Source organism: Coptis chinensis, chromosome 5, assembly GCF_015680905.1.
Source record: "Coptis chinensis isolate HL-2020 chromosome 5, ASM1568090v1, whole genome shotgun sequence".
Taxonomy (NCBI): Eukaryota; Viridiplantae; Streptophyta; class Magnoliopsida; order Ranunculales; family Ranunculaceae; genus Coptis; species Coptis chinensis.
In genome coordinates this window covers 4947433-5019521 of record NC_141460.1, presented here as the reverse complement: position 1 = coordinate 5019521, position 72089 = coordinate 4947433, and the positions used below count along the sequence as shown (strand labels likewise).

At 38.3% G+C, this 72089-nt stretch overlaps 2 protein-coding genes across 8 annotated transcripts; both read left to right on the top strand.

The window, feature by feature from the left end:
- The first annotated feature begins 27216 nt into the window (after positions 1-27216).
- LOC147496356 (uncharacterized) lies at positions 27217-30293 on the top strand. The gene is made up of 5 exons (XM_086562558.1): positions 27217-27801; positions 28063-28121; positions 28175-28652; positions 29703-29804; positions 29892-30293. Exons 1-5 carry the CDS (start codon positions 27217-27219, stop codon positions 30291-30293), a joined length of 1626 nt encoding a protein of 541 aa, XP_086418684.1.
- Positions 30294-53606: 23313 nt separating this feature from the next.
- On the top strand, positions 53607-68577 carry LOC147496355 (WAT1-related protein At5g47470-like). 7 transcript variants are annotated; one of them, XM_086559353.1, is made up of 7 exons: positions 53607-53743; positions 55059-55124; positions 55207-55323; positions 66828-67053; positions 67192-67353; positions 67647-67798; positions 68167-68577. In XM_086559353.1, the coding sequence occupies exons 1-7, from the start codon at positions 53712-53714 to the stop codon at positions 68294-68296; spliced, it is 885 nt and encodes a 294-aa protein (XP_086415479.1). In that variant the 5' UTR covers positions 53607-53711; the 3' UTR covers positions 68297-68577. The 7 variants fall into 7 exon arrangements, with proteins under 7 accessions (XP_086415479.1, XP_086415481.1, XP_086415476.1 ...); XM_086559355.1 differs by lacking the exon at positions 53607-53743 and adding an exon at positions 54206-54346; XM_086559350.1 differs by lacking the exon at positions 53607-53743 and adding an exon at positions 54389-54979 and having other exon boundaries at positions 66861-67053.
- Positions 68578-72089: the final 3512 nt, after the last annotated feature.

Sequence of the window (72089 nt, the reverse complement as noted above, 5' to 3'; positions counted from 1 at the left end):
CGTAGATGATTGATTATTATACATATATTAGCTTAGGTTTTGACTTGATTATTCTGTATTCATTGCTAGTGAGATGTATAGATAATTGAGACATAGATAAGAAAACAATAGTTTTATTTCTGAGTCGTTGTAGTATAGATGAAGTTTGTGAGTACCTTTACTAGAAAACTCTCACGAGACTATAACTCGTCCACTAGGGAATTCCTAGTGGTTTAAGGCCTTGTTGCATATGGTCAATGCAATCGCACTCGGCGAAACGAGGTTAGTTAGAACTCCATTTTTGGTCACTTATGCTAATTTCTCATATTTGCTTGAGGACAAGCAAAATGCTGTTTGGGGGTGGTTTGATAAGAGCCAAAAACTGTAGTTTTAACCCCTTAACAATAATACTTTTAGACCAATTATGCGAGTAATAAATAAGGGTTAATGCTAATTATGTGTTTTTATGTATTTCAGGCATTGAAGTCAATTATGTGCAGAAATATGCCACTTTGGCGATATAAAGGAGCAAGGGTTGGTTGCTAAGAAGTTATGGGATTAAAGGCCAAGACGGGCAGAAACAACACACAAAAGTCAGCAGAACTTCCGAAGACCGCATCTTTGGACGTAAGCCTTGGAATTGGGCGTACCTTATGTCAAAACGACCAGCTCGAAAAGAGCTGTCCAATGGTCAAAACCTTGACCCAATCAGAGGAGCAAAAGTGGACCAAAAGCCTATTAAAGTCAAAACCAGCTGAAAAGGGCACTGTGGACTGAAGAAATTAGGCTTTGGGCTCGATTTTCCGGGCCAAAACATGGACCTTATGCCCATGCACCAAAATGTGGATCTGGTCTCCTCCATTTCCACACACAAGACTTAGCTTTTAAGTATCAATTAGGTTAGGATAGAAGGTAGTCATTAAAGCTTAGTTCTATATCTAGTTTTTCAATTAATTAATTAGTTATTATTCTTGTTTTAATTTTAGTATTGAATGATTGTTATTTAGTTGTTAAATCAAATAAATATTTAGTTCTTGATAATCTAATTTCGTTTTCCATTAATTATTAGTTTCAATTATTAGATTTACTTATTTGTCATTATTAGTTTAAATCAATTATTGCATGAGTAGTTTCCATTGAGTTTAAATAAGCAAAGTTCCAATCTTTTTATGATGTCTAGTTTTAATTCATATGGAAATGATAGTTTGATGAATCAAGGCTAAACATCCATTAGAGGGGTTTGATGAAACCTTGATTGTGTAGTGTAGAATCGTTGTAAGAGTCTATTCCACTCTAGAAGGTCGTTGATTCGCCATGAGAATGGGTGGACTTCCTCACATGCTAGTTATGAATTGGTAGAGATGCCATGTATAATTAGGGATTAGAACGACCAATTTTTACCGTAAGAACGTAAGAATTGGATTACAACAATCTATGCTAGTTCTTAAGTTGGATTCAAGGTGGATTCAATTCCCCCCTAATTCTTATTCTAGATTCAAACCTTAGTATACCGTAGCATTTCGTAGTTGAATCATTATAATTCCATTATCTTTTTAGTATAAATTGCATCGTAGTATAATTCGTAAAACTCTCATTGACTTTGGTAGGATTGATAGTCGTAGAAAACTTGAATGCTAAAGAACTAGGAGTGGAACGAATCTTCTATTCCAACCCTACTTCAATAGTATAGAGAGTAGAAATCTTTGATAAGAACTGTTATGATAAAGTTTTAGTTTTACTTCCGTTTATTCTTCATCGTTTATTCGGAGTAGAATTATATTCAACTTTTCTCGGGTTATCATAGTCACATGCCCCATTCTTCCCATCCATACTACATCCACTTTTGCGCCATGTTTCAGAAGACACACGTGGTCTAACTACTCTGTGACACCTCAATTCGTATTTTCTGCATCTTCGGATTGGTGCATATTTATAGCAAGGATAGACACCTCTAAAAATTCAACTTCCCTTTTCCACTAAATTTTCTTCACCACTCCATCTTTAATGGCCCTCACTCGAATTTTCGTTCCCGAGAAAAATTTTATGGAAAATTTCCAAAACGGTCATTTTCATCCATTTTTTGACACATAAATTTTACGTTATGGATGGTACCCTCTTTTACATCATAAGCAAGCATTTTATTCCAGAGAATTGGTCCTGTTGTTCTATAAACACGGTTATTTCCAAAATGGGCAATTCTTTGTCTGTGCAAACGGATGCGAGCGTGAATTGACTATGGAAATTATCTCTGAGGTGCTTCAAATTCCCATTACAAACCAAGGGGTACACCTTCAGGATTCACCATTCGACAATATCAGGCATCTGATGTTTGCAACTATCCTTCACGGCGAATACAACCGGAAAAACCGTATTATTTATCAGCGATCCTTGCAAAGAAACCAATTATCTGTGATCCAATGGCTAGCTCATAATGTGCTTGGCACATCTAAGACTTCCGAAATAACAAAACCCCTCCTCCATCTACTCTGGGTCTTATAGACTAACTGTAATGATTTTTACATTATTAAATTTATCTGGAACGCTATTGTACGTGCCAGGAAAAAGGTAGCTCCGTTGCCAACCATTGTGACACTTATCATGATGTGTTGGGGTTTTTCTATTTCTGCTCCTAATACACCTTTCAAAACAGCTAACATTCTCACCATTCACTCAGTTTGTAGGAACGGTTTCTGGAATCCCGACATTGCAAAGAACCATGTCAGTGCAGAAACCGATGAAGCTTGTTCCGCTGACAACATCTTCACTAAAAATGCATTATGCAACGTATTTAATCCTATGGAAGGCCTTCGTTTAATTCAACAAGGACTGATGACATTATACAAACGTTAGAACATTATCATCACCAGTCTCCTTGAATTTCACGACCTGCAGACAATACAAGAAGAGGAACAACCACAATTCTTGCACATCCACAACCAGTTCTCGGCAAATCACACTCTCATAATGGAGAACCACGCCGAGATTTACCAGACACAGAGCGAAGTGTTGCAATGGGTTGTTGCAAGGATTGACGGCATCGAGAATCTTATAAATTGATTTCTCTTACAAAAGGACCCTCGTCGTTACTTCGGCCCATGGCACAATTTAAATTTTGCAATTTTATATTCTTTGTCATTTTCTTTTTAGTTTTTTAAATATAGTGCAATTTTCCTAAGATAAATAAATGTAATTTGTTATTTCCATCGTATTCTCATTTTTGTTTATCTTTGTTTACAGGTAGTATCTTTCTTCACACGTCTTCTACGATGGCATCTCCAAAGATGATTCCAGAACAATCTTTCCATTTGCTGCTGAATTCTCCTGCATATGGACATCTTTTTAGAGACTTCATCACTCGAGTTGGTTGGAACTCCTTGATACTACACCCTGAGCAGACATACTTTCCAGGTTTGGCAACTTACTTTTACAATCATATGGAGGATCTACCTGCTGTTGGTTTCGTGCCGAACGGATTTGCAATCCGTATTGGTAACACCCGCTACCCTTTTTACGAGCCAGCAGTTGCTATGGCTTTGGACCTTCCTCCTTTTCAGCCAGATATCCCCATTCAATACATGATAGAAAACAGCTTTAACGACTATTCTTGGGAAATTTTTGCCGCCCATTAAGGTGATGGCCTTGCCCAGGTCATTGAACATGCAGAAGCTAGCCGATGGCCAGACATCACTATTCCACTAGCGAGTATGACCATGAATGTTGGAACTACCATGTTATTTATTCTTCTGAACATCATGGGGGATTGGCATTTTTCCACTGCCTCAAAATAAGCTTGTAAGACGTTCCATGCACTGGCCCAGCAACATACCGCCTTCGATATCACAGACCTAGTAATTGAGAACCTTAAGAGGGCTCGGTCCTTTCGACAGCACTATATGACTCTGCCAGTCACAACATGCAGGATAATGAGGACGTACTTCCCACAGTTTGCGGCAACGTTTCATGACTGGGTAAAGGTAGACTCTATGTGTCCAACAAACAAGATAATTCGTTCTTTGCAATTTCGGACATGGCGGCGCCCATCAAGGTATCTAAAGAAAGTTCGTTGCTTCCCTGATGACGATAAAATGATAGCTCATCTGGACACTTCAAGGAAGAGGAAGTGGAGCAAAGTCTGGAAGGCTATGATAGATTGGCGTGACACAAAGGAATGACATTTCTACAAAGACGAAGCAGGGATGGACCATCCCCCAGTTCATAACTGGGGCAATGTGAGTTGATGTACATATTTGTTTTACGTTTTGATATGAAAAATAAATAACCTAACAATGTGCTTTCACTTTTATGATGTATAATATATAGAGTGTGTTACAATAAATTTCTGTGGAAGATGTCAGCTATATTTTTGCTCAAAGCCTCTTAGGTATATTCTTTCTTCCTCTTAACACTTTGAGGACACATCGTTCGACTATTTGGGGGTGGCGAGAACCTTTCGCAAAAATTAAGCATTCATAGTTGTATATAGTTTTATTTTATGTCCAAATAAACGTATTTAATGCAATTTCTCTTTTCCTTTTCTGTGATGAAAAATATTTAGAAATCTCACCCTAGCATTTGAATTAGGACTTGTTATTAGAAACTTGAGTTAATACGTATGCAGTAGTTTTTACATCTTTTCATGAGCATTCATGCACTGACTATCATTAAATGTACACAACAGTAAGTTTCTGGGACCCATGGTTAGACAATTTAGTTTTCATATCCTATAAGAATCTAACCAAAAAGCCTCAAAATGTGTGATATGTGAGTAATGACACAGAGGAGTAGTTTTTCCGAATAGAGAAGTTCACACGTCTACTTACTTGATCACTACCCAAATCCTAGGCGAGAATTTAGGCCTTCTTTGGATCGATATAACCAAAAATTCACACCTGTAAAAAAAAAATTATCGCTAGTCACCCCATTGAACCTTTCATTAATCCTTTCTATTTCACCAAAAAAATCATTACCCATCTATTAACCATAAATAAATAAGCCTACCTAAATGATGAATATGAGAAATAGGATGAAGTGCAGAAAAATGAAGAGAAAAACCTTGTCACAAATCAAAATCAGTTACCTGCTTTAGAAAAAAAGAGTAGTAAGGAACAGGAGCAAGTGCCTCTAATCACTGAAACAAACACTGATGCAGTGAATGGTTCTACTGGGGAGCAACAGCAAGCAGAAACTGATCACGGGGATGGGAATAAAAGTAATAAGGAGACCGAGAGCTTACGGGAAGATGATGATTCCGAGGCAGAAAATGATATGGAGGAGGTACCGAAGTGGTGGTATAGATTGACTCACAAGGTCAAGTTCATGATATGAGGCAACAAGAGGGAGAGAAAGGGGGTGAAGACCGGTGCACATATAGAAAGCCAATCAGCCAGTTATTACTTGTGTACTGCCTATACTTGCCATAACGCCTTCACACTCGAGACCTACTGAGATGGTTGTGGTGTTGAACAAGGGTTGAGAGAGAGCGCGGGACTCAACTCTTGGAGCAGGATCAAGTTGTTACTAGGGTTACCCAAGATAGCCCAATCAGAGGACCAGCTACTCCAATCATGACTAGTAATAACTTTACTTTACTAGGGGCAGATGAACAGGAACCTGTGTCAATTGTAGTACAAGGGAATGCAATGACGAAGGCAAATGGGCAAATTGGAAAGAAGAAGGCTGAAAAGAGGAATACCAAGGATCACTTGGAAGCTTCTACAACCCATGGGCATGGGACTAGATTTCAAGCAAAGGTGCAGGGCAAATCTCTCCCTATTTCAAAATGAGGGCCTTTTTTTGGAATATTAGGGGAGTGGTTAAAAATAAAGCTAGTGATAGACTGCGAGAACTCATGAAGTCTCATAATCCAGATATTGTTTGTTTGGCTGAACCTTTTTTTTTTTTTTTTTTGAAATAACTAGGGGGTCAGTCCCCAAACTTTATTAACTTCACTTTCTCAAGTACATTGTGCCATCCTTATCCCTCGTGATCAGTACATGCATTTTTTGATCCATCGGGGGAATAAAGAGCACCAAACCATTACACTCGTCTCTATTTAATTTTGATAAGTAGTCAGCTACTTGGTTACCTTCCCTGAAGACATGGACAAAGGATACTATATCAAACTTTGAGCACACTGTTTGAATCTGTGCTACCAGGTTCCTACAGTACCACGGTGGCTTACCTTGCTTTGTTAAGATGTGTACCCCCTGCATAGAGTCTGATTGCACAATGATTCGTGTTATCCTCAGCTGCTCTGCACATTCCAGCCCCTTTAGAACAGCTAGCAATTCCTGATATATCACCGATTTCTTCTTTGAACAGCCCATGCGCTACAAGCTTTGCCCCATCTCTATCCCTCAATACACCTCCATAACCCGCCATCCCCTCTTGTACCGATCCATCGTGTTTAGCGCCACCGCCCCACTCCCCCTCTCGGTTTCTCCCATTTGACCCATCTTTCCTCCTTTTGCATTACTTGGACCCCGATACCCAATCTCTCCAACATCACTTTAGATCCCACGCCCTCCTCAGATAGCTTCTAGCGTCTTCCCCCATGTATATCTTCATCTGCTGTTTATGACCTTATGGCTTACCTCATCACCTGCCTTGGATCGATTCCTCTTTAGCCTCCAATTTCATCCCATATAGCTTGCACCTGCTGCGACAAGTAAAGGCTCGAATCACTTCCGACACCATGTTATTCTTCCCGCTTAGTCTCATTAGGTAGTACCATTCTTCATGCGATGCTCTTACTGCACTTGGTAAGCCCATCGCCTTCTTGAACTCTTCCCAGACTATCTTCGAATACGAGCAATCAAAAAAAAGATGAGTGAGCTCTCCCCGGGTTACCACACAAACAACATTTTGTATTTCTTATTACCTTCTTCGCCACCGATTACGTATTTGGGGGGAGAGTTCCGAGAATAGTTGCCAAACGGTGAAGGAATGCTTTGCACCGAAAGTACTTCCCCGCACTATCTTAAACCATTTAACTTTACTCCTCACATTCTTTAGTACTGCGTACGCTGATGCTGTTGAAAATATTCCTGAGCTGTTAGGCGTCCAAATGACCTGGTCCTCCATGATGTAGGAGTTAATCTCAGATCCATGATCCATTTCTTTATTTCACACTCCCCGTAGATCGGTGATTACTCTCGACCAACCACCATCGCCTATCACTTCGACACCATTGCTTCTTCCGGGATTACATTTGCTAGCAATGCTTTGGCCCCACCATTTAGTAACAGTGGGCTGAACACCATGGGTCATGCGGTTTCGGTATTCTTACCATTCGCAACATCAGATCGATGTACTTCCATGAGATCTCTATGTTTCAAGATGCCCTCCACACCCATGAACAGTCCTCGGTGCTTTCATGGTCCAGAAATGTCTCTGCTTGATGTGGTATTGCCACGACCATTTAACCCATAGACTCTCCGATTTCTGTGCCAGTTTAAAAACCAAACCACAGTATGCAGCTTTATTCCATACTCTAGGATCAACCAGGCCTATCCCTCCTTGTTCTTTATCTAGTCTGAGTGTCGCACTACTCGCGTGGTGCATCTTCTTTTCCATGCTTGGCCCAGCCCATATAAACCTGTTACAAATCTTTGCCACCTTTTCTGTCACCGTCTTCGGAAGCACAAAAATTTGAGCCCAGTAAGTTTGAAAGGAGGCTAGCACTGATTTCACCAATTGCACTCGTCCATTTCGGTTGAGAGATCCTTATTCTTCCGGTTTGATATTCTAGCCGTTATCTTTCTATTAGCGGCAAGCATTCTCTTACACCAAGTCTAGTAGCGTTGAGGGGGGGAGGCCTAGGTAGGTAACGGTGTGGTGCAACCACTGCGATGTGCGTAACTGCCGCCCAACTCATGCCCTTCGCTTCATTCATGCTACCTGGGAGAAGTGTAGTCTTATCTTTGCTGAAATGGAGCCCCTTGCATCGAGAGAAGATCTTTGAGTATCCCTTATTGCCTTCGTGAGAATCAATGTTACCTTTGCAAAATATTAGAACGTCATCCGCAAAACAGAGATGTGATATTTTTAGCTTCCTACACTTCGAATGAGCACTGAGTCTGTTCATCTGCAGGTCTTGTTGAAGGAGGGTACTCAGAATTTCCATCACCAATACAAACAAATACGGCGAGACTGGGTCACCCTGCCGCAAACCTCTTCTTCCTTCAAAGTAACCTTCCGGCACCCCATTCACCATAACTGAAAATGTAGGGGTGGTATAGCACATTTTAGCCCATTCTATGAACAACCCAGGAAACTTGAATCGTACCAGAATGGCTTCAAGGGCCTGCCATGAGACAGAGTCATACGCCTTTTTGATATCTAGTTTGATTGCACACCTTTTCTGCCCCTGTTTTCTCGAATATCCCCTTAGTAACTCATGAGCAAGTAGAAGATTGTCTTGTATAGATCTCCCCGGTATGAAGGCTGATTGGGAATTTGAGATAATCCCCGATATACACTTCTTCATCCTATTTGTGATGACTTTCGACACACATTTATACAGTGTGTTGCAGCAAGCTATTGGACGAAACGAGCCAACAGAGTCTGCACCTTTCATCTTCGGAATGAGACAGAGAAAGGTGGCATTAATGCCTCCAGGAATTTTCCTGTGTTTAAATATATATTGGATAGATCTGATGAACTCTGCTCCAATCACATCCCAGCTATTTTTGAAGAAACAGGCGTTAAATCCGTCCGGGCCTGGGGATTTATTGTCCTCCATCTCGAACAAAGCTTCCTTTATCTCGTCTGCCGAAATAGGGCCAATAAGAAACTCACTTGTGGTCTGATCGATCTCTTTTACTGTGAGGGTATTAAGAAACCCAGGGTCACAGTGAGCTTCCGAGGGCACTCCCAAAGAACTCACGAATAGTAATCAGAGAAACGCCTTTGCTACATTGTTCCTCCCTTCTCTTTTTATACCTTGTGCATCAATAATTACCCCCACTGAATTTCGGGTTTTTTTTTCCTTTATCGCATTGAAGAAGTAAGCACTGCACCTGTCCCCGAAGCACAACCAGTCAATATCAGTTTTGTGAAAGATATCCGCTTCCTCCATTTTTATCAAGCTACATAGCTTATCTCTTAGCTCGCACTCATGAGCACTCAGGGCACAGTCCACCGGATTCTTATGTAGCAACTCTTGCACTTCCCTTAGTTGCATTCTTGCTTCTTCGACCCTCCTTTGAATATCGCTGCTTAAGGATCGTGCCCACCCTTTCAAACAAGCCTTTAAACATTTCAATTTACTAGTCAGCATGAAAGGTGGGCTACCATGATCTGGTATTTCCCAACACTCCTTTAGCGACACCTGGAAATCCTTGTGTAGCAGCCAAACATTGCAAAACCTGAATGGGGGATGGGTTCTTTCTGGGCTGTAGATCGTCATTACCAAAGGGCAGTGATCTGATAACCCCTGTGTTAAAACTTCCACTCTTGTGTCTACGGTCTGAGCTGCCCAGGCAGCATTGACTACACATCTATCCAGTTTCGACCATTTTCTCCTGCTCGCACCTCCACTATTCCAAGTGTAAAAACACCCTGACACATTATGCTCAAAAAGCCCTGCAACATTCAAACATCTTGCGAACGGCTGAGTCTCCCTCGGATGTACAGCTCTATCCCCGATTCTTTCTTGGGAGAATAACACATTATTGAAGTCTCCCATGACGCACCAAGGCCCATGAATACCTACACTTAAGGCCTTTATCTCCTCCCACAAAATCAGCCTATCTTTCTGCTTATTACTCGCATACACGAAAGTAACCAAAAAGCTGAAGCCTTGCTGCAAAATCTTAACCTTACAATGCACAAATTGATCCCCTTCCACCTCCTTTTGAACAGCCAAAATACTTGGGTCCCAACAGATCCAAAGACGCCCATATACGTCACTTGTATAGTTATGTTCCAACTGCCATTGCGGACACACTACACTTTTAATTCTCTCCAATTTCTCCATTCGAACCTTGGTTTCCAACACTCCCATGCAACTTATTTTATTCTCTTTTATAAACTTCCCTAACTGCTTTGCTTTCATGCAGTCGTTTATTCCCCTAACATTCCAGCTACAAAGTCTAATCATTTTCGGCCTTTTTTGTTACCACTCCCTTTGTTCTTCCCCCTTCCTCTCTTCCCTGACTCAGGCTGCTTATTCGGCTCTTGTCTTTGCTTCTGAGCTCTTGTTTGCACTGCATTCCTCTCGACTTCTTCTATTTCTGGTCTAGTCGGTGCTACCTTATCCCCAAACAACTCTAGCTCTGCATCAGATATATCATCATCTTCCAGGTCTGCCAGTTCCTCGAAAATATTTCTCTCTGCACAGAATACGTTAACTTCCGGGTGTATGCCTCTCATCTGCTGTATGGGCATGCATATAGCTCCGCGACCCAGATCCTCTGAAGTTTGTTCTCCAAAACAGCTCTCGACGCATCCTGGAGACACTACATTTATGGTGCTGAGTGATACAATCTGATTCTGGGCCTGTTGCCCAGTGTCCTCCATGCTAGTCAGTGTTATCTCCCCACTGTCAACAATCCCATTCATAATCCCTTGTTCTGTTTCTATACTCACAACTGCTCGCTCCTCTGTGCCTACACTTTCATTACCTTGTACATTCTCAGAGTCATTCCCCGTTTGGCTCACATTTCCTCCCCCTATGTTATCTGTTGCTAACGTTTCAGCCCCATTTCGTTGCATTGCCTTTTTACGCCATACCCTAGTCGTTCTTACATTACACTGCTCTGCCTCATGTCCAAACTTATTACAGTTTGTGCACGACTTCGGCTTCCATGGGTATTCCAATGGTATCTCTACCTCCCGGTTCCCAGCCTTAACAGTTAATACTTCTTTGTAGTCATAGTTCACTGGGAATTCGATCTGTAATCAGCAAAAGGATAGTCTTTTCCTTTTCATTTGTTCAAGGTCATCCATAAACATTGGCGTGCCTCCCACTAGGCTCGCTAGGTATGATAGTCCATCCAATGTCCACATTTCTTTTGGGACATCCATCAGCTTAACCCACAGCGGAATGGACGCTACCTTGTTTTTGTAGTTGTCAACCTCAACTGTCCACGGCTTAACTACAAACACTCTACCCGCAATAAAAATCGGTCCTTCATCCAGCACCATTTGTCGATCTTCCGAGCTCGTAAAACTCATATAAAAGAGTTCCTTGTCTGTGGTAACCTCAAAGGACCCTTTCAATTTCCATTTTTTCTCCAGTATTTCCTTCACAGTCAAAAAGGACATTCTCTTATCCAGAAAATACCCCACTAGATAGTCGTCCCATTCCTTAATGCCTTGTTCCAATAAATCTGTTGGGAACTGAGCAACTCCATCAACATAAATGGGAGAAAACGACTTTAAGGCCACATTAGACTCTGCAGCTCCAGCTCGACCAAACAACGAGCTCCAAGAGGTATTAAAGGGATTCGCATCCCTGTTTGGGTTACTAGAAGAAGCCATACTCTAGATCCAAACCAGTGAAAAATCCCACATAAACCCAACAAGCCCCAACTACTCCTTTGAACCTCTGCGAACTCAATCTATACTTAGATGAGGATTTTACCAGCAGATAGGAGGTAGAAGAGAGACGTTACTATATCCAACCACTTTGAGCCACTCTCTGTCGACAGAGGGGGTTTTTACTATAAGTGGGAAAGAACTATATCCTTTAGTTAGGCCACAAGTACATCTGCTTAATTCTTTTGGTTTGAATTGTTTTGAGAGTACCTTGATTCATAACGATTCCTCGAATAGGATTGGTAACCTTTGGGTTTTTTGGAAGAGAGGCATCTCTGTATCAGTGGTTATGGCATCTAACCAACATATTACTATTTTGGTGGATGGGTGTTTTATATCTTTTGTGCATGCAAACTATTGGTTGGGCAATAGAAGAGAGTTGTGGGGTGATTTAAGCAGTTTTAACCCCACGATGCCGTGGTTGGTGATTGGTGACTTCAATAGTGTCCTAAGAACTAATGAGAAAAAAGGAGGTAGACAACCCAATAGAGTGGCTATGCAGGAGTTTAATGCCTTTGTGAACACCGCAGAGCTGTTGGAGAGTAATTGGGAGGGCACTAAATATACTTGGTATAACAATCAAAGAGGTGTTAAAAGGGTTCTTTGCAAATTGGAGAAAGCCTTTTATAATGAAGCTTGGAACTTTAGATTTGGTGGATGGAAATGTACAGCAGGAGCTCGACAGGCATCTTATCACACTCCTTAGCTGGGCATGCACCCTAATATTCTAAAACCTAAGAATACTCCTTTCAGATTCAATAAAATGTGGCTCTCTCACCCCACCTTTTTTGAGTTAGTAAAGACCAGCTGGACACAAACTTTTGAGGGAAGACCACTGATAAGAGCCCAAAACTGTAGTTTTAACCCTATAACAGTCATACTTTTAGACCAATTATGTGAGTAATAATTAAGAGTTAACACTGATTACGTGTTTTTATGCATTTCAGGTTTCAAAGTTCATTATGTGCAGAAATGTGCCACTTTAGCAAGATAAAGGAGCTAAGGTCGGTTACTAAGGAGTTACGTGATTAAAGGCCAAGATTCAAGAAGACAAAGCCTTTCTAAAGCCCGGTCAAAAGCTGAAAAGTCGACGCGGGCTGAAACAGCGCACAAGTCAGCAGAACTTCCGAAAGCCGTATCTTTGGACTCAGACCTCGGAATTGGGCCTACCTTATGTCAAAACGACCGGCTCGAAAAGAGCTTTCCAATGGTCTAAGCTTTGACCCAATCAGAGGAGCAGAAGTGGACGAAAAGTCTGTTGAAGCCAACTGCAGCTGAATAGGCCTTTTTGGACTGAAAGAATTGGGTTTTGGGCCTGATTCTATAGCCCAAAAGATGGCTCCAAGCCCATGCACGATTTTTGGATCTGGAGATATAAAAACAAAAGCTTAGCTCTTTGTTAATGGTAGCTAGTTAGACCTAAAACAATATAGATAATTCTAGATCTAGTTTAATTAATAAAATTAAGTTTAGCTCCATTTTCAATTCTTGTTTTAGATTAAGTCTTTGAATCATTGTTCTTGATTGATTAGATAAATAAAATAGTTATTTTATCAATTTTGAATTGTGTTATTTCAATCTATTAGATCTAGTTTTAATTATTGTTGGTTACCATTTCTTAGTTGTTAATTAGAATTTAATCATTGTTTAATTAGATTAGTAAATTTCGAATCTTGATAATATGTTTAGTTTAGATTCATATGGGAATGATTATGGAATGATTCAAGGCTAAAACCTCCATTAGGGGTTGATGAAGCCTTGAGGAAAACTTAGTGGTATAGTGTAGAAGCATTGTAGAGTCTATTCCAATCTAGAAGGTCGCGTGATTCGCCATGAGAATGGGTGGACGACCTCACATGCTAGTTAGTATTCGGTAGAAATGACATGAACACTAGGGATTAGAACTCGAAGTTCTTGCCGTAAGAACGTAAGAATCGATATACAAGAATCTATGCTAGGCTATTAAGTTGGATTCGAGGTGGATTCAATTCCCCTCTAATCCTTTATCTAGATTCAAAACAATCATATTTCCATAGCATTCGTAGTTAGATTCAACATAATCAATACCATATAGGTATCGTAGTATACACACCTTCGTAAAGCTCTCATTAGACTTAAGACTGACTAATTAGATTAGAAAACAATTCCATGCTAGAGCACTAGGATTGGAACGAATTTGTTACTCCTCTCTATTACGATAGAATTGAGAGTAGGAAACTTTGATAAGCATAAAGCATCATAAGCTAGTTTTAGTTTACTTACGTTTTGAGTTTCATCATTCATTTCGTAGGTAGACTATCAAATTTATCTTATATCAAATGGTGCCGCTGCCATCTTAGTTGCACTTTAGCATTGTTTTCATAGTAGAATTAGTCATTTTTAAGTCCCATTAAACCCACCCACCCTTGTTTGATTCATACTGTGGTTATCCGTTTCAGCGTTGAAAAATACCACGACAAATTTACACTCGAGCGACGGCGGCGCTGTAAAGGAGCGCACCTGCGCCCTATAGTCTGGAACATGAGCGACCGCCCACACGAAGCGACCAGCGCTAAGTCATCGAACAAGGAGGAGCGATGCGCCTATTCGAAAGCACTGAGCCCTCATCAAAATTTTCGGATTTCTACAGTTTGTTTCAACTTCGATTTTTTAAGTTTTTCAGGTGTTCTAACTTGTTTATTTAATCAACACGCGTAAACAAGACGCTTATTCATAAGCGAAGCAAGGATTTATCAGGTATTCCTTTCTTCCATACCTCGCGATCTCCGTTAGAGGTTCATACTAATATATCAAGATTGTTTGGATTGTTTTCGTGTTTAGACTTAGACTTGCATGAGATTAAGGTCCGGTCGGAGAGAAACACCGAACGTAATTAACCGTCAACAAACAAACATATCGAAAGTATACCAATCACTACACCTCTAACTACTATCCCACCAACCATACCCGACATAATGGGTGAAGAAAAGAGACTCCTCTCTCCGACTTCTACAAAGCTTTGGCGATAGCCCTAAATCTTGCATCGCTCTAACGGTAATCTGGGGGATTTTGAATCCCCAAACATATTTAATTTGTTACCCGTTTTCCATGGTTTAGGCCATGAAAAACCTTACCAACACATGCGTAGGATTGAACAAGTTCTTACAACATTCCATCATCCTACGGTTGGTGCGGAACAAATTAAACCGAGGGTATTTCCCTTTACCTTAGCCGATAAAGGCAAATAGCTTGGTTAATCGCCAAGCGCCTAACTCAGGGACTCGTGGGCTAAACTTGTTCAGCCTATTTATGGAACATTTTACCCACCCCTAAAGACAGATGAGATGCTTTCCAAGATTCATTTTTTCCGACAAAATCCTCATGAATCGTTTTCTGAGGCTTGGAATCGTTTCACCAATTTGCTTATAGAGTGTCCACACCATAATCTAGCAAAAGACACATTAGTTCGTGCCTTTTTCAAAGGACTTCAACATCACCATAAAGAAGTCCTTGACATAATGAATGGGGGTAGTTTCCTAAGTAAAGGAGCCTCGGAGGCTTACAAATTTTTAGAAGAACAAACTAAACGCTAATAACAATTGGGGAGTGATGATATCCCCCGCCTCGCTAGTTAGTTCTTCAAAGCTTAAGGCGCCGGTATGTTTGAGATGAAACCCGATCCGTAACTTAAAAATTTAATCGAATCTCTAACTAAAAAGGTAGAGGCTATTTCTATTCAACACAAGCCTATTCCCCGTCATGAATGTCAACTCCAACCCATGTAATTTCTGTTTGAGTCCCGAAAGCACCCCGACTCTATTGTCCTTTTCGCCTATGAACAACAACAATTAGAGCAAGATAATGTTTGCTCCATTAATAACTATCCTATTCCTAATGCCCCATGGAGACAACATCCCAACTTTAGTTGGCTTAAACAATCAACAAGTTACACCTCCGTGGTTTAATAACCAAAATGTTAGGCAAGCAAACAACTATAATCAAGCTCCACCTAGGCAAGGACAGGGACAAGGTCAAGGAAATTATAATAATTATAACAACCAAACGCAACCACGCATACAAGGTGTAGCACAAGGTCGAGTAATTATAATAGTTATAATACCAATAGAGGTATCGTTAGGTTAACAATAGTAACTATCAAAACCCACCCATAAATAATCAACGTGAGATAGTTCGGTCGCACCACCTCGTGACTACTACACCTACACAACCGGACCCGTGATCGAATTTTTTATACAAGTTACCCAACAACTTTTCCAATCAATGACTCAATCAAACCAACAGATCTTACAATCCATAAATCGGGGCATACAACAATTAGCCCAAGAGAAAGCCCAACCAAAAGCGTGTTTCCGTGACAAGTTTATACCAAACCTTAAAACAACCAACACGCCTTTGAGGTAAACGGTAATACTAGTACGAAACGACAATAGTAGGCGACCTAAATGCCATCACCACTCTCCGCTCTAGAAGAGTGATTGATAACAAAGTAACTATGCCTATAGTTACCCCATCAAGATTCTACTACACCGGATATCGAACTAGATACCCAAAAATAGAAATCAAGAGCCTACCACGGTAGAGGTACCGGTTAAACCACAACCTAAGAAACGTAAAGCCAAGGTAACACATCAAGTCGAGCCATACGCTAAATATAGAGCAAAACCACCATTCCCAGAAGTTAGCCATGCTAAACGGGGATACAAACTTTGAGGAGATTAGGAACGTTTTCAAGAATCTAACAATAAACCTTCCTTTTCTCGAAAGCTATTAAAAAGCCCCTAACCACGCTTAAGTTTCTTAAAGAGTTGTGCACTACTAGGCGTAAGACCAACATACCTAAAGACGCTTTTCTAACTGAACAATTCCCAACTTTATCCGAAAATAATGGAATTGTTAAGTACAAGGACCCTGGTCCTCCTACTGTAAAATGCACCTTAGGAGATTCCCACACGACGACCGCGTTATTAGACCTGGGGGCGAGTGTTAATTTACTCCCATATTATTTGTATAAACAAATAGGTCTACAGGAAATACAACCTACAAAAATAACGTTGCAATTAGCGGACAGGTCAATTAAGTATCCTAAGGGTGTAGTGGAAAACGTGCTTGTTAAGGTTCAGGATTTTTACTATCCTGCTGATTTTGTTATCCTCGATACGAAAAGTCGCCAACCACTGCACCCGATCATCTTAGGGTTTCTTCTTAGCAACCGCCAACGCCTTATAAATTGCCGCGATGGTAAGATGTCCTTATCTTTTGGCCATCTTACGGTTGAGGTAAATGTTTTAAAATGATGAAACAATTCCCGTGATCCATCTATAGATGGGGAGGTTAGCATGATCGGAGAGCTTAGCTCAAGATTATTTTAACAACACGTTTCCCGAAAACAATATGTACAAATTCCTTTTTTTGGAACTTCAGATTTTGTAAATGACTCCTACTTAGAGGAAGTCAACACCATCCTTGAGTCCACACCAATTATAGACACTTCGGTTGCTCCACATATTGAGTATGAAGACTTGCTACCTAAGCAAGTATTCATTATGCAAAATGAGGACCCCGATTTAAACATCTATTGATTTTCCTTCCACCCCTGCTTAAACCCTTCCCCGTGAGTTAAAATATATTCAACTCGATCCCGATGGTAGTCATCCGTAATTATATCTTCTCGTTATCTAAGAATGAAGAGACAAGTTTAATCCGGGTGATTAAAGAACATCGGTCCGCGATTGGTTGATCCCTAGCCGACATTAAGGGAATTGACCCTAATATTTGCACTCATCGTGATCCATTTGGAGGATAACGCCAAGACTTCTCACGAACCTCGGCCACGCTTTGAACCCAGCCATGAAAGAGGTGGTTAGGGAAGAAGTCTTTACGACTCGACGCGGGTATCATATACCCCATCTCTCGATAGCGAATGGGTAAGCCCCATTTATGTAGTTCCTAAGAAATCGGAGTTACTATGGTAATTAAATGGGAAGGGTGACTATGTTGTCACACAAGGCCCTATGAAATGGAGGATCAGTATTGATTCTGACGTTTAAATGCTGCTATGACACGAAAGGATAACTTTCCCCTTACCTTTTATAGATCAAATGCTCGAACGCCTAGCTGGTCATGCTTTTTATTGTTTTCGGATGGCTACTCGGGCTATTTTCAGATTATTATTGATATTGATGACCAAGAAAAGACTACCTTCACATGTCCCTTTGGAACGATGCCTATAAACGAATGCCTTTTGGCCTTTGTAATGCTCCCCGAACCTTCCAAATGTGTATGCTTCATATATTTAGTGACATGGTGGTAGAGCTTTATGGAAGTTTTCATGGATGATTTTTCTATCTATGGAGACTCCTTCATAGATCGTTTGTCTAACCTCGTCTAAGGTTTTGACACGGTGTGAAGAAAAGAGCCTCGCTTTTAAACTAGAAAAGTGTCATTTCATGGTGAAAAGGGCATAGTACTAGGTCACATTGTATCTAGTGATGGCATCAAGTAGATAAGGCCAAACTAGATAAGATAGCTTACTTTACCTAAACCACGGACTGTCCATGATATTAGAGCCTTTCTAGGCCATGCAGGTTTTATAGGCGATTTATTAAAGACTTCTCAAAAATAGCTAGGCCTTTAACTAATCTGCTTTTCAAAGATGCAATCTTTGATTTTAATTTTAACCGTAGCGTGCTTTTGAAACTTTAAAAGCCGCCCTAACCTCTCGCACCAATTATACAGCCTCCCGATTGGTCTAAACCTTTCGAACTCATGTGTGATGCTAGTGACAATGCAGCTTGGTGCGATCTTTGGGACAAAAACTAGATAATAAGTCCATCGTTATTTATTATGCTAGTAAAACATTAAACGATGCTCAACGGAATTATTCAACTACGAAAAAGAATTCTTAGCCGCCATTTATGCTTTAGATAAGTTTCGGTCCTTATCCGGTTGGTTCTAAAACCTTAGTTTACACGCACCATGCAAAATTTCTTTAAGTACCTTCTTTGCGAAGAAGGATGCTAAGCAGAGATTAATCCGATGGATCCTTCTCCTGCAAGAGTTCACATTAGAAATAAAAGACAAAAGAGGGGTCGAAAACGTAGTTGCCGACCACCTATCTAGACTCACAAACGATGATCAGACTGATTCTGAGTCCATACCGGACTCTTTTCCTGATGAGCATCTGTATGCCATTTTTTCAGCACCATGGTATGCTGACATTGTAAATTATTTAGCGGTTAATGTTATGCCTTATAATTGGTCAAGAAATGAACGTAAGAAGTTCTTGGCCAGAGTTAAGTTATACCTCTTGGGATGAGCCCTATCTTTTAAGTATTGTGCGGATCGATTATTCGTCGTTGTATTCCCCGGTGGGAATACAATGAAGTTCTATCGCTCGCCATGACAAAGAGTGTGGTGGCCATTTTAGTGGGATGAAAACAGCCGCTAAAGTTCTTCAATGTAGATTTTATTGGCCTACCCTTTTAAGGATGCCCAAGTGCATTGCAAGACGGTATTAGTTTTGCCAACAACTTGGGCTTAATCATGAAGCGTAATATGATGCCATTAAATCCAATCTTGATAGTAGAAATTTTTGACGTTTGGGGCATTGATTTCATGGGTCCTTTCCCGGTTTCCCACGGTTTCATTTATATTCTAGTTGCCGTGGACTACGTGTTTAAATGGATAGAGGCCCTAGCTTGCCGTAGCAATGACCATAAGACCGTAGTATTTTTTATCAAAGAATATATTTTCTGTCGGTTTGGCATTCCTAAAGCCATTATTAGTGATGGTGGAACACATTTTTGCAACAGAGTTGTTGCATCCCTAGTGAAAAAGTATGGAGTTACACACAAAGTAGCAACTCCTTATCATCCACAAACTAGCGGACAAGTAGAAGTTTCTAATAGGGAAATCAAAAAAAGATTTTAGAAACAATCGTAAAACCCCGATAGGAAAGATCGGGTCAAAGCGTCTATCGGATGCCTTATGGGCGATAGAACTGCTTTCAAAACTCCTATAGGTATGTCTCCCTTTAGACTTGTATTTGGGAAACCATGTCATTTGCCCGTTGAATTAGAGCACCGCGGCTCGTGGGCTATAAAAAGCCTTAACTTCAATATTATTGATGAGGCAGGTGTCAAACGCAAGTTGCAATTGAATGAGCTTGAAGAAACCGTGAGCGATTCGCACGATCTCGCGAAGGATTATAAAGCTAACATGAAACGTGTTCATGATAAGCATATCTTGGCGCAAAGAGTTTGTGGTCGGTTAAAAGGTTTTGCTTTACAACTCCCGCCTACATGTTTTCCTGTGCAAACTAAAACCCGTTGGTCCGCCCTTTTCTCGTTATCAAGTCCCCTTACGGGCAATCACCGTGGTAAATCCAAATGACAACAAGTACCTTTCAAGTTAATGGTCAACGGTTAAAACATTTTCACTTAACTTCGTCCCCCGATGTAGCGGAAGTCCTTTTTTACAGGCCATGTCTATGAGGGACCGACCCTTGTCATTTGGTGTAATCGACTTTCATTTCCATATACCGATAAGTGCACCATTCAGGTAACCGGCCCCTCCCTATGGAGTGTGTGGCTGTAAAGTACCGGATCCTAAGTCCACGGTTAACATAATTCGTTTTCCACCTTTGCATGTTTTTCGGTTTTTGAGTCATGTTCCTCTATGGGGTGAATTATGTATTTATTATTTTTCGTGTTTCTTATAATAAACTAATAAAAATAAAAAAATAAAAATAAAAATAAAATAAAAATTCTAAAATCATAGAAATAGCAATCCAACAAGTCTTGGGAATCGACTTTAAAACCATCCACGCTTTTAAACAAATTTTTGTTAAAAATTTGTTTGGGGTGGGCAGTCGATCTTTCCATCTGGATTGCTCGAACTTTCCATTTGTGTTACTTAGGCCCATTACTTGTAGTTCAATTGGGTTGACGTAATCTAAACTTAGATTTCCTTCGTTCGCATAACTTACGTCACACACGCACTTCGAGGCGTTCTTCCACCCTCTTATACGTCACCCATGGTTGGAATTGAATATTTTATGGATCATTGGATTGGAAATTCTCTACTGATCATTTCCATAACTGATTCGCCAAAATCGGGCAAGTAACGAAGCGGCAAATTGAATTTGAAGTTGCGCGAAAAATTGGGAAATTTCGGAATTCACATTGGGCTTGGGCCCAAACCGCACGCACGACTGTGCGTCTCCTTCCTTCCCAAACCGCACGCATAGTGTTTCCCTTTTGAATCCCGCCGGTTGCAAATTAAATCAAACTTAGAAAACCAAAATAAAATAAAATATAGTGAGAGAGAAGAAAACCTAACTACACCTACACCAATAAAAGCAAATCCACCTAAAATCTTCTCTAAACCACCACCGCCACCACCGCCGCCAACGTTGTTTTTAGTTGTTTTCTTCAAACTCGCCTCCCCCACAGTCTACAAAACCATTAGTTGTCTAACAAAACTTCAATGGCGCTACGACGTAGAATTTTGCCGGAACACGCGTTTGCTTACGATTAGCCGCCATTTTATGACGCTGGAGATGATTAAGAGGCATTGAACGGATTTGTGGTACTTTCGACCGAGGAGTTCTATCACTATGATTTGGTAGAACAGTTTTATAAAAAGCGAGAATTGGAAGGAGATAGGATTTTCATAAAGTTAGGAGGAACAAGGAGGGAAGTAACAAGACAGTTGTTGGCCGAACTGTTAGGAATTATGCTTGAAAGCAACCTGGTAACGACAATTCAGGAATCCCAGTATACTGGAGTTCCTGCTTTGATGAAGGATACTGTCCTGGAGGGTGAATACAATCCGACATCTCATTGCGTCCGCCAGTCCACCCTGAGAACCAATCAACTGGTTGTAGCTCAGTGGATTGGTAGGAACGTCCTCGGGAAAGACAAAGTCAGTGATATCGGCCTGCAATGTCTGCACGTTCTCTGGATTTTGCAAACAAAGAAGTATAATTTCTGCATCATTGATTTAATGTTTAATGTGATTCGAGGAGTGGGGAAGAGCTTGGCCTCTTCCCGTATTGATCACTAAGATCATGCTCTCCTTTAGAGCCGCCGCAAGATCTACTCCTATTAAGATCAAATTGCATTCTAATGCAAGTATCTATACGGATTGCATCCAAGAGACTTGGCCGTTGTTCAAGAAAAAATGGTTGAGTCGAGGAGGATGAAAGGGAAGATATGACATGTCCGGATGAAGATGCATTAGATAATTGTAATTTAATTTAGAACGCGATGCAAGTGTTGCAAACTGCCTTGCGGTGCGTTTATGGTATTTGTGGAAATATCCGAGATAGACAGATTGTAGTTCAAAATAAGCAAGGGAACCTTCAGAGGAGATTTGAAATGCTCGAAGGGGTTCTGGACGATATCTTGTCTAACATGGAGACTATCCACCAAAGATCAACAAACCCAAGATGCGATTTTCAGATCGAGATGGAAGCCCAAAGCTTGTTCGAATAGAGATGCTACGACGATGCCACCCGTGGAGGACTCTGTTTCAGCCGAAAGTACGCACGGGCATGAGCGTCGTCGCCAAAGGACAGATGGTTTAAGCCAATCTCCATCCCAGGGCCCATCATCATCACAGAACTAGGTGTTCACCATCAGTTGTGTTCGCTGTTATTTTCTAATTTCATTTTATTAGTTGGATTTTAATTCAGTAGTTAAATTTAAATGGTAATGTGTTTATTTCACGTTGTTTGCATTTAAATTTTATTTTTAATATAACTGGTTATTTTCGAGTACTGCTTGTTTTTATCATTAATCCCACCTTCCCGACTTGTTTGGGGGTGGTAATATTTATACCGAGCATAAGTCGTTATATGATCATCTGCTGTTAAGTTGTCTTGGAGGAAAGGTTGATAATTTGGCCGATATCGATATATCTATGATTTGTTTGGTGCTAGCATGAAATCTAGGAGAGCTTAGAAGTTACTATTCTAAATCCAGTATGAAAGATACCAGGATTTTTAGAAAATCATGGAAATGGTTTGTTTCCGTTTTCGGTTTTAGAATTTTCCTATTTCCGGAAATTGCCTTCAAACAATTTGGGAACTTCCCGATTCGTTTTGGTAGCTCAGAACCTATTTAAACTCCTTTCTTTCTACACTAACAAACCACACTACATCCCACCATCATCCCGCACCTTCCACTCCAAGTTTTTCTTTCTTTTTGCTCTAAACTCCGGTTTCAAGAGACGCCCGAGAGCCACTTTGTGCCCTTTACATTTTCGAAAAATTTAGTCAGAGCGTGACCCGCGCCCTCCTTGAGCGCGACCCATGCCCAAAACACTGTAAAAGCATTAACACACGAGCGCGACCGCGCCCTATGTGAGCGCACCCGCGCCCTGCCTTCTGTTAACGCGGAAAATTCCAATTTTCAGATGGTCATTCCAGGATTTTTGTGGAGCTATTCAAAGAGTTATTGTGATGACATCTCCTATAGTCATACCTGAACAGTCCTTCAAAGATGTGTTGGGCACCGAGACCTATGGACATTGGTTCCGACAAAGAATCCTGCAGTTAGGATGGCGTCATCTACTGGTAAGTGATGACGATTCATATTCACCACGACCATCGCTTATTTTCTACGACCATGTTAAATTCTATTGTAATCGGGATGGAGAACAAGAATTCTCTCGTCAGAAGTCGAAGACACGACACATCAATTCGATAAAAATATGGTCGCTCTAGTTTCGTGGATTACCAATACCGATCCTGTTCACACATGGGCGATATGACCGATAATGCATATCTTTATGATTATACATATTTCCATGAGTATTATGGGGAGGGTATTTCGAGTAATGGACCGTAGGCGATATAGCATTGCCCTTGGTAGCCTTTCCTAAACGTAGGCACCACCATGTTATTCATCCCGATGAATATTTTGGGGAATGGGCGTTCATTTCGCAAACAAGATCTGGCTGGTGACATTTTCCTCGCGAATGGGGGACGCCGCCGATATGACATTCCCCGAAAGTATTAGTCACTAGTCTTAAGAAAGCCCAAACCATGAGGCGAAGTATCTTCTTATGCCTGTGTTAGTAAGCCGCATCACGCGTAGTTGTTTACCCGTATTCTCGCGGCACAATCCACAGATTGGAAAAGGGTTGAAGTCATGAGACCCACCAATCGGGTGGTTCGCTTCGTTCGCGAATAATGACTTGGCGGATGGCAGGTGCAAACCTCATTTGGTTGCCCCATACATCCCATCATACATGATAACACTTAACAGGTTAGCATTAGTAGATGATAACTGGCGGCAAGCTTGGCAAATTACAATGGTGGCGGGCAGATCGCGAAGGAACCTCGCCTCACTAACGAGGAAGAGGATGCTTGGGGAGATAAGGTAAGTTTTTAGTTTTGTTAGTGTCTGCTTATGTCCCAAGCAATTTAATTCGGTTAACCCCATAATGGGTGGAACTCTTATAGAGTGGCGTCAGTTTTTATTTCCTATATTAGTACGTTCTAACTTTGTTTTGTAGATGTTCCTGAATTTCACACGTTTCAATGGTATTTTTCCTACCCTCTTTATTTACAATACTTTGAGGACAAAGCATGATTCTTGTTTGGGGGCATAGAAACACGTGTAATTAAGGCATCTGTTAAGATATAGATATGTATAATATGCATTTGTTTTCTAGTTAAAGTTTCAAAAAAATTCAAAAAATTTCAAAAATATAAATAAATAAGTTATGCTATACACTTAGGAATATTGGTATTGTTTTCTTTCTCTATGCTCTTAACAACCTAGAAGTCTCACGTAGTTTTTGCATCAGAATAATTGTTAGAAACTTAGGTTTATATGTAGGTAATAATCTTTGCATCTATCTATAAATATATTACATGAGTATCTATGATTGTTAGCAGTAAGTTTCTGAAATCTAGGCTAGAGTACTTATTCTACAAATCCTATGAGAATATAGCCTAAAGCCTTATATGAAATAAACATTTGAGAAATGACACAAGGAGAAGTAAAATCCGGATAGAGAAATCACACGTCCACTTGCTTGATCACTATGCCATATCCTAAGCGAGAATTTAGGCCCTCTTTGGATCGATATAGCCAGAAATTCAAACCTATGAATTATTTCCGCTAGTCGCCCCTCTGAGCCTTTCTTTAGCCTTTCATAAACCACAAATCCTTTACCCTGTTACAAAGACAAAACAAAACAAAAAAATCAACCTACCCAATCTAGAATAAGTCTGAGAATAGAATGAGAAGAAAGAAGAAGAGAAAAACCGGTGTAAACAAAAGTTAGTTAATTGCTTCAGAAAATAAAAAAAAGAAGTTCCCATCCAAAGAAAAGAAAAATAAAAATAGAAATAAAATAACAACTCCAAAAAAATAGAATAAAAGGAGTCAAAAGCCAAAGAAAAAAAAAATGGCTAAGGATGGAAACAAAGTATAGAAGCAAAAGTAAATAATAAGGTTTTCTCTAAGTTACATAATATGAAGACTCTACTATCTCAGACTTGTCCTTTTGAATATCCATTTCCTTCCTTCTTAAACCATCTCCTAATCCCCGAAACACCTAATAAAGACCTCTAGCTCAATTAAGAATAGGTTAGTGTGATAGTAAGTGGCGGATGTGTTTGATCGACTCGCTTCCTTGTTGTCATTGAGATTGTAAGGTAAAGTGTGCCCACATCGCATTAATCGGAGTAGCTTAAACTTGAGCGAAAAATCGAGTGGTTTTGGCTTGACATTTATGTGAGGACCTACTTAAGGACGCTTATTCGAAGTTTTCAGAAACTAACCCGCTAGACATTTCATAGTATTACTCATTGTATATATGTTTATTCGTAGATGATTGATTATTATGCATATATTAGCTTAGGTTTTCGACATGATTATTCTCAGATTCATTGCTAGTGAGATGTATAGATAATTGAGACATGAATGAGGAAACAATAGTTTTATTTCTTAGTCGTTGTAGTATAGTTGAAGTTTGTGAGTACCTTCATCGGAAAACTCTCACGAGGCTATAACTCGGTCCACTAGGGAATTCCTAGTGGTTTAAGGCCTTGTTGCATATGGTCAATGCAATCGCGACTCTCGAAATAAACGAGTAGATAGAACTCCATTTTTGGTCACTTATTCTAATTTCTCATCTTTGCTTGAGGACAAGCAAAATGCTGTTTGGGGGTGGTTTGATAAGAGCCCAAAATTGTAGTTTTAACCCTATAACAGTCATACTTTGAGACCAATTATGTGAGTAATAATTAAGAGTTAACACTGATTACGTGTTTTTATGCATTTCAGGTTTCAAAGTCCATTATGTGCATAAATGTGCCACTTTAGCGAGATAAAGGAGCTAAGGTCGGTTACTAAGGAGTTCCGTGATTAAAGGCCAAGATTCAAGAAGACAAAGCCTTTCTAAAGCCCGGGCCAAAAGCTGAAAAGTCGCTGGTGAAACAAAGACACAAGTCGTGAGAACTTTCGAAAGCCGTATCTTTGGACTCAGACCTCGGAATTGGGCCTACCTTATATCAAAACGACCGGCTCGGAAAGAGCTTTCCAATGGTTTTAGCCTTGACCCAATCAGAAGAGCAGAAGTGGACGAAAAGTCTATTGAAGCCAACTGCAGCTGAATAGGCCTTTTTGGACTGAAAGAATTAGGTTTTGGGCCTGATTCTCTGGCCCAAAACATGGCTCCAAGCCCATGCACGATTTTTGGATCTGGAGATATAAAAACAAAAGCTTAGCTCTTTGTTAATGGTAGCTAGTTAGACCTAAAACAATATAGATAATTCTAGATCTAGTTTAATTAATAAAATTAAGTTTAGTTCCATTTTCAATTCTTGTTTTAGATTAAGTCTTTGAATCATTGTTCTTGATTGATTAGATAAATAAAATAGTTATTTTATCAATTTCGAATTGTGTTATTTCAATCTATTAGATCTAGTTTTAATTATTGTTGGTTACCATTTCTTAGTTGTTAATTAGAATTTAATCATTGTTTAATTAGATTAGTAAATTTCGAATCTTGATAATATGTTTAGTTTAGATTCATATGGGAATGATTGCGGAATGATTCAAGGCTAAAACCTCCATTAGAGGGGTTGATGAAGCCTTGAGGAAAACTTAGTGGTATAGTGTAGAAGCATTGTAGAGTCTATTCCAATCTAGAAGGTCGTGATTCGCCATGAGAATGGGTGGACGACCTCACATGCTAGTTAGTACTCGGTAGAAATGCCATGAACACTAGGGATTAGAACTCGAAGTTCTTGCCGTAAGAACGTAAGAATCGAGATACAAGAATCTATGCTAGGCTATTAAGTTGGATTCGAGGTGGATTCAATTCCCCTCTAATCCTTTATCTAGATTCAAAACAATCATATTTCCATAGCATTCGTAGTTAGATTCAACATAATCAATACCATATAGGTATCGTAGTATACACACCTTCGTAAAGCTCTCATTAGACTTAAGACTGACTAATTAGATTAGAAAACAATTCCATGCTAGAGCACTAGGAGTGGAACGAATTTGTTACTCTTCTCTATTACGATAGAATTGAGAGTAGGAAACTTTGATAAGCATAAAGCATCATAAGCTAGTTTTAGTTTACTTACGTTTTGAGTTTCATCGTTCATTTCGTAGGTAGACTATCAAATTTATCTTATATCAACCACTTCTTCCTCTCCTCAAGGTTATGCGCAAGCTACATAGATTGAAAACTGACTTAAAGAAATGGAATTTGGAGGTTTTTGGGCACACAGATGTCTCCATTAGAAAAGCAGAGGCAAAACTCCTTCGAATGCAACAACTGGTTGATCAAACAGTGGATGATGAACTTCTTATAGCAGAAGTTATACAGAACGAGTTTGAATTGGATACAACCAGAGCTAATAGGTCTTCTCTTTTAAGACAAAAGAGTAGAACTTGTTTTAAGGATGAGGGGGACAGAAACACTGCATACTTCCACAATATATGCAGGGTCAAACAGGGGGCTTCTATGATCACTGAGTTGGTGACAGAGGATGGTACTGTGCTTGATGACCAGGAACAAATTAAGCAGTATGTAATAAGCTACTATGAAGAGAAGTATAGGGAGGTCCATGTTCAAGAAGACATAGAATTATTGACTGTTATACCCAAACTGATTGATGAGGAAGAGAACTACAGTCTCACAAGAGTGCCAGCTTATAAACAAATTCAAAAGACTGTTTTTAGCATGAAAATGGATAGCTCACCTGGACCTGATGGATTCCAAGGACATTTCTACTGCAAATGTTGGGTAATCATAAAGCAAGATGTGTGCTTGGCAATACAATCCTTCTTTATTCAAGGTTGTTTAGCCAGAGGATTAAATTCGAACTTTATTGCTTTAATCCCAAAGGATAATAATGCCAAGAAACTCAGCCAGTATAGACCGATTTGTATGGGAAACTTTCTCTTCAAGATTATTACTAAGCTTCTATAGTTGCGTCTCAATGTGTTGGCTGATGATATCATCACTAAGGAGCAAACTGGTTTTGTACCTTCATGATGCTCTCAGACAAGCATTTCCATGGCCTCTGAGAAGAAGGATAGATTTGGTGGATCTGTAGCTGTGAAGTTAGACATAACGCAAGCTTATGATACAATGAGTTGGAAGTTTCTTTTCCCAGTTATGCAAAGTATGGGTTTTTCAGATATCTGGATCAACTGGATAAGAACTATTGTAAGTTCGGAAAAATCTCTGCGTTATTTAATGGTGGACCTGTTGGTTTCTTTCCTATGCACCGAGGGCTTAAACAAGGTGATCCTCTTTCACCATTATTGTTTGCTATTGCTGAAGACACTCTGAGTAGAGCTATCCATTATCTCAGGGACAAAAACCATCTAAAGCCACTAACTGTCATTAAGAAAGTGGCAGCTCCAAGTCATCTTATTTTTGCAGACGACATCATTATCTTTGCAAACAGAGAGATAAGAGGGATCAAAAAGCTCAATCATATCCTGAGGAGGTACCAGAACGCAACTGGACAACTTATCAGTCAAGACAAAAGTAAAGTTTTTTTCAGTAACTTTACTCAGTCGAGAAAACAGGATGTGTTGTTGGAGTTGAATATGAAGGAAGGTTTCTTACTAGAGAAATATTTGGGAGTAAGTCTATAGCAAGGTAGAGTTACTAGGGCCTGTGTGACACCGATCTTAGATAAGATTCGGAAAAGGCTTACAAGTTGGAAGGGAAATAGGCTGTCTTTTCAAGGGAGGATTACTTTGATCAAGTCAGTGCTATGTAGCATCCCAGTTTACACCATGTCCATCTATGAATGGCCAATGGCTATGGTCAAAGAAGCAGAGGATATCATGAGGAATTTCCTATGGTCGGGTGATCCAAGTATAAGAAAGGGTGTCACAGTCAGCTGGGATAGAGTATGCAAGCCTACTTAGGAAGGAGGACTAGGGATTCTAAGGCTCAAGAAAATTAATACTGCGGTGTTAATGAAGTTGGCTTGGGAAGTATTAAAGGGTGAAACTGATTTTGCTTTATTCATGAAAGAAAAGTACTTCAATCAAGATGGAGAGTTTATTCAATCTTACAAACTAACCTCTGTTTGGTCGGGGATAAGAAAAGCTCTTGTGGAAGTGAAGAGTAGAACTCAATGGGTGATAGCAAGTGGTGACAATGTGGATATATGGAGGGACAATTGGTTGGGTAAGCAATCACTGAAAAGCATGCTCAATATCAATTCCCTGGAATTAAAGGGCTGTCGAGCTAAGGTTTGCGATTTGCTTGAAGGTGATAACTGGTGCATCCCTGATATGTTACAAGAGATAATGAATAGAGTTCACAAAAGTTTAACTGATGTTCTGAAATGCAGTCCTACCTTTGAGGATTATGTAGTTTGGTGCCCTGATCTGCTAGGAAACTTCTCAATGAAATGAGCATATGATGAAATAAGAAAGAGGAGGCCGACTATTACATGGAGTAAGAGCGTCTGGAATAGTTGTATACACCCTTGAACCTCAGCGCTGGCATGGAAAATTATTAAAAGGGGAATTGCAACTGATGAAAGAATTCAGAAAATAGGCATCTCTCTGTCTTCTTCCTGCCGCTTGTGTGGAAGTGCTGGGGAATCTACACATCATCTCTTTTGGCAATGTCGGTTTGCGCAAGAGCTATGGGATTGGGTCAAACAGGTTTTTCAGGTAACCACTGCTATTAAAAGTTTTCCCGATACACTAAAGATTAACCAGAATTGGAGTCCTTTGCTGCATGATCTGTGGAAGTCTTGTGTGGTTGCATCTCTGGTAAGTATATGGAAAGAACGGAAAAAGGTGTAGTTTGATGGGAAGAAGCCAAAGCTTGGAAACTGCAAGTCGTTTGTTCGATTACAGCTGAGAATCACAGGTAAGCTGTCAAAGGGCCACTGTTACAACACCCCTCCTGAATTTGTGATCCTTCAGTATTGGAATGTGGGTATTCAGATGAGAAAAGTGCCGCAAGTTAAACAACGTATGTGGATTCCACCAGAACCAGACATTGTGAAACTTAACACTGATGGGGCATCAATAGGGAATCCTGGGCTATCTGGGAATGGTATTGCTTTCAGAGGGAACATGGGTCAATTCCTGCTTACACTAAGCATGAACATTGGGCCGGGGGACAACTATAGAGCAGAGTGCATGGCTATCATTGTGGGCGTCGAGACAACCCTTAAACAAGGTTGGAAGAACCTATGGATTGAAACTGACTTTGAGGCAGCAGCGCGAGCTTTTGCAACTGGGGATGTTCCTTAGATGCTACAACCTAGATGGATAATATGCACAGAGGGACTTCAAAGGTGGAGGATTACAACCATTTGGAGGGAAGGCAACTTCACGACGGACTTGCTGGCCAAACAGGGAGTATCTTTGACTGAGAATGAGGAGTGTATCACAGTTGGTAGGCCAACCTGGCTGCACAAGTGGGAAGCTCCATTCCAAATATTTTTCCGATTCGTATGAGTTTGTAATAGGTTATGATATAGACATGACTTGTAGAGAATGAAATAGGGGGCAGCATGTTGCCTACCCTATACACCATCCCCTTTTGTACTTCTGTTACAGTTTTAATGAATTCAAACTTACCAAGCAAAAAAAAAATCATAAGAAAAAAAAAAGAAAAATAGAAATATGTTTCCAAAAATCAAAAGAAATATCAAAGGTAGAATTTCCCCCAAATCAAATCAAAATGGAATACAAAAGCTTAAAAAAGCCAAGTATGGAAAACCATGTTAGAAGCAAGAAAGAAAATAAGGATTTCTCTAATATAAATATCTCAAAGACTTTATTTTGTCATACTTATCATTTTTGAATTTTCCATTCCAATTTTTTCTACACTACAACCTAAGACCTAAAACCTAATAAAGACCTCTAGCTCAATTAGGAGTAGGATAGTGTAATAATAAGTAGTAGATGTGAATTCTCGACCTCAGCTCCTCTGACTGTCATTGAGTATGTGAGGAAACGTGTGCCCACTGCACACTGGAGATAGCAAGACTTGAGCGGAAAAATAAGAGAGAAATTGTGTTTCGACACATACCTGTGAGAACCTACTTAAGGACGTTATCCAAAGGATCCAGAAATGGCCCTGCTCGTACATTTCATTGTAAAAGATCACTGCATGAATGCTCATATGTAGATGTTTTGATTATTGTATGTATATTAACTTAAATTTTGAAAGAATTAATTCTTGTTTTCCCCGCTAGTGAGATGTCTAGATATCTGAGATTAATTAAGGAAACAGGCCTTTGTTACTGAGTCGTTGTAGTATAAATGAAGTTTGTGAGTATCTTCTTTGAAAAACTCTCACGAGGCTATAACTCATCCACTAGGGAATTTCTAGTGGTTCAAGACCTTGTTGCATACGGTCAATGCAACCGCACTCTGTGAAATGAGACTTAGCTTAGGACAACACATTTTTGGCCACTTATCATTTTAATGTCTCTTCTTTGCTTGAGGACAAGCAAAGTGCTATTTTGGGGTGGTGTGATAAGCACCCAAAACTATAATATTAAACCCCGAGAGACATAGCATTTGGTCGATTATGTGTTTAATAGTCATGTAATAATTATATTTTCGTACTTTTGCAGGTTTCCGCAGTTAACATGAATATAATGATAAAACATGTATCGAAGTACGGGAATACTAGAATATTTGAAGTCTTCCCACTCAACCCCAGTGAAGCCCAACAAAGCCTGACTAGAATTGAAGTTTCCAAAGGAAAAAAACCAGTGCAGAACGGGTCCACATGTAAAGAAGCAGCAAACTTCTGAAGCTCACATCTTATAAATCTAGACGCTGACTTTGGCTAGTGAATTGCCAGAGCGACTAGGGCGACGAACTCTACGCAAAGACAGAAAGTTGTAAAAACGCCAAAATCGGCGCCACCACTGGACACACTAAGTAGACCCACTCTGTGAGCCCAAAAGACATGACGAGTCAGCATAGGCAGGCTGCAAGTGATGGTCACAATTTTATGCCACCTTGCAAAAGGAGAAGACACGTACCAATTCAAAGTTTGAATTGAATTGGGCTAAAAGACAAAACCAAACATAAAATTTTGTTTGACATGGAGCAAGAAGACAAAAACTAAAGAAAACAATTTCGAGACAAAACTTTGTATTTCAAAGTTTTGAATGTCTCAATTTAACAAAAAGACAAAACCCAATTAAAAGGCTTCACGAGAGACCAGCCTATATATATGTAAGTTAGGTTTTCAATATTTCCCCTTCAGCATTTTATGCTTTAGCCTTTGCTTATTAGTTAGTTAACTTTAGTTATTGTCTGTAGCTTCATTCTCGTACTTTACATTCCGTCATTTTCTCTTCCAGCAGCTTCAATACTATAAGTTATTTCTTCTTAATAAAAGTCATTTCTTTTCAAGTTTAATTCATGTCCTGCATTTACTTATTTAATGTATACAACAAGTTTAATTATTCCTCCAATAACCATGAGCTAATCCCCCCCCCAGGGGGAGGGTTATGCTGCTTATGTGAGAATCCGGATTGACACTTTAATGTTTTAGAATCACTACTTAGGAATTAGGTGTAGATTATACATCCGGTTCCAAAATGATTGAGACTGTATAAATTTGGAGTGCTGATGCTCCAGAACAGTCTCGCGAGAGACCCAAAATGTCTCGCGCGCGACTCTCTAGTGTCAGACAGCTCTCCAATTTGTCCAGCTGATGTAGAATCAAACCAGGAGCTAAAATGATATTCCAGAGATAAAATATTAGTTCAACTCCTTATGCTAGTGAGATGTGACTCAGAGATGTAGGCATTTCGCTAGGGATCAATACTCGACATCGTCTCGGGTTTGTCTATGAACTCGAGACGAATTAGAGCTGTAGTGATGTGGTAATATAAACTGTTAAAAAATGATTCTTGCATGAGTATGATTAACCCTCTCCCTGTTTCTCCATCTTTGTTTATTTACGTCGAAATCACCGTTAGTAATTTACATTATTTGCATTACCGTTAATTTAATTAAACCAACTAAAAAAACCTAAAATCCTACTCACCAAAAGTTGTAATTCCAGTTGTAAACCTTGCCGAGCCCTAAGGTTTGGACGATCCCTTACTCGACCTATCCTACCAAACCCACGTGAGTAAGGTAACTTCACTAAACGGACGACTATACGGACTTTGGACTTTGGACTTTGGACTTTGGTCTTCGGACTTCGGACTATGGACCTCGGACTTAAGTATAAAACCAATAATGTCAATCAACATTTTATCACTTACCAACTTCAAGAGCTGATTCGCGCTTCGTTACTCGTCTGATGTTGACTCGTGAGGTACCAAAACGATCAACATTGAAAATGCAACGTAATAGTATAGGGTACACTCACATCTAATGGTGGATGAAAAGCAGATGATGGAAAGAAATGAAAAGGAAATGTAGGGAAAATATGTACCGATAACAGAAGGAAAATTGTAATTAATTTTTTTAAAGGTTTTCAATATAAACTGGAATTTTAAAAAGGTGGGTCGTTTTAAGTCAAATCTCCAAGACTTGGAAGTTTTTGAAAACTTTAATCAATCCCAAACAGATGGTTGGATTACTCTCTTCAGCTGTGCCCAATGAGCAGGTGGCTGGCACATGAAAACCTTCAAAACTGAATTTTCACTATGAGGTTGAAGACCGGGGCAAGTTGATGTTTGAGAATTCGAGCACCAGCCTTTTCTCATAGCTCGTCTCTTACGTGCGGATGAACTCTTACCTAAACTAGGAATGATTTTCAGTATATGTGTCCATATCTTAAGCTACAGTTCTCTAGGAAGTGCTTGCACACAATCATTGAAACTTATCCATCTAGTCTTGCTAGGTGGAGGGTTTTTGTTCACTACAGAAGAAATTTTTGAAAGTTTTTTTTAGAAGAGAGAGATTGAAGAGGGGAAAAGATTTAAATGAAAGGGGAAAGAATTTTAAGAAAGGGAAATTTTGAAAATTTGTACAAGTTTGAGTCTTTTAACGTCAGATTCTCGAGACAAAATAGAGAGGTGGAGGCAAAAGATAGAATTAAACAGAGTGTAATATTACTTTGGGTTACTCTATTTGTTTAATTCTCGTCTGGAGACGCCTTTTTTTTTTTTTTTTTTTTGGAATTGGTTTTATCAAGAAAAATAGATCTCTAACCATATAGAGGTTTTGACAAGAAGATAAAATTATACGTGAATCCGGTATCATTTTGGTTACTACAGGGCATATAAGTTTCATTTTTATATCCTTAAGTTTTGAAAACTATGTAGAGATGTTTAAAGAAACTCGTACTCAAAAGCTGTGATTCTAGACACTACTACTTGAAAATAGATAATCTTAGGCAAATTTCGTGTCGGTTCCGTGGTGAACCCAATTTAAACAGACAGAGCTTCAGCTACGCGAGTAGGGGGATTTACTGCACAAGACCTGGAATGTCATGACTCGAGCAAATAGCTCGATGATATAGGCAACCCTTAGTAAGCAAAGCTGATCTCAAATTACCCCTAGATTGCATTGTTCTGGGGGTTGGTCTATGTAAAATCCATTGTCCGTTTTATTTTTGAAAAAGAAAATCACGTAACTATTGATGTATCGAGAATCATCTGACAATTTCTATTAACGAAAGAAAGATACATTTGTTTTTAGCTTTTTGGTTTTTATGTTCCTACATTACTATGATAGAAAAATATAAACTATAAAACTACTACAAAAAAATATCACTATGACGAAAGTGATCCTCCAAATAGAAGGTGCTTGAAATTAAGTGATTCTAATTGAGAACCTGCGTGGGGTTTGGCTTGCTCTAGATTGTGCACTTCCTTGTTTTGCAAGAAAGCGAATCTAGTGAAGAGGACTAGCTCTATTACTAGATACTCTAATATCTCCTCTCCTAATATCTAGTTAGCTCTATTTTGTAGCTATTCCAACCAGAGAGAAAGACGAAGCTCGAAACAGATAGAAATCACCCATAGAGGGAAAAAGTTTTCGAAATAAAGGGCTCAAACTGCCAACCATCCCACGGTATGGCATGCCTATGGAAGATGAGACATGCTAAACAGCCGTGAGAGACAACCGTAAGACACTTTCACTCAATCCCTATCACCCTCTGCTTTGTTTCACATCTCTTCTTTACAGAGGAAAGACTACTCAGCGTCAAAGGTGAAGATTGAAAGAAAGATGCTTATGTAAAAATAGGAAACGTAAAAACAGAAAACAGGAAATGAAAATAAAGAAAAGAATTTTAAATAACAAGAAAAGAAAAACTATTCTAAAAGGAAGTGTAAAATAAAGAAACGAAAAATTGTATGCTCGCTCCATAGGGGTACACTGCTCAAACGACGAGTAAAAGTGCTAACGAGGAATGCGCAAGACATATTGTGGCCTTAAGGCTCCGACATTTACAACCACACCCTCCAAGTGGAGAGGTCCGGTTACCTTATTGATGTATTTTATTAAAGCAAAAGATAGAATGGAATGTGAAAGAAATACATCAGAAATGAGGATTTAATCATCATAGATGGGATGATTATGAAAGAGTTTTTAGCGTTCCATCTTCGTTCACATCACTTGTTCATCTTACACGACTTCGTCGACGTACTCTCATACGGAAGTGAGCTTTATGCTCACCATAAACTGATAATCAAAACAGTTGGGGATCAACCCATAAAAACATATAAACACATACACCCCCAAACAGAATGAGATGATGCATGTGGAATGTACTATGCAGAATGATAAGAGCAAGCTTATGTAATGATAAGAGCCCAAAATTGTAGTTTTAATCCATTAATAATATTACATTTAGACCAATTATATTTATAATAAATAAGAGTTAGTACTGTTTATGTACGTTTGTATATTTCAGGTATTGGAGTCAAATATGTGAAGAAATATGTCACTTTTGCAAGAGAAAGGAGCAAAGGTTGGTTGCTAAGAAGTTCTATGGTTAAAACCTAAGTTTCAAGGAGAAAAAACTTTTTTAAAGCCCAGTCAAAGCTGAAAAGTCAAAGTCAACGCGAGCAGAAATAGATCATAAAAGTCAACAGAACTTCCGCAGGTCGTATCTTTGGACTCAGACCTCGGAATTGGGCCTATTATATGTCAAAACGACTGGATCGGAAAGACCTTTCTAATGGTCTAGACCTTGATCTAATCAGAGAAGTAAAAGTAGACAAAAAGGCTATTGAAGTAATTTCTAACAGAGAAACCCTTTTTGGACTTAAGTAATTAGGTTTTGGGCTTGATTTAATGGCCTAAAACATAGCTCCAAAGCCTAAGCACGAAATTTTAAACCTAGCCCTCTCCTATATAAATATGACTAAGGCAAAACTCTATAAACCTAACCCTCATTAGTTTAATTTTAATTAGCTCTCTCTCTTTTCTCTTTTGTTTTAAAACCTAGTTATTATTTTATTAGCCTAACCACCATTAATTCAAGTTAAGTTATTATTAATCAAGTAGTTCTTTCATTATGTCTTCTTCTACTTACGTTTATGATAGTCTCATGAATCATAGCTAAACCTCCATTAGAGAGGTTTGATTAAAGCTTTGATGAAGACTTGATGTGTTAATATAGAATAGTTGTAGTAAGATATTCCACTCTAGTGGGTAGTTAATTCACTATGAGAATGGGTTTCAATTGCCTCACATACTAATTATTAGTTGGTAGAGATGCCATGAATAATTAAGGATAAAAAAGACCTAACCTTTATGTGAAAACATAAAGATTAGGGTTGCAAAAACTCCGTACTAGCATATTAGAGATTAATCAAGGTGGATTTCAAATCTCCCTAATTCCTTCTCATTCACATCTTCGTATTTAATTGCCATAGTATAATTTAGAATATCTTTAATATTAGTTCTCACCATATTAGTAAAAGCTATTAGAATTATTACTCTCATCATACTGTTGAATTGTTTAAGTTAGTGGAATTATTACGTTCTAAGCGATTAGGAGTGGAACAAATTCTGACTCCAGTTTTATTATAAGATAATCGAGAGTAGAACTTTGATAACAATAAAGTAAGATATAAAGCATATTTTTACTTATGCCGAGTTTAATTAGTTAAGTAGGAGTAAAGATATATTTTTACTTATATCAAATGGCGCCACTGCCATCTTAGTTGTTTTAGAATTAAATTCCCTTAGTTTTTCACGTCTACAATAACCCAATTCACCCACCCACCCTTTAGTTCGAATCTGACCGTGTGTGTTGTTTCTTGAAAAAAAAAAAAAAAAAAAAAAAAAAACAAGATTTTTGCTCCTGGAAGTCGACGGGAAATTTTTTCAAACAAGATTTCGAATGGCCTGCGCCCCTAATAACTCTATTTATTTCGAAAGCCAAGACCCTCTTGTTCTTGAAAAAAAAAAATTTCAACACAAGATTTGGAGCGCTTTTGCCCTTTGTTTACTCTATTTCGAAGCTGGCGCCCTTCAAGAAAGCTCGATTTTAACCGGGTTAGCTACCGGTCCTTGTTTTCATTGGAATTTGTTGTTTATTCAGTATTCCAAGCATCCACAGGAAAGTAGGTTCGTATTAAAGGTGATATTCATAAGCGTAACAAGGAGGCACTCAGGTTCTCCTTCTTTCACTCCTCGTCTCTTCTGTCAGAGGAGTTTTAAATTCTAGTATATCAAGTTGTTGCTTGACTGCTGTTAGTATTTCTTTCATATTGGACTTAGCCTTGCATGAGATTAAGGTTTGGTAAGAAAAAATCGTCTAACGTGATCTATTGTAAACGTCAACGCACACCTGAATACCACACACTACACCTGCATCAATGGTTGACGAAGCAGAGACTCCTCTCTCTGGTTTTTACAAAGCCCTAAACGATTGCCCTAAGTCAAGCATCATTCTTGCAAACCCGGTGGGGGATTTTGGAATTCCCCCGAATATATTTAATTTGTTACTGGTTTTTCATGGGTTAAACCACGAGAAACCTTATCAGCATATGCGTAGGATAGAACAAGTTCTTACCACATTCCATCATCCTACTGTAGGTTCGGAAAAAATTAAACTGAGGGTGTTTCCTTTCACCCTAGCCGATAAGGCGGCATCTTGGTTAACTGCCCAAACACCTAATTCTGTGGACTCATGGGCTAAACTTGTTCAATTGTTCATGGACCAGTTTTACCCACCATTGAAGACAGATGAAATGCTTCAAAAGATTCATTTCTTCTGCTAAAATCCTCATGAATCCTTTTCAGAGGCCTGGAATCGTTTCACTGATCTTCTCATTGAGTGTACACATCATAACCTTGCGAAAGACACGCTTATTCGTGCCTTTTTCAAAGGGCTTTTACATCATCATAAAGAGGTTCTTGATATAATGACTGGGGGTAGTTTCATTAGTAAAGGAGCTTCAGAGGCTTATAGATTTTTAGAAGATCAATCTAAGCGTAATAATAATTGGGGGGGTAATAATATCCCCCGCTCCGCTAATCCTTCTTCCACAGCAAAGGCTGCTAGTATGTTTGAGGTTAAATCTGATCCTGAGCTTAAAATTCTAATTGAATCTCTCACAAAAAAGGTAGAAGCCATTTCTATTCAACATAAGCCTATTCTTGTCATGAACGTCAACTCTATTCCATGTAATTTATGTTTGAATCCTGAGCATACCGACTCCTATTGTCCTCTCGTTTATGAACAACCACCCGCACAGCCGGATAATGTTTGCTCCATGAGTAGCCAACCTAACACACCTTGGAGACAAAATCCCAACTTCAGTTGGCGAAATAATCAACAAGTTACACCTCTCGGGTTTAATAATAAGAATGTTAAGCCATCGAACAACTACAACCCAGCTCATCAAAGACAATTACAAGGACAAAGTAATTATAATAATTACAATAATTATAATAATAATAATAATAGAGGTATCGTCCTGATTAATAACAACTATCACAACCCACCCGTTAATAATCAACGTGAGATAGTTCCTATCACACTACCTGTGACCACTACACATCCATAACCGGATCGTTTCGATGCCTATACATGGAAGCTCAATAACAAATTCTACAACAGATTCAACAATCCATATAACAATTAACCCAAGAGAAAGCCCAACCAAAAGGTGTGTTTCCAGGTCAAGCTATACCAAATCCTAAAATGCCAAATACAGCCTTTAAAGTAACTGGTAATACTAGTAATGAACATTTAAACGTAGGTGAGTTAAATGTCATCACCACTCTCCGTTCAGGCAAAGTGGTTGATAACGTCGTAACTATGCCCGTTGTTACACCACAAGTGGTCAATGAAAATAAAAATTTACTAGATATCGATATAGAAACTGAAGATCCTACCCTTGTAGAGGTACCAGTTAAACCACAACCCATGAGGAAAGCGGCCAAGGTGAAAACTCCTATTAACCCATATGCTAAATATAGAGAGAAACCACGGTTTCCCCAGAGACTAGCCATGTTAAACAAGGATACAAATTTTAACGAGATTAGGAAAGTTTTTAAAAATCTAACGATAAACTTACCTTTTCTTGAAACTATTAAAAAATGACCACAACATGTTAAGTTTCTAAAAGATTTGTGCACTACTAGACGGAAAACAAACATTCCAAAAGACGCCTTTTTAATTGAACAGTTTCACACTATATCTAAACATAATGGAATCGTTAAGTACAAGGACCCTGGTCGTCCTACTGTATAATGCACCTTAGGGGATACCCACACGACAACTGCTCTATTAGAGTTGGGGGCGAGTATTAACTTACTCCCTTATTATCTATATAAACAAATAGGTCTAAAAGAGATGCAACCAACTAAAATGATGTTGCAATTAATGGATCATTCTATTAAGTATCATAATGGTGTGGTTGAAAACGTGCTAGTTAAAGTTCAAGATTTTTACTAACCAGCCGACTTCGTTCTCCTAGACACAGAAGTCACTAACGACTCTGTTCCTATCATTTTAGGGCGTCCCTTCTTGGCAACTGCTAACGCGCTCATAAACTGCCACGATGGTTCGATGTCCATGTCCTTTGGCCACCTTTTTGTTGAGGTGAATGTTTTCAAAATGATGCAACAGTTACCCGATACAACTATCGATGGAGAAGTTAACATGATCGAGAGCTTAGCTCAAGATTATTTCAACAACACGTTTCCAGAGAATCAGATGCACCAATACCTTTCTTTCATAAGTTCCGACTTCAATGATAGCTCCTATGTAGAGGAAGTCAACACCCTTTTCGAGTCTACTCCTATCTTAGATCCTTCTGTAACTCCATCTTCTGAGTTTGAAGACCTCTTACCTAAACAAGTCTTCACTACTCAAGACGAGGACCCTCCGGAAGCCTTTCTACCCATTCCTCCCACCCCTATGCTTAAAATTCTTCATGCTGAGTTGAAATATATTTAGCTTGATCCGGATGGTAGTCATCTGGTGATCATATCTTCTTAGTTGTCATCTGATGAAGAGACACATTTGATTAGGGTGATTAGGGAACATTGTTCCATGATTGGTTGGTCCCTAGACCACATTAAGGGGATTGACCCTAGTGTATGCACGCATCATATATATTTGGAGGATAATGCGAAGACTTCATGCAAACCTCAGCATTGCTTAAACCTTGCCATGAAAGAGGTGGTTAGGGAAGAAGTCTTATAGTTACTCGATGCGGGTATCATATATCCCATCTCCGATAGCGAATGGGTAAGCCCCATTCATGTAGTTCCTAAAAAATCGGGGGTTACCATTATGCGTAATACTGCGAGTGAATATGTTTTCACATGAGTTCCTATGAAATGGAGGATCTATATTGACTACAGATGCTTAAATGCCATGACACGGAAGGATCACTTTCCTTTACCTTTTATAGATCAGATGCTCGAATGTCTAGCTGGTCATGCTTATTATTGTTTTTTAGATGGCTACTCTGGCTATTTTCAGATCATTATCGATCCTGATGACCAAGACAAGACTACCTTCACATGTTCTTTTGGAACATATGCCTATAAACAAATGCCTTTCGGCCTTTGTAATGCTCTTAGTACCTTCTAGCGGTGTATGCTTCATATCTTTAGTGACATGGTGGAGCACTTCATGGAAGTTTTCATATATGATTTCTCTATCTATGGAGACTCTTTTAGTGAATGCCTGTGTAACATTTCCAAAGTGTTAACATGGTGTGAGGAGAAGAATCTGGTTTTAAATTGGAAAAAATGTCATTTTATGGTTAAAAGAAGAATAGTGCTAGGTCATATTGTATCTAGCGATGGCATAGAAGTAAATAAGGCCAAATTAGATAAAATAATGTCTCTACCTATACCACAAACTATCCGTGACATTAGAGCCTTTTTAGGCCATGCAGGTTTCTATAGGCGTTTTATGAAGGATTTTTCAAAATTAGCTAGCCCTTTAACTAATCTACTTTTAAAAGATGTCATCTTTGATTTCAATTATGACTGTAAATAGGCTTTTGAAACTTTAAAAGCCGCTTTAACATCTACACCGATTATACAGCCTTCTGATTGGTCTAAACCTTTCGAACTTATGTGTGACGCTAGCGATTATGTTGTTAGTGTTGTGTTAGGCCAAAAACTAGATGATAAGTCCACCGTTATTTATTATGCTAATAAAACTTTAAATAATGCTCAAAGAAATTACACTACTACGAAAAATGAATTTTTAGCTGTGGTTTATGCTTTAGATAAGTTTCGTCCTTATTTGGTTGGTACAAAGACCTTAGTCTACACTGACCATACAACTCTTAGGTACCTTCTCGCCAAGAAGGATGTTAAACAGAGATTGATCTGATGGATTCTTCTTCTAAAAGAGTTTACCCTAGAAATTAAGGATAAACGGTCTAAAATATAGATGCCGATCACTTATCTAGACTAACACATGACAGTGATAGTGATTCTGAGTCCATACCTGATTCTTTTTCTGATGAGCATCTTTATTCTATTTTTTCTGCACCTTGGTATGCCGACATTGTGAATTATTTAGCTTCTAATATTATTCCTGATGTTTGGTCAAAGAATGAACGTAAATTTTTTTTGGCTAGAGTTAAGCTATACTACTGGGATGAGCCCTACCTTTTTCAGTATTGTGCGGATCAGATTATTCGTCGTTGTATTCCCCAGCGGGAATATAATGAGGTTTTATCCTTCTGCCATGACAAAGAGTGTGGTGGCCATTTTAGTGGTATGAAAATGGTAGCTAAAGTTTTTCAGTGTGGTTTTTATTAGCCAACCCTTTTTAAAGATGCCCAAGTTCATTGCAAAACGTGGGTTCGTTGCTAACAACTTGGGCGTATCACTAAACGTAATATGATGCCTTTAAATCCAATTATTGTAGTAGAAATTTTTGATGTATGGGGCATTAATTTCATGGGTCTTTTTTCTATTTCCCATTGTTTTATTTATATTCTTGTTATCGTGGACTACATTTTCAAATGGATAGAGGCCATGGCTTGCCATAGCAATGACCATAAGACAATTGTGTTTTTTGTTAAGGAATACATTTTCTGTCATTTTGGCATCCCTAGAGCCATCATCAGTGATGGCGGAACACATTTTTGCAATAGAGTTGTTGCTTCTTTAGTTAAGAAGTACAGAGTTACCCATAAGGTGGCAACTCCTTATCATCCACAAACTAGTGGCCAAGTAGAAGTCTCTAATAGGGAAATTAAAAAAATATTAGAAACAACAGTCAATCCTGATCGGAAAGATTGGTCTAAGCGTCTAACAGATGCCTTATGGGCGTATCAGACATCTTTTAAAACTCCTATAGGAATGTCTCCCTTTAGACTTGTGTTTGGAAAACCTTGTCACTTGCCCGTTGAATTAGAGCACGGTGCTATGTGGGCTATAAAAAGCCTGAACTTCAATATTGATAAGGAAAGTCTAAAGCGCAAATTGCAATTAAATAAGCTGGAAGAAATCCGTAGTAATTCTTATGATCTCACAAAGGATTATAAAGCTAACATGAAATGTGTTCATGATAAATAGATTTTGTGTAAAGAGTTTGTAGTTGGTCAAACGGTTTTGATTAACAACTCTCGTTTGCATATTTTCCCAGGGAAATTAAAAACCCGTTGGTCTGGTCCTTTTCTGATTACTGAAGTCACCCCTTACGGGGAAATCACCTTGGTAAATCCCAAGAACAACAGTACCTTTCAAGTTAATGGCCAACATTTAAAACATTTTATGAGTTAATGTCCCCAGATGTGGAGGATGTCCTTTTACAAGACCCTGTCTATGAGGACTGACCTTTGATGTTTAGTGTACTTTCTTTCATTTCCATATATTGGTAAGAGCACCATTAAGGTAACTGGGCCCTCTCTTTGGAGTGTGTGGCTGTAAGTACCAGATCCTAAGTCCACATTTAATGTAATTCACACTTTCTACTCTTGCATATTTTCTCGGTTTTTTAGTCATGTTTCTCTATGAAGTGATTTATGTCTTTATTGTTTTATTGTTTTCCTTTATATTTAACCTTATTTAATATATATATATATATATATATATCTTTCCACTCTTGCATATTTTCTCAGTTTTTGAGTCATGTTTCTCTATGAAGTGATTTATGTCTTTATTGTTTTATTGTTTTCCTTTATATTTACCTTATATATATATATATATATATATATATATATATATATATATATATATATATATATATATTAAAACCTTATAAATGATAATCTAGCAAGTCTCGGGAATCTGACTTTAAAAGGCCCACGTTTTTAAAACAATTTTTTTTAAACCCTGTTTTCAAAAATTGTTTGGGGGTGGGGTATTTGGTCTTTCCATTCTTGATCGCTTAACTTCCTATTTTTGTTGTTTATGTCGTTTAGTCGTACTTTGATTCGAGTTAACACTATCTATAAATTTATATTTCTTTTGATCATATAACTTATGTCATTCACGCATTTTGAGGCATTTTTCATCTTCTTATATGTCAACCACAGTTAGATTTGAGTTTTTTTTTATAGATCATTAGATTGTACGTTCTCTGCTGATCGTTTTCATAGCTCATTCGCCAAAATCGGACTGTTAACGAATCGGAAATTTTAGTTTTAAGTTTTACGAGGCATAGGATAGGATGGGTATTACGGATTTGTTTTGGGCTTGGGCCCAAACAATTTAAACCCTTCGCGGTCACGTGCCCCGCACGTGGCTCCCTTTTAAAAACCCAATGCGTTCTTTCTTTCTCTCTTCTTCTCTTTCATACTCAAGAACATAACCTGAACCCAGAAAAGCTTGAGCGCGCACGCCCTTTGGGCCAGACAAACTTGAGCACGCCTGCGTCCTAACCTCCACACAAACCCTATTCAAATTTCGATTGAGTGAATCATTCACTATTCCCCACCTTACATTCACCACAATTTCCAAATCCAAAACTTAATGGCTCCTCAAACCCCAAAGATTCTTCCAGAACAAGTTTTTAATCAAACACAATTTTCACCCTTTTTTGGTACCGAGATGTGTATTAGGAAGTGGAATGGGTTGTGGTATTCTACGGATGATTTTTATCACACTGACTTGGTGTTTGATTTTTATAAGAAAAGGGAGATTGATGGTCGTAGGATTTTTGTAAAGGTGAATGGTAGTCAGAAGGAATTGACTACAGCAGTGTTGTCTAAGATTACTAGCATTGAGCAAAGAGACATCGTAGTCACAATGCATGAATCTCAGTTTGGTGGAATCGGTCCTTTGATGACGGAGACTGTATTGGAAGGACTTTACAATCCTGGCTCACATTGTGTTCGTCAAATGTCTTTGAGATGAAACCAGCTGGCTATGGCTCAGTGGGTTGGTAGGAATGTTATTGCCACCATGAAAATAAGTGACATCAATTTGAGTTGTCTGCACATTCTCTAAACCGTTCAGGAAAAGAGGTATGGGTTTTGCATCCTTGACTTTTTGTTAAATGAGATTAAAGCAGTTGGTAAATTGACCGCAGCCTTCCCTACATTGATTATGAAGGTTATGTTGGATTGGGGATGTGTTCCGAAGACTGGTCAAATTAAGTTGAAGTTGCATGAAAATGCACGTATTTATGAGGAATGTATTCAAAAGGATTGGCATTTACTTGAGGTTAGGGGTGCTGAGATGGTATTGGATGAGGAAGATGAGGAAGACACAACATGTTTTGATGCAGATGCTTTGGAAAGGGCTACTATGGATATAGACCGAGTCTCATTACTTCATCGTGGCCTGTGAACTCTCCATAACGAGTATGAGACGATTCGTACAGGCCAACGTTCTCTGCATAACCTCTGTGAGGCTATTCAGACTAGGCAAGGTACTATTTTCCCTAGCCAAATAAACTTCCAGGCTAACGTGGAGACTCTCATCTAGAGTAATAATGAGCGTTGGGAAGCCATGGATGCTTTTATGGAGCAACAACGCACGTTTCAAGTAGAAGTTCTACGACGCCTGCCACCTTATGATGGTTCTTCTTCTGCTGACTCTGGAAGGCATGTGATAAACGTAAAAAAAATAGTTTACTACAAAATGAACGTTAAACTCAAAATGCAAGAAAACTAAACTAAATTACGAAAAGCTATCAAAGATTTCTATACTCTCAATTCTATTGAAATAGAGTGGAGTAAAAAGTTTGTTCCACTCTCAGTTCCTTAGTATTGAAGTTTTCTACAATTGAGTAGTAATCCAAAGTTTAATGAGAGCAATGGTGGAGGTTTTATACTATGACGTGAATTGAACGACAAGATACTTAATAACTAAAATGACATATATAAAGATGTGAACTTTACTACTTTTAATTAACCAATACTTCAAATCTAATTAATGACTAAGAATTGAATAACAACAATGGAAATTAGATCTAATAAATTGAAATGACAAAAATTGACTATTTTATTTATCTAACTAAATGAAGAACAATGATTCAAATGATTAATATAAAACAATGAATTGAAACTAATTAATTTAACTAATTGAATTCAAATAAAACTAGATCTAGAAGCTATTTTAATGGCTATTTTTTTACTCTAACCTATCTACCTCCCCTAACTTAAGAGCTAAGTCTTATTTTATATAAAGGAGGAGACCAGATGCACAATTTCGTGCATGGGCTGAGGAGCCATGTTTTGGGCCAGAAAATCGAGCCCAAAGCCCAATTTCTTCAGTCCACAGAGCCCGTTTCAGCTGGCTTCGACTTCAGCAGACTTTTTGTCCACTTCTACTCCTCCGATTGGGCCAAGGCTTGGACCATTGGAAAGCTCTTTCCGAGTCGGTCGCCAAGGTAGGCCTAAATCCGAGGCCTGATTCCCAAGATATGGTCTTCGGAAGTTCTATTGACTTGTGCTCTGTTTCTGCCCGTGTTAACTTTTCATCTTTTGACCGGGCTTTACAAAGGCTTTGTCTCCTTGGATCTTGGCCTTTATCTCAGAACTTCTTAGCATCCAACCCTTGCTCCTTTATCTCGCCAAAGTGGCACATTTCTGCACATAATTGACTTTACTACCTGAAATACATAAAACACGTAATCAGCATTAACTTTTATTTATTACTCACATAATTGGTCTAAAAGTATGATTATTGAGGGGTTAAAACTACAGTTTTGGGCTCTTATCAGCATGAACGTTGTAGACGTAGGACGGATGGCTCTGACCCATCCTCATCTCGTGGCTAGTTTTTTAGTTGTATTGTTGTTTTTAAGAATATTTCTCTGTTTAGTATTATTTTTATTCCCAGTTGTAGTTAAGTAGTTAATATTGAATTATGTATTTGATTATTACTTAAGTTTAAAGTTGGTTTAATTTTTGGCGTATGCTATGTTTTTTATGGATCCCACCCTTCCGACTTGTTTGGGGGTGACATTATTTGTTTGGCAATGTCGTTATCATATCCACATTTTCCATTCGAAAAAAAAAATATTGTCCTGCTTGATAACTATCGTTTGTATGCGCATCATGCCAATAGAGTGTCGCTAGAATTAGCTACTCTTGGTTTGTGCAACCTCAAGGATTAGAAATTGGATGATTGCTATTTTTAATTACAGCCGAAAAGCTATCGGTTTGATTTTGGACTCTGCATCTCGTCTGTTTCTATTTTGGATTTAGAAATCTTTCTTTTTCCATCATATTGCCTTAACAATTTGGGCAACTTGCGGAACTTAGATTAAGAAACTTGGGTTATATAAATACATGGTTCGCTCTAGACTTCACACTGCACCATTATTTTTCTTCACACCGCACCTCTCAATTTCACCTCTAAATTCTAAAAACAGTACTCGGAGCGCGCACACCCTCTCTTTGCTTTATAACAGAGCGCGCTCGCGCCCAAGGTCCTGGATTGCAGAATTTTCCTTTGTCAGAATTGCGCACACGCCCTCTTCCATAGGCCATTCGGAGCGCGCCCACGCCTAACCTCAACATACCTCCAATTCTTTTTTTCTGGGGTTTTCCGCACTCACTTCCAGGAGTTCAGTAGTGTATTTGTTTGCTATGAATTCTCCTCAAATCATACCGGAGCAATCCTTTGAAGAATTGCTCGAGAGTGACACCTATGGATACTGGTTCCGCGACAGGATTGTGCAGTCAAGATTGCAGAATCTATTGGTAAGTGCTGATGACTCTTATTCTCCTAAACTTACTGCTTATTTCTATGATAATTGTAAGTTATTTTATTGAACAGATGGGGAACAAGTGTTCTCTGTCACCATTAATGATATGACAATGAATTTCAGCAATTTTTTAGTAGACTTTGCTATTGGGATGGCTATGCCTGCTCCCCGAAACTCATGGGGCTATATGTCGGATAATATATACCTCTATAACTATGAGTATTTTCAAGAGACTTATGGGGTGGGGATTTTTGATGTAGAGGAACAAGGGCAAGATAACGTAGCCCTTGGTAACCTGTCCCTTACGTAGGCACTATCATGTTCTTTATCATGCTGAATATCTTAGGGGAATGGCGGTTTTCTTCTGCGAATAACGCAGCTGGTGACGTTTTCCTTACTTTAGCTGAGGGACGTATACTATATGACATTCCCTAAACCTTAGTGTCCAATTTAGCACAAGCCCATACTATGAAGCATAAGTACCTTCTTATGCCTGTCTTGGTTTGCCGCATCATGGTATGTTTCTTTCTTGATTTTTGTACCCGCTACACGGATTGGGTTGGGGTTGACATTATGTGACCCACCAATTGCATTATACACTCTTTTTGTGCTATGACTTGGCCGGGGTGGAGGCTACAACCTCATTGGGTTACCCCTTACACCCCATCAGACCGAGTAACGCTTAATAGGTTAGCACGGGTTGATGATAAATGGCGTGAGGTCTGGCAAATTATCATGGCTTGGCATAATGCAAAGGAACCTCACTTCTTTATAGAAGAGGAGGACAATGCTTAAATGCTGGATATGAGGTACTCTTCACCGTGAGGGTTAAACAAATTATAGAGGATCTTTGAGGCAAAAGGCTAGTGTAAATTTGAGGTTCCTTTGAAATGGACGATGGGGGTGGAGCAGTGGTGGTAGTAGATGGTTGGATTGCAGGAGGTAGTAACTTAGGTGGTCGGTTGGTGGTGAATCCTCACACGCTCTTAAGAACTCATAAAATTGTTCATTTAGCTTAGCCAAATCCACAAAGTTGTGGTCTTTGGCTTCATCCTAAAGAAATTCATCTATTTCTACCATCGTTATGTTTTCATCTGCCAAACTAAATGGAGATTCACATTGCTCTAAATAAGTTACTTTCTCTTTTTCTTGCACATTAATTTGTTCATGCCTTAGATTAGAATTGGTGATCTCTATTTCCTTACCCTCATCATCTAAAATAGTATGAGTTTCCTCAATGGCATCATTCAAATGTGTTGAGGGATTGTCTATCCTAGTGCGTTTAGCATTCACAAATGCCTGGACATGCTCAACAGGAGGGTCCATATTAAGAGAATGTCAGTAGTTAAAAGATTCTTCCTCAGTCACATCTTTATAAATATCTTATAATGTGTCATCGTTATATTCATCGTCTGATTAGGGATGTAAAAAATATCCAAGGGGGACGGGGCTCCACAAAGACCAGACCCTAATAGGGCGGGTATGGAGGGTGCTAAATGGGGATGGGGGCGAGTATAGGGAATGGGGTCCCCTACCCAACCCCGCCCCAATTAAGTTTGTAGTGCATGTATATATATATATATGTTAAAATATTGTAAGAGTAAAAATCAAACTCAAGACCTCATTCTTGAAACCATTATCATTTTTTCACTAAGCTAATGCCAAATTCATAAAATGTCGTTAATATACAAATGAAAAATAGTTTAACTAGGTGATAATAAATAATAATTATTTTGTAAAAAGTTTGTTAATGGGGAGTGGGGCGAGCATGGGAAATCCAGTACCCAGGTGGGGTGGGTATGGGGAATCCCCGACTGTCTCTCAAGTGGGGATAGAGAGGGTATGGGGAATGAAATTGAAATCGGGGATGTGGATGGGGATGGCAAACCCGCCCCCGACCTGCCCAATTTATATCCCTATATATGTCTGATGGATCAATGGGAAGTTCCTTAGAGGCATCGTTCAAATTTGAGTGGGCATCCAAAACAAGTCCTAAAGAGTCGTCTTCAAGAATTTTCTCATCTAGGTAGGGTGCGGAGTCAACACAATGGTTAATGGGAGGGTCATGGGAAGGTAATGGTTCATAAAATTCAGGGTAGGTCTCAACTTGGTCAATTGGCTTGGTTACGGTGACATTATTTTCCATTTGTTGGTCGATCTCTAGTAAGGTTGAAAGCTCTGTGTTAGGTGAAGAGAGCATCAAAATCATCTGTGCTATGTTCTGAAGTATTTTGGTATTTTTGGCCATTTGTTCCATAAATGTGTTTGTTGGCGGAATGGAGGGTTGGTTGTATGGTTTTTGCCACTAAGTAGGCGTATTGTGTGTCAGTGGTTCTGGTTGGTATAGTGATTGATAGTCATTATTATTGGCGAATGGACTCGATATGAGTCCCTCTGCGGCTAGAACTTGGGATATGGCTTGTCAATGACTCTGGCAGATCCCGTATTATGATTGACAAGGTGGAAGATGAATGGCTGGTTGATCGTTTATGGTGGAACTTGATAAGAGCCCAAAACTGTAGTTTTAACCCCTTAATAGTAGTACATTTAGGCTAATTATGTTTATAATAAATAAGAGTTTATATTATTTACGTGTTTTTGTATATTTCAGGTCTTGGAATAAATTATGTGAAGAAATACGTCACTTTTGCAAGAGAAAGGAGTCAAATTGCTTGCTAGAAAAGTTCTATAGTTAAAGCCCAAGTTTCAAGGAAAAAAAACCTTTTTAGTTTACTTATTAAACAAACTAACACATTCTTCTTCATATTGTTGTTTAGGTTATAAGTGAGATAGCATGGTCGCTCAATTAAGTTTGTTTGGTTGATTAGCAATTTGTTGGATGGGTTATGTAAATTGCATTGTTGTTGGATTATGAGACCTGATTTTGAATGAAGCGTACGAGTTATTGAATTTTTTTCTCCATAAATAAATCATGTAATATGAACAAGTTCTTGGACTGATTTATGTTGGTAATAACAACATGATTCTTGTTTCCATAATGGACTTGAGTTATCAGGGTGTATGAATGCATTGGTTTACAAGAATTTCAAATTTACAGGAATTTTTAGATTTACAGCAAAAAAAAAAAAAGTTATGACGGCTTCCAAAGAACTCTCGTGTTACATACCAATTCTTGATAGTTTTTAGTGTTAATTTATTAACGCTTAAATAAAAACAGTCATAAAAGAAGGTTTAATTCTTGACGCATTTTCTAGTAAACTATGGAAGTTAAGTAAAACATGTCAAGCACAAGGATCCAGTTATGACGTTTATAAATGAATTTTTGTCATATTAAGTTCGAGCTTTTATGTCAGCTTGTCCATACCCACCATCAAAATTATATGTCATTAAACTTGTTTTATGACAATTTTTACCCGTCATTATAAGTCTTTTTAAGTAGTGAGGAGATGATGAAGGTTTAGAAATAGTGAAATCTATCACCACAAATTAGTAAAATGGAATAGATTTCACTTCTTTAAATGTTATATCTAATTGGCTACAATCTAGATATAAATCGAACCTTTGTAATTGAGTTATAATCTGTAACAATCAATTTCAAGCATGTACTATATCTCTATCAGTGCATATTGAAAGCTCTGGCCTTTAATTTTTATGGGTAGAGATGAATCTCTTCAAACCCTACACACAAAAATCAATAAAACCCAAGCAATATAATTAAACTAGTTACTTCTATTCCGCTACCTTTCCTCTTGAAGCAATGAGAAAGTTATTACCTATAATTATTAGAAGACAATTATGAAAGGACGTAAAAAAAAAAGGAGGGGGAGATTTTTGGGCCAATACCCCAGTGGGCTTTTCTTCATCGATCTTTACTACGTATATAATGCAATTTATAATGCAGTTTATAGGAGCTAGCCGTGTAGCTGTCATGGTGTCCATCCATTTTTTGTGACGTTTCTTCCCTTTAATTATAAATAGTACGTTCTTTAAATGTGTGTAAGGGTGTATTTGGAAATATAAAGTATTTTTTGTTTTTTTCTTTAGTTTTATCAGGAACCCACCAATTTTTTGTCGGCCATTTTTAGTATGAATTTTGTTATTAATCATTTTCTCAGGGACCCACCATATAATTTTGTAAAATCAGGTATTTGCAAAGCACGTGTCAATGAACTAGTCTTAGTTAAACTCTCCCTTAACTTTGATTTGGACTTCTTCCAATGGACTTCTCTTGGACCAATTGAGAGCCAAGGGGGCTTCATCTCCTAGCAATATATTTTCATGTTAAAATATCGGTTTTGTTGAAACATCACCATTTAAATGTCAGAACTTACAAAAACATGAAACCCTTTATTATCCCACATTATTAAATATTAATTATATAATTGGCATAAGTAAAATATTATTAAGTGATTTAAACTACAGTTTTGGCTATCTATTACACCATCTCCAAACAACATTTTGCATGTCTTCAAAAAAAAAAATTAAGACATTAAAATAGCTAAGTGGCCAACTAACCGATTGCACTAAACTTTCTCAATGTAAAATCATTATTGCGTTGGTAGCTGGACTTCCAATATAACAATTATTAGCAGTGCACTGCACCACTCATGCTCCTTTCAAAGTGACAATGTAACATTTAAGTCATTAAAGTTGTCCATCATATCACTGCCTCTAGTGTTGTACACTTTGTTCAACAATTAATCATATATGGACCAACAATACCTCTATTAGATTGTCCTGCCCCATTACTCAAGTTGGACCACTTCTTCCTACTTTTTAAACGATAGACCATGTTCTGTCTCCAAAATCTTAATACGTAAACATTGCATTCTCAAGTGGTTTAACAAGGATATTAAGAAGGTTTCTCAACTCAATTATTCCGTCGAAATCACCAACTATGCGTTGCTCAAAGATCACCGTTCATTTTGTGAATGAATAAGGCATGGTATAAAGTTGTAGTTCACTGTCCACGTAATTTGATATCAAACAATTGGGCCCTTGTACATTCAGTCTACTCATAATTTACACCACATCACCTCCTCCTCATCCTTTTCATAGTTTGTACTATGTAGTCAAATTACACAACAAGGAAACAAAATGATAATGAAAGTATTTAGAAAATAAATCCTCAAAACATGTATTCAGATGAAAATCCCAAATAATATAGATGAATTTATCATCTCAAATCATAAATTACTGAATAAAATGGCAAACAATCACTCTTAATCAATAGAAATCATTTATCCTAAGAGAGAAGTTTTTTTTTTTTTTGTGTTGTTCACATTCTCCATATCCATAAATAGGTGACGTGGCGAAAATAGATTGGTTGGAAATAAAATTTTTGCTAGTGAAAACTGAAACCTAAATCCTAAACCTTAAGGCACTAAACCCTAACCCCTATAAACTAGACCCTAAGCCTAAAGCCTAAACCTTAAGACACTAAACCCTAATCCCTATATCTTAAATTTATAAACATTAAACTCTAAACCAACCCGTTTCATTTAATAGTAGTTAATCAAACCCACAAAATAAATAATCAAATGCATTTTGTATCTACATTTTTCAAATGCGTGGTGTGTATGTATTTTAAAATGTATAAGTTTATAACGTGGTGCATCTGCATTTTAAAATATATAAGTTTATAACTTGGTACATCTGCATTTTAAAATATATAAGTTTATAACATGATGCATCTGCATTTTAAAATGTATAAATTTATAACGTCCACATTCGGATGAAAACAGGTAGTGTCAAATTTAACTTTTGAAGCAGTACACGGTACTTTTTGCTAAATTCTATTCAAACCCAAAATCTACTCTTTTTGTTCTTATCTAAAAGTAGTTATCTTATTCAATATTTATTCGTAGTTATCTTATCTATAAGTAGTTATCTTGGAAGGGTGAAAAAGAGAATAATTTATATTAAAAAATAACGCCACCTGGTCTCGAGTCAAAAGCTTAGATTTTAAAGATTTTCTATAAAAAAATACTTATGGCAAATAAAAACAATATAAAGGTATTAAAACCCAAAAAAATTATGGATAGGGCTTTAGAGTTGTTTTTTTTTTTTAAATGAGACTCTCTAGCCAAATTTCTTGAAACTGAAAAGGGGTTCTCTCATTCAACACTATATTTTAACTCCTTCAAACGTGCAGCATCTCTCCCTCTCACCACTAATGAATGAAATCAATGGATCTCTCTATCTTTCGAAGGTATTGGCAAAATTTGCACAAATGGATGTTCTTTATCTCTCTCTCTCTTCTTTGACAAATTTTCATGATCATAAAGTTTTGATGATTTTGACGAGGTGGATTTTTAAGAAATTGATTGAAAGAGTAGATGCAGTCTAATTTGGGGTTTTCTCTATTAAGTTTACTAATTACTGTAATGTTTAAAAATTTGGTAACTATTTTTTATCACCATAATCATTCACAGGATATGGATATATGACGATTGAATTTAAGAGGAGAAAGAAGGTGCTGGTAATTTCTTTTTAATCTTTTTTAGGTCTAGTCATCTAACATTTTGGTTTGGTCAAAGTTAAGGGGGAACACAGATAACTAAACTGGGGGGCTTTGACAAAATAACACCAAAATTTTTTCTGCCAAAGGCACCCGCACTTCTCAACCACATAAAGCAATTGTTATATTTTTAGTTTATGGGTCCAAGGCTCCCTAGATCGACTGACGGACGTACAGATTCTTACAGCCAGTTGTAAGGTGTGAGTACACCAGACACTACCTTGACTGATCAGAGTAACTCAAATCCAATATTCCCGGGTGGCTCGTTAATAATTTTGTTTGCCTGGAATCCAGGTACAATCGCAATGCGTGTGCGCGTGTGTGACTGTTTGTGTGTTAATTTCCTTTTTATTTTTGTGGGGGAGGGGGTAAAAAGTACGTACACTTAAGTCCCAAGTTACATTGTACTGAGAAATCGAGGTGTGGTTTGGAATGATGTGTGAGTTGGTGGTGGGGCGAAAGGAAGGAAGTTGTAGTTACAGCCTTCAAATCAGGTAGCATTCCATGGCAACTGATGGGAAGATGGGGGTACCATAGGGATGTTACATTATGGTGTCTTGAGTCCTGAGCCTTGAAGTAGCTTAAAGCTACTCAAACCTTGTACGGTTTTTCTTTTTCTTTTTTTTTCCCCTTTTCAATGCAATTTAAACTTGCCAACCAAAAAAAATAGCATAGAGGATCCAAGTGAGAGTCATTGAGTGATTGAAAGAAGCCAAGTCCTGCAGAAATGTTTGCCTTTCTAACGAAGGAATTTTTAGAAGAATCTTCAGTGTTGGGTGGCTTAATAATCACGCAACTAGCCTATTCACTGTATATAATATTTGTGAGTCATGTAATGTCCATTGGCATAAGTCCTCTCTTTCTTATGATCTATGGGAATTTAGCCAACTTCTTGTTGTTCTTAACTCCCGCCCTTTACTTTGAAAGGTTTGATTTCATTTCAGTCTTTACTAAATTAAGTAAGAATTATTGGAAGAAAATAATTTTGTTTTGCTATGTGTCACAGGAAAAAATGGCCTAGGAGATTCAGTCTAAAGTTGCTGGGTCAGTTCTTGTTGATTTCCTTTGCAGGGTCAGTTTATGCAAGAATTTTATGCCAGTATAAGTCATCACAATTTCTTAAGCAAATTAATCTTATGCATGTTTGTTTACAGGATAGTTCTGTTCCAAGCCCTCATGCTCATCGGGGTAAAGAAAACTTCTCCAGCACTTGGTTCAGTCATGCCCAACCTTGCTCCAGGATTCATATTCATTATTGCCTCGGTCGTCAGGTACTAAATATCAAGGATATGTGCCATGAACCTTGGCTGCGTTTCTTATGTGTGTGTGTTACTATCAATAAAGAAGATGCAATGAAATCTGTTAAGTACGTGTAAGTATGCAATAACAGATTAATTAATAGGATCTTATATTTCATACAGTACTGCGTCATCTAGAATATAATCTACTTAACTATGGAGATATATTCCTAAAAGAAAATTATGGATACTTCATATATATTTTGTGTCATCTCCTGTATAAGGCAACACACAACTCATATTCGACGCCCACATGTACTTCCAGATGAAGAGTTGGAGGATAACAACGTACCTTTAATCAAGATATGACCCAGAGAAACATAATGAGAATTGAAATCATGTAACTAAAAAATATTACATATCATTTTATATAACCTTCTTGTCAAATATATTTTTTAACAAAAAAAATTTAGAATTAAAATAAGCTTTTCCCGTGTCCACCAATCTGATTTTTTAAACTATGCCATGTCCAAATGTCCGTACTGGTGTATAAATCGGACACTCATACCTGCGCCCATATTGTACTTGTATAGAGTGATATCTAACTGATTATCACACAAGACAGAATCGAAGAATTTTTATAAGAAATCCATGATGCTTTAATTTGCAGATAGTTAAAATTTATACAATTAATGAACAAGTATGGAAAAAAATGATTTGTTTACTACACTTTTTTTTTGAGCTACGTACTTTGGTGATGTGAGGACACATATTATTTAGACTAGTTGTTTCTTTTTAGCTTGGTTTCTATTTAGGTTATTAGTAGATTCTAATTAGAAATAGAGTTTGGTTTCTATTTAGGTTTCATTGATTGTTTATAAATACCATTATAAACAAAAGATGAAGGGACTTGATTTATTATTAGATTGAATCTGTTAAATTCGTTTTTATTCATGAAACCCTAGTTTTGGGTATTTTCATACATTGTGTATCTATTGTTCTTGCTTCCGCGACAAAGATACATCAAATTGGTATCAGATTTCAGCAACTTTCTTGATTATTTTGTTGTGGCAAATCAAGAACGAGGTCGTGGTAGACCTCCCGGAGTTAATACAAGGTTGAATCGAGTAGTGCTGGAGTTATCCCTCACATGAGGAAGAGGAGAGAAATCGGTTGAAGTTTGCGTGAAGAAGTCTCAGCGCACACGCGCTCAGATTGGCCTAAGCACAAAGCGCGCCCGCCCTCATGTTACTGGACTTTTGGTTCGAGGAAAAATCAAAGGGCGCGCACACGCTCGATTTTGCCTAGACAAGGGCGCGCCCACGCTCATGTCTATTTTCGTAGTTTCTATTTTGCTATAGTAACCGCGAGATTGCGGGTTAATATATAAACAGAAACAAGGTTTTGGAAAACCTAGATAACACAGAAGTCTCACAGAGAAACCCAATTTTGAGAGCTATCAAGATTGAGAGATAACCTGTAAAGAGAGATGAGTGATCTAGTAAGGTGAGAGACTGAGGAGTGATTGTAATCTTCCTTCCCATTTTATAAAAGGATTAACTATTGTAGAAGTAGGCACCATTGGCCGAACTACGGTATATCTTTGTGTTGTGGTATGTTTTTACTTATTTGCATTATTATTTGTTGTTAATAGTTGTTTAGAGAGTTGGGTATGCTAGGTTGGTTTTAGTGGATATTTAGAATTGTCTGGAGATTGTTGTTGGTTCAAATACAAGTTATCTGTGTAGTGGGGATCGATTGATATCGTTATTCCCCAACAAGTGGTATCAGAGTCTTGGTTAGATTAATCTAGGTTGTTATCCAAATCTTACTCGGAAAGTGTTTAACAAAATTCCTGAGAGAAGATTTGAGTTGAAATAACTTGTAGAGATGGACCATTTTGTAAACACTCACATGACTAGTCTGAATAGAGCTAACTACACCATTTGGAAAGCTAGGATGGAAGACTTGCTATATTGCAAGGACTTGGTACAACCCATTGAGAATGGAGGAGTAAAACTGGATACAGTATCCGATGCCGATTGGAAGACGCTTGATGAAAAAATGATTGGGTGCATTAGACAACGGATTGACAACAATGTAATCCGCTTTGTATCCCAAGAGAGCACAACTTTCAGCCTGTGGAAGACTTTAGAAGACCTCTACGAGAAGACAAGAAAGGATGCACATAATAGCTCCAGTCACTCAGAGATTCTTGTTACAGAAAAGCAAGAGAGAGGAAAAAGCAGAAAACCACCTCATTCTAGAGGTGATGACAAAAGAAAATCTAAGAGCGCGAGCATACCTCCTAAGAAAGACTTGTCGTGCAATCATTGCGGTATCCATGGCCACTTCAAGTATGAATGCATAGAATTGAAGAGGGATGAGAACACTAGTACCGTACATGAAGACAAGTTAGAGTTGAAAGAAAGCACCACCGGTAGAGACGCCATAGTCATAGCTTCAGAAAGTGAAGTAGGAATTGTGTCAGATAGTGACGAGTTATGCTTGAGCACTTCATGCCAGGGTACAGAATAGGTGGTAGATACATGTGCTTCTTACCACGTCACACCTCAGAAGAGTTTCTTCACTACCTACAAATCGGGTGACTTTGGTGAGGTAAAGATGGGCAATAATGAGGTCTCAAAGATTGTAGGCATTGGTGATGTTCATGTAGAAACCAATGTCGGCTACACCTTGACACTCAAGGATGTAAGACATGTCCCTGACATTTGACTAAGCCTAATTTCCGCTGGGAAGTGAGATGATGATGGCTTTCAAAACTCGTTTGGTAACAGGGTATGGAAACTGAGTAGAGGTTCCATTGTAGCAGCCAAAGGGAAGAAAACTTGCTCTCTTTACAAGACACAGGTGACTTTGTGTAAAACAGAAGCAAATGCGGCAGAAAAAGAAGCTTCCTCCGAACTGTGGCATAAAAGACTATGTCATATGGGAGAAAAATGCATGGAAGTTTTTGCCAAGCAAAAGGTCTTGCCAAATATTAAATGTACTCATTTAAATAGATGCACTCATTGTTTGGTAGGAAAGCAACACATGGTGTATTTCCAAAGATTCCTGTCTCACAGAAAGGACAATGTCCTTGAGCTTGTTCACACTGACTTATGTGGTCCTATGAGAGTAAAGTCCCACGGGGGAGCTTTATACTTCTTAACTTTCATTGATGATGTGTCAAGAAATATATGGGCATATAGTCTGAAGACCAAGGATGAAACACTTGGCGTGTTCAAGATTTTGCATAACATGGTGAAAAGAGAGATAGGGAAGCCGTTGAAGTGTATTCGCTCAGATAATGGGGGTGAGTACATTGCGCCGTTTGAAGAGTATTGCCAGAGTCATGGGATTTGTCATGAGCAGACTGTTCCCAAGACTCTGCAACACAATGGTATAGCCGAGAGAATGAACTAGACCATTGTAGAGAGGATGAGATGCATGCTGTCTCACTCTAAGTTACCTAGAAGTTACTGGGTAGAAGCAATGCGTACAGTCGTGCATGTGATCAACCTATTGCCGTCAAAGCTTCTGAATAGTGATTATCCAGAGAGAGTATGGTCAGGCAGAGATGTTGATTATGGATACTTAAGGCTATTTGGGTGCAGGGCATTTGTTCATATTCCCAAGGATGAGAGATCCAAACTTGACGACAAAGCCAAGCAGTGCATTTTTCTGGGTTATGGGGATGAGAAGTTCGGCTACAAACTCTATGATCCGATTAACAAGAAGGTAATCCGAAGTCAAGATGTTGTGTTCTTGAAAGACCAAACCATAGCAGACTTTGAAGAGGTTGAAAAGCTACAAACTTTCACTAATGATCTTGTTGATTCAGAACCAGAAGTCTCTACTGTGGAACGTGCAGAAGGCATTGAGAATGCAGAGAACCATGAGTTTGAAGCTCATGATGATGATCTTATTGCTCATGATGGGATAGAACCTATTGGTATAGAAGATGCATATGAAGTGCATGAACCACCACCTGAGCAAGCAGAAGTGCATCTTCCTGAACCACAAGAAAATAAGGCAAGGAGGTGACAGAGAGAGACAAGCTTCAACCAGGTATCCACCACATACATATGTTTTATTATCTGATGGTGGAGAACCTATGTACTATCAAGAGGCTCTTGAAGGTACAGACAAAGAGAAGTGGTTGAAGGCCATGTATGATGAGATGGATTCTTTGCATAAGAATTACACTTATGAGTTAGTTGAAAAACCGGAAGGAAGAAAAATGCTCAAGAATAAGTGGATTTACAAATTCAAGCATGAAGAGAATAATCCACACCCAAGGCACAAAGCTCGCCTTGTTGTGAAAGGATTCGGTCAAAGGAAAGGGATTGACTTTGATGAAATTTTTTTTCCTATAGTAAAGATAACTTCTATTAAGGTGGTATTGGGTCTAACCGCAAGTATGAACCTAGAGGTTTAGCAACTAGGAGTCGAGATAACTTTTCTTCATGGATACCTTGAAGAAGATGTCTACATGGACCAACCAGAGGGGTTTGAGGTCAAAGGCAAAGAGCACCTGGTATGCAGCTTGATGTATGCAATGGTGTGTACTAGACTGGATATTGCTTTTGCCGTTGGTGTTGTAAGCCGATTTCTATCAAATCTGGGTAATGAGCATTGGGAAGGTGTTAAGTGGATATTGAGATATCTCAAGGGCACTTCCAATGTGTGTTTGTGTTTTGGTGGAAGTAAGCCCTTACTTGAAGGCTACATTGATGCAGACATGGCAGGTGATATTGACTCGATGAAGTCCACCTCCGGTTATCTGGTTACTTTTGCAGGGGGAGCAGTTTCTTAGCAATCGAAGTTGCAAAAGTGTATTGCCCTCTCCACTACAGAAGCCGAGTATATTGCAGCTACAAAGTGTTGCAAAGAGATGCTATGAATGAACAGGTTCTTCGATGAACTAGGGCTGAAGCAAAAACAATTTGTAGTTCTATGTGACAGTCAGAGCGCCATCCATTTGAGCAAGAATCTGAGTTTTCATTCTAGATCCAAGCACATACATGTGCGTTATCATTGGATTAGAGAAGTACTTGAAGACAAGCAATTGTGTATTGAGAAGATCCATACCGACAATAATGGGTCGAATATGATGACCAAAGTCTTATCGAAAAGTAAGTTTGATGTTTGTTGTGCTACCGCTGGAATGGTAGCACACTCCTGTTGATTTGGAAATTGCATGGAGGTATCCCCCCTCACTGTTCGGGAGGGGGAGATTGTTGGAGCTATCCCTCACATGAGGAAAAGGAGAGAAATAGGTTGAAGTTTGCGTGAAGAAGTCTGAGCACGCACACGCTTAGATTGGCCTAATAAGCATAAAGCGCGCCCGCCCTAATGTTACTAGAATTTTGGTTTGAAGAAAAATCAAAGGGCGCGTGCGCGCTCGATTTTGCTTGGACAAGGGCGCGCCGGCGCTCATGTCTATTTTCGTAGTTTCTATTTTGCTACAATAATCGCGAGATTGCAGGTTACTATATAAACAGAAACAAGGTTTTGGAAAACGTAGATAACACAGAAGTCTTACAGAGAAACCCAATATTGAGAGCTATTAAGATTGAGAGATAACATTTGCAGAGAGAAAAGCCTGTAAAGAGAGAGGAGTGATCTAGTCAGGTGAGAGACTGAAATGAGTGATTGTAATCTTCCTTCTCATTTTATAAAAGGATTAGCTCTTATGGAAGTAGGCACCATTGGCCGAACCATGGTATATCTTTGTGTTGTGGTATTCTTTTACTTCTTTGCATTATTATTTGTTGTTAATAGTTTTAGAGAGTTAGGCATGCTAGGTTGGTTTTAGTGGATATTTAGAATTGTCTGGAGATTGTTGTTGGTTCAAATACAAGTTATCTGTGTAGTGGGGATCGATTGATATCGTTTTTTCCCAACAAGTAGAAGACATGATCTTGGATATGCAAAAGATGATGCATAATTAGAAAGGAAAAGGAACAACAATTGACGTTGAGCAGACTTTAGAGGTTAAGAAGGATGCAGAAGACAAATTACCTGCCCAAGAATCCAATCCTGATGCTAACTCAGAAAATTCGTCAAGTTCCTCACTTCCTCAACTCTCGCGCCGTCGCCATCATGCACCCTCGCGCCATAACTCTTTAGCTTCCACTTCGCAGTCTAATGACACATAGTTAGGTGTTACTCAAAACCCCAAACAACAGCAAGTGGACACTCACAACAAAGAGGAATCAAATTTGACCCCATCATCTCCTATTCGGAAAGATCGGCGTCATCTTCCTCCCATTAATCCTTTTCAAGGCAAGGCCTTGGAAACTCTGATCTACTATCAACAAAGAGGTGGTGGTAAACATCCTCACTTACCACTTCGAATTCGTAAACAACCACAAAGAGATGATTCCCAACCACAAAATAATCATCTACCTCACCGTCAAGGTAGAAATCAGCAAGGTGGTGGCAAAAATCAGCAAGGGAGATGAAGAAGACAACAAGCAGAATAGAAAACAGGAAAAGATGTTCGATTGGAAAGAGATGAACTCCTACATGGTCGTGCACTTCACTATCGAGCCTAAAAACAAAATACTAATGGGCCAGCAGGTTAAGCCCATGTTTTTAATAACATGCCATACCACCAGCACCATATACGTCCTAACCATGGTCCAATGCAAGACCATGATTCGTCTGATTCTCCACCAAGTACATTGTGAAGAAATCACTGCCAACCACGCCGTAACGCCCTTGATTTTGATCCGCCAGATCTTTTAGATCCTTCATCTGGTCCTTCTCCACTGCATCATGGTAACCGTAATAATCAAAACCAAAGGCACGGGCAACACCAAAATCAGCAAAGTAATGTAGGTAATTTTGATATTAATCATGTTTTGTGAATTTTGGAGAAAACTCAAATGGGTGATATACGCTTAAATGTGCTATTTGATGGGAAATTAAAGCCCGATGGTTTTGTGGATTGGTTGAATAAGATTGATAAAGTATTTGATTATAAGAACATGATGGATCCCAAGTGTGTTAAATTGGTGGCTACTAAATTAACGGGTTACATATGCACTTGTTTGGTGGGATGAATTACAATTAACTTGTGAACAAGCAAGACGTCACAAAATTACTACATAGAACAAGATGTGCCGTGAGTTAAAAAAAGAATTTATTCCTTCTGACTATGAAATGGATTTGTTCATGTGTCTTCAGAACTTGAAACAGAGACTTCAGACTGTGACTGCGTATACTGAGGAGTTTCTTTTGTTGTGTACACGAGCTGACTTGTCTGAGTCCGTTGATAAAAAAGTTAGGAGATATTTGAATGGTTTATAGAACTCCATTTGAGATAAATTAGCTTTCAAGGATATTTATGGTATGTTTGATGCCATTAAATATGCTCTCAAAGATGAAGAATTGTTTCACTCTTGTCCTTCTACTACTGCCAATGCCACTCCTGTTGCTTTTTCTTCCAAACCACCCCCTCCTACTAGACTGGGTCCTGCTACATGCTACGATTGCAATGAGATTGGACATGTTCACAGCGACTGCCCTAAACGCAAGCGTGTTGGTGTAACACAGGATGAGGAGCATCGCACTCTTCTTAAGGCAAAACCCACTGAGATTTGTGGAACTTTGACTCCTGTAGATTCCGGATGTCCCATGTTGATTGTTTGCCTTTCTTTAATCACTCTAGTTGTTAAGCATGATCCTATGTCATGGCTTCGTCATAATATTTTTCGTACACGTTGCACATCAAATGGTACGTTGTGTAATGTTATCATTGACAGTGGTTCTAGTGACAATATTGTCTTTATAGATATGGTGGAAAAATTGAAACTCAAGGATGAACCACACCCTAAACCTTATACCCTTTCTTGGTTACAGGATGGTGCTACGGTCAAAGTTACCCACTGATGCTTGGTTCCTTTCTTTATTGGTCCTACATACAAGCATTAAGTATGGTGCTCAGCTGCGTCTATGGATGCTTGCCATTTGCTACTTGGTCGACCATGGCAATATGATATCATTTCCCTTCATAATGGGCGCAATAACACTTATCTCTTCTATGGTGAGACGTTTATTTTAACACCATTGGCTCCAGTGCGGCCTATCTCTTATCCACACCCACGAGTGAAGACGGGTTTTCTAGTAGTAGGGTGTGACTGTGGTATGTTTGTTGCAATTATTGAATCATTTGTTTCTTGTCATACTACTATCCCACATGTTTTACATCCATTATTAGATTATTTTTTTGATGTCTGTAATGAGCCTACTGAGGGAGGATTGCCTCCTTCTGAGCATACAAAATTACAGAGGCAAGTTTCTGAGTTATTGGCTAAGGGATTCGTCCGCGAGAGTATGTCCCCTTGTGATGTGCCAACTTTACTTACTCCTAAGAAAGATGGGAGTTGGAGGATGTGTGTTGATAGCAGGGATATTAACAAGATTAATGTAAAATATCGTTTTCCTATTCCACACCTTGATGATATGCTAGATTCCTTGCATGGTGCTAAGGTATTTTCCAAGCTTGATTTGAGATTTGGATTTCATCATATTCGGATCCACCTTGGAGATGAATAGAAAACTGCCTTTAAAACGAATGATGGCTTATATAAGTGGTTGGTCATGCCCTTCGGTTTTTCTAATGCTCCTTCTACTTTCATGGGTCTTATGACTCAAGTTTTGAGGCCTTCTTTGAACAAGTTTTGTGTTGTCTTCTTTGATGATATTCTTATATACAGTTCATCTGAGTTTGAACATCTACAACATATTGAGCTTCTTTTAGGTGTTTTGCGTATTGAAAAACTTTCTTTGTAGCTTAAGAAATGTTCTCTCATGGTTGACTCTGTGGTCTTCTTGGGTTTTATAGTTTCGGCTAATAGTATTCGTGTTGATGACTCCAAAGTCAAGCTTATTATTGAGTGTCCTATTAGTAGGTCAGGTACATAGCTTTCATGGGTTAACTTCTTTCTATAGGAGGTTCATTCATAATTTCAGCAGTATTATGGCTCCTCTTACTGCTTTGACAAGTGAAAAAGTTTTCAAATGGACTACTGAAGCTAATGACACATTTGGCTTAATTAAGAAGACGATGACTTCTACTCCTGTTTTGGCCTTGCCAGATTTCACCCAACTCTTTGAGGTGACATGTGATGCTAGAAAGCACGATATTGGTGCTATTTTGAGCCAACATGGCAAACCAATTGCTTTTTACAGTGAGAAACTTACTGGTGCTAAACTGAATTATTCTACACATGACTTAGAGTACTATGTAGTTGTTCAAGCTGTACGACATTGGCATCATTATCTTATTCATCGTGAGTTTATATCAAGTCTGACCATGAAGCTCTTCATTATCTTAATACCTAGAAGGATGTCAGTGATAGACATATTAAGTGGAACTCCTTTTTATAGAAGTATACTTTCCACTTACAGTTTCAGGCTGGAAATGATAATTGAGTTACTGATGCTATGAGTTGTCGTTCTCATCTCTTGGTTACTTTTCATACATCTTTGGTTAGCTTTGATGAGTTACATGACTTATATGCCCATGATGCTTATTTTGGTCCTATCCAAGCCAATTGTTTTGAACTTCATGGTGTATCTGGTGAATTTTTCCTCCATGATGGTTTCATATTACGGGGATCACAACTTTGTATTCCCGCTTTTTACCTCCGTGATCAGATTATGGCTGAAATGCATCTTTGGGGTTTAGTGGTCACTTTGGGATCATAAAGACCATTGCCTTTATAAGAGAGAAGTACTTTTGGCCTACTATGCGTAGGGATATTAACTAGTTTATTGAGTGATGTTATGTGTGCCAAATAGCGAAAGGTAAGCACACTAATACTGGTTTGTATACTATACTTCCAATTCCTGACAATCCATGGGTTGATACCTCTATGGACATTGTGTTGGGCTTACCTCATTCTACGCATGGCAAGGATTTCATTTTTGTGGTTGTGGATCGTGTCTCCAAGATGGCTCATTTCATTCCTTGCACATGTACTACAGATGCTGCACAGGTTGCTCATTTATTCTGTCGTGAGATAATGTGTTTGCATGGTTTACCTCACACTATCACTTCTGACAAAGATGTCAAGTTCACTAGCTATTTTTGGAAAACATTATGGAAGCTTTTTAAGAGTAAGCTCTAGTTTTCTACAACTTTTCACCCCACAAATTGATGGGCATACTGAGGTTGTCAATCGTAGTTTGGGAGATCTATTGAGGTGTTTGATTGACCATAATCCCAAATCTTGGGAGTTTGTTTTAGCACAAGCAGAGTTTGCCTATAATAACTCTGTCAATCGTTCTACATGCCTTTCTCCATTCATGATTGTTACTGGCATGACTCCTCTTACCGTTCTTGATCTTGCTCCTATTCTACCGACTGTTCCAATTTGTGCTTCAACAGAGGAATTTGCTTCTCGGATTAAAATTATTCATGAGGATGTCAAGAAGCATTTGGAGAAATCATATGCCCTGTACAAGACTAATGCAAATAAACACAAGCATTTAGTGACTTTTCAACTTGGTGATTTGGTCATGGATTATTTGAGAAAAAAACGACGACCTTCATCTCACAAGTTAATGATGTGGCGTTTTGGTCCATTTCCTATTGTCGCCTATCATGGAGATAATGCGTATGAGGTGGACCTCCCTCCCGAGATGCGTATATCTCGCACTCATAATGTGGCTAATCTCACTCCTTTTCTTGGCAATAGTGTTCCACCTATTCCCTTGCTTGTCGATAATATTGTGGTTCCTGCTACTGCTACAGATCACTGTCATCGAGGTGTCTTCTACTATGACTCGCCATGGTACTTATGATCGTTATTTGGTGAAGTGGTGTAACCGTCCAACATATGGATTTCTGATGTTGCATTTCAACAAATGGATCCTACTTTCTACCAGAAGTACAAAGACTTAATCTCGAGGACGAGCTCTTTCCAAGCTGGGGGTCTTGATGTGAGGACACATGATGATTAGCATGTGCAACTCACATATTTCTATTATTTAGACCAGTTGTTTTTTTTTAGCTTAGTTTCTATTTAGGTTATTAGTAACTTCTAATTAGGAATAGAGTTCGGTTTCTATTTAGGTTTCATTGATTGTTTATAAATACCATTGTAAACAGAGATGAAGGGACTTGATTTATTATTAAATTGAATTTGTGAAATTCATTTTTATTCATTAAACCCTAGTTTTGGGTATTTTCATACATTGTGTATCTATTGTTCTTGCTTCCATTACAACGATACATCATTTGGTTTGGTGCATAAATTCTTTATTTGGATGTTTTGTGAATTCAGAATAGAGGACCATAATCATGGATCATATAATCCTCATTTTTCTAAGTAGCCCTTTTCAACACCAAACTACATATCTGCAATGAATTTTGGAAGAAGTTCCACATGATTACAAAGTGGCCACGATGCATTCTTTATTTCAATGACTTCTCGAAAGACAGTAATTTCATTACAATGTCTACACCGTGTTCAGTTCTTATATACACAATTCCTTTTGTTTGTTTTTTTTTTGGGTAGGTTTGAGAAAGTAGACCTGAAATGTTTTTACAGTTGGGTAAAGATAATGGGAACAATGTTGTGCATCGTTGGGGCCATTCTGATGAGCTCCATTCACTCGACTGCTTCTAGTTCAACCCCACTCAAGACTGCATCTAACATGGAAACTTTCAACCAAGACAGGATCATCGGTACCGTGTGTCTTCTTGCCGGGGTTATTCTCCTTTCTTTTAACACTATTTTGCAGGTAGTTTAGTTGATGTTAGTTTGGCATATATCCTTTAATAACCGACTGAAATTGTAAAAGCTAAACAACGTGCGTAGTTCCTTTGTTTAATAATGATTTAGGATTAATTTCAAGTCCAATCCTTCGTGCTCTTCACAGGCTATAACTTTGCGTGATTTCCCAGCACCTACGTCCCTCAATGCTATAACATCAATTGTGGGCGCCGTTCTCACTATCTTTTTGCAACTAATCATAGAACATGGATTGGAAATTGGTCCGCCATATGTGAGTGCAAGAAAGCTGGTTGGGTATGCTTTACTGGTAAAACACCAATTGCTCTTCCACTTTTTCGGCATTAGAGTAGATTAATTTTCTTAAATGAAGAATATACCAATATGGCCATTGATTAACTGATTTACATGACATATTGCTGTGTTTGGTCCCTAGAATATGGAATGGCAAAAGCACCTGAGCTGCTAGGTCTTGCCTCTGACTAGACTCAACTATAGTTTTGTAGCTACATACCCTTTTAGAGTTTGTCCATTGGCCCTAGAACGATGTTTAAGTATTAACCTATTTTAAGTTTTCCAATTAACTTTGACGCTTATTTACAGGGAGGTGTTGTGCCTGGAGCCTACGGTAGCTTTCAGGCATCGGCCATGAAGAAGAAGGGGCCTGTTTTTGTTTCTACTGTCAGTCCAATAGGAACTATTTTTTCAGTGGTTATTTCAGCCCTCACCTTAAAAGACTCTATTACTAGTACAAGGTAATTAACGGATTCCCCTATATTAGAAGTACTAAAAAACCAACTTTTGAAATGAAAAATCTTGTATCAAATGTATAAATTTGTCAAAAGAAAATGACAATGTTTTTAAGAACTTATCGTGAATGTTGCAGGTTCACCTTTTTTTTCCCTAACATCTGTAATCTTTTAATCTTTTTTAACATTGTACTATTGATTTAGGCATATTACACTAATTCAAGTTTGAGCCATATGTCATAATACATCGAAATTGGTAGCTTAGAAAACTATTGAAAGATTAGGACTATATTTTGAAAATTTTCTTTTCTAGAATAAACAACTAATGTAGCTGGCTTCATCCAATATTTAATAAAGATTGTCCTGTTTTGCAGCTTAATTGGAATGTTTTTTATTTTTGGGGGTCTCTACTCTGTGTTATGGGCAAAAAAGAAAGAAGAGTTTGTTGTTGAAGATGAAGAAACACTTTCAGTTAATGATACAAAGATGCCTCTCTTGAGTTAGTCCTTTTAAGTAGGTTGCTTTCGAAGCGAACACCCATTTGGCCATATATAATTCCCAACACATAGAGTGTTGAAAAGTAAACTTAATTAATTTCTCTTTGTACTAGAAACAACTTAGAGTGATATTTACTTTATGGTTCATGCATTTACTGTGTATTAGCAGTGCTTAGGGACTTTCTAAATGAGTTAATAAGCACCTAGAAAGATCTGCAGGTGATACATATACACATGAAAAGTCTTTCTATAAACAAAGAATAGTCAATAAAAAGTGTTAGTTTTTTCCTTTCAAGTGTCTATTTCAAATTTTCTCCTCTTCTATAAGAAACTAGTCTATTTGGTACTCAATAAAGTGGTATAAGAGCAATACTGCCCTTCCTAGTTCCCACGTTTAATAAATAAAATTATGAGAATTGATGTCTCCAAGTGAAGGTTTTGCTTGGTTCACAAGATGTCTTCGAGATTGTCATAAAAATATTATTATGAACTTGTAAATGAAGCAGGTTTATCCTAAATTGAAAAAAATAGTCTTCATGGTTTAAGGAAGAAGGATAAGAAGGCCTTTATCTTAATTTATCAAGGCCTGGACGAAGATGCCTTTGAGAAGATAACATATGTCACTTCTTCAAAGCAAGTTTGGGACAAAATTCCTACAAATGTGTCGCCTTCAAATGCTAAGAGGTGAGTTTGACGCATTGTATATTGAAAGAGTCTGTGTCGGTGTGTCGGTTTGACAACATTGACTGTTGTGAACAAATTAGAAATAAATGGTGAAACTATAGATTTATAGATGATATCCGTGTAACTGATAAAATTCTGTGACCTTAGATTCAAAGTTTGACAACATTGTTGTAGCAATTGAAGATTCTAAAGACTTCGATTCCATTAGCATTGATCAACTCATGGGATCCTTGCAAGCTCGTGAAGACAGACTCAACAACAAGAAGAAAAAAATTGCTGGAGCTAGCTAGCAAGTTCTCCAAACAAAGGTGGAAATGAAGACAACAAAAGCCAAAGAAAAAGAGGAAGAGGAGGAGGACGAGGACGATGTGGGTTAAAAACATTTAACAAAGAGCAAATAACTCCAAATTCATATCCTACAAGAGGACGTGGAAGAGGACATCTTACAAGCAAAATGAAAGTCCGGGGTATGACAAAGCTAAAGTTCAATGTTATGATTGTCAAAGATATGAGCATTATGCTTCCGATTGTCGCTATAACGATGTGCAGAAATAGTTGATGATCAGAGTACATGGTATCTTGATCCCTTAGCAAGCAACCATATGTACGTGTGGCCACAAAAATATGTTCATGGAGCTTGATGAATGACTGCATGGGAATTTCACCTTTGGAGATGAATCCAAAATCTAGGTTAAAGGCAAAAGTAAAAATTTGATTCGTCTAAAGGATGAAAAGCACCAATTCATCTAAAATGTATATTATTTGCCTAATATGAAGAACAACATATTAAGCCTTGAGCAGCTCTTAGAAAAAGGCCATGATATTCACTTGAAAGATCACAGCCTTTCGATAAAAGATCAACAAAGCAATTTGATTGCTAAAGTTCCAATGACAAGGAATCGGATGTTCTTGCTTAATATCCAAAATGATTTGGCGAAATGTTTAAAGGCTTGTTTTAAAGACTCTTCTTGGCACTTGAGATTTGGGCATCTTAATTTTGATGCCCTAAAATTATTATCGAAGAAAAACACCGGTTTAGTTTACAATTTTGAGAATGATGCCTACTTGGAAAGCGTTCTCGGAAAAGCTTTCCAAACGCTACTCGTCATGTTATCAAAATATTGAAAGCATTTGTAGATGAATTCATACTATCAATCAAACATAAAGAAACTGTAAATTTTTATATACAAAACAGCAGGAAAAACGCTTTAAAGCTAAAGAATCAAGATTTTTTCTTTAAACTTACGCTTTCCAAATTCAAGCCGAAGTTACGGTTATGGGGCTTGCATTGTGTTTGCCTGGCAACTGATATTCAAGTTATCTATGTAGGATGGTGGGCACCTGTTCGTCTCTGTCATTCATTCTCAGACGCTCAATATTAGATACTTAGCCAGTATATAATAAGCAAGGTGATATAAATTTTGTAACAAATGACAAGGTTTACTTAACTTTTAGCTACACTGCGAATGAACTCTGTTTTCTCATAACGTTGTTGCAATGATATGGATTAACGGAATTCCAATTAATTAACTGATAAAAATATAATATTAAATAGTACCACCAAGGGGTTACACATGTGTAACACTGTTACTTACGATTGCAACGAATCTAATCTTCTGATTGCTTGCCGTTGTCTAATTATTATTTGTCTATCTCCACTTGTCACTACACCAAAAAAGGGGTTTGTCAACAGTAATAATTACTAATATTTTACAGTGTGTATGCATGTACTAATGAATTTTGGAATTTGTATAGTGATAAGCACCCAAAACTGTATTATAAAAACTTGTAGAGACATAACATTTCGGTCAATTTTGTGCTTAATAATCATGAAATAATCGCATCTTCGTGCTTTTTGCAGGTTGGAGCAACTAATGTAAAAATTATGATAAAAGCCGCATTTAAAGCGGAATAGGGAGTATACACATGTCTTCCGATCAAGCCCATGTGAAGCCCAACAAATTCGGACTAAAGCCCAAAGACTCAAATAGTACGCGGGGATCCAATCGAAAGCGGGATTACATTACGTAAGCATCAAACTTCGAAAGCTCATATCTCTTGAACCGGGACTCGAATGCGACGAGTGAGCCGCTTCGACGATCAGTCGCGATGAACTCTACAAATAGGCGGGAAGTTGTAAAAATACCAAAAAGACGGGGCCCGCCATGGACATCGTGACGTGGACCCACTAGGCGGGGCCCATAAGATTTGATGAGTCATCATGCAAGTCAAGACAAAGGTGCAAATAATTGGTGCAATTTTGACACCTTCCATGAAGTTAATGAGTTAGTTGGATTTAGGTGATGATTATCTAAAAAAATGAAAGGTGTCAAATAGGAGTTAGTTGTGGATAAGTGAAAAATAAATGAGAGGAGAGTGTTTAGCGTGGGAGAAAAAAAAAAAAGGCTCTCTTATGTAAAGGGGGGCTGATTTTGGGAGTTGGAAGCTTTTTACTTCCTTGACTTTTACTTTTCATTTACATCCATGTCTTTAATTTTGTTTTTTTAGTTCTTAGTTTTTAGAGAAAAGCTTGTAACTTGTTAATGGGGGAACTCTCTTTAGTTTTTAATAATCTTCATTTAGGTAAACAGGTTGTAGTTTTCTTGTTTCATTCTCTTTCTTTTTCATTTCACATATCTTCTTGTAGTTTAATTCAATCCTAGGATCATGAGCTAAAACTCTCCCAATGGGAGGGTTAATGATGCTCATGTGAGGATCATGCTACAAATTTAGGATTCCAAAATCACTACTTAAAAGACTTAGGTTCTATTTTTCATCCTGTCCCAAAATGACAGAGATTGACAATTATCTAATCAATTGTTGTAAAGTAGAACTAGGAGTTGGAATGATATTTCAAAGATGAAATATCATTTCAATTCTACATGCTAGCATGATATGTTTAGAGATAGGTATATTATGTTAGGGATTTGAGATGGTAGTGACCTGTTTCTAAAAGACTTGTAGCTAGGCCTTGCATGAGTAGGATTAATTCTTCCCTATCTCTCTCTCTCTTTCATTTAACTATAAACAAACTTACAAATTTTAGATAACTTGTGTAAAAAAATCTATCTATAAAATCCTTCTCACTTAGTTCTCCAAAGTGTAGATTCGGTTGT

Excerpts from the sequence above, each read along its gene's own strand:
- LOC147496356 (XM_086562558.1), top strand. The coding sequence starts at position 27,217 with ATGCGCAAGCTACATAGATTGAAAACTGACTTAAAGAAATGGAATTTG. Across the intron at positions 28,653-29,702 it reads TACTAGAGAAATATTTGGGA|GTAACCACTGCTATTAAAAG; the intron begins GTAAGTCTATAG and ends CAGGTTTTTCAG. Across the intron at positions 29,805-29,891 it reads CTTGTGTGGTTGCATCTCTG|CTGAGAATCACAGGTAAGCT; the intron begins GTAAGTATATGG and ends GTTCGATTACAG.
- LOC147496355 (XM_086559349.1), top strand. The coding sequence starts at position 54,780 with ATGTTTGCCTTTCTAACGAAGGAATTTTTAGAAGAATCTTCAGTGTTG. Across the intron at positions 55,125-55,206 it reads TTGTTGATTTCCTTTGCAGG|GATAGTTCTGTTCCAAGCCC; the intron begins GTCAGTTTATGC and ends GTTTGTTTACAG. Across the intron at positions 55,324-66,827 it reads ATTATTGCCTCGGTCGTCAG|GTTTGAGAAAGTAGACCTGA; the intron begins GTACTAAATATC and ends TTTTTTGGGTAG.